Source organism: Vigna radiata, chromosome 1 (assembly GCF_000741045.1).
Source record: "Vigna radiata var. radiata cultivar VC1973A chromosome 1, Vradiata_ver6, whole genome shotgun sequence".
Taxonomy (NCBI): Eukaryota; Viridiplantae; Streptophyta; class Magnoliopsida; order Fabales; family Fabaceae; genus Vigna; species Vigna radiata.
Genome location: NC_028351.1, coordinates 6,421,075 through 6,493,163, shown reverse-complemented (window position 1 = coordinate 6,493,163; position 72,089 = coordinate 6,421,075). Strand labels below are relative to the sequence as shown.

The 72,089-nt window shown below is 29.8% G+C and overlaps 7 protein-coding genes across 14 annotated transcripts; 4 read left to right on the top strand and 3 right to left on the bottom strand.

Annotated features, from left to right (window-relative positions):
• The first annotated feature begins 12,065 nt into the window (after positions 1–12,065).
• Positions 12,066–15,647, top strand: LOC106765648 (aldehyde dehydrogenase family 2 member C4). Its single transcript, XM_014650338.2, has 9 exons — positions 12,066–12,397; positions 12,798–12,940; positions 13,185–13,568; positions 14,149–14,238; positions 14,333–14,506; positions 14,574–14,711; positions 14,883–15,020; positions 15,117–15,178; positions 15,256–15,647. The coding sequence occupies exons 1-9, from the start codon at positions 12,307–12,309 to the stop codon at positions 15,527–15,529; spliced, it is 1,494 nt and encodes a 497-aa protein (XP_014505824.1). The 5' UTR covers positions 12,066–12,306; the 3' UTR covers positions 15,530–15,647.
• Positions 15,648–16,717: 1,070 nt separating this feature from the next.
• Positions 16,718–17,311, top strand: LOC106756338. Its single transcript, XM_022777246.1, is given in 3 exon segments — positions 16,718–16,787; positions 16,940–17,053; positions 17,056–17,311. Coding segments are annotated over 3 exon segments (333 nt in total). The 3' UTR covers positions 17,205–17,311.
• Positions 17,312–23,903: 6,592 nt separating this feature from the next.
• Positions 23,904–27,157, bottom strand: LOC106760871. The gene is made up of 3 exons (XM_014644344.2): positions 26,471–27,157; positions 25,664–25,735; positions 23,904–24,169 (listed from the first exon to the last, which is right to left on the bottom strand). The coding sequence occupies exons 1-3, from the start codon at positions 27,080–27,082 to the stop codon at positions 24,116–24,118; spliced, it is 738 nt and encodes a 245-aa protein (XP_014499830.1). The 5' UTR covers positions 27,083–27,157; the 3' UTR covers positions 23,904–24,115.
• A 6,234-nt stretch (positions 27,158–33,391) lies between these two features.
• LOC106773769 (succinate dehydrogenase assembly factor 4, mitochondrial) lies at positions 33,392–40,816 on the top strand. Of its 7 annotated transcripts, none has more exons than XM_022783089.1 (3): positions 33,469–33,540; positions 39,384–39,421; positions 40,242–40,816. In XM_022783089.1, exon 3 carries the CDS (start codon positions 40,247–40,249, stop codon positions 40,580–40,582), a length of 336 nt encoding a protein of 111 aa, XP_022638810.1. In that variant the 5' UTR covers positions 33,469–33,540; positions 39,384–39,421; positions 40,242–40,246; the 3' UTR covers positions 40,583–40,816. The 7 variants fall into 7 exon arrangements, with proteins under 7 accessions (XP_014515995.1, XP_022638794.1, XP_022638806.1 ...); XM_014660520.2 differs by lacking the exon at positions 33,469–33,540 and adding an exon at positions 38,258–38,374; XM_014660509.2 differs by lacking the exons at positions 39,384–39,421; positions 40,242–40,816 and adding an exon at positions 38,044–38,546 and having other exon boundaries at positions 33,392–33,540.
• A 1,039-nt stretch (positions 40,817–41,855) lies between these two features.
• LOC106768340 (putative proline-rich receptor-like protein kinase PERK11) lies at positions 41,856–43,025 on the bottom strand. Its single transcript, XM_014653436.2, has one exon. The coding sequence runs from the start codon at positions 42,953–42,955 to the stop codon at positions 42,104–42,106; it is 852 nt and encodes a 283-aa protein (XP_014508922.2). The 5' UTR covers positions 42,956–43,025; the 3' UTR covers positions 41,856–42,103.
• Positions 43,026–43,962: 937 nt separating this feature from the next.
• LOC106773795 lies at positions 43,963–48,818 on the bottom strand. The gene is made up of 6 exons (XM_014660550.2): positions 48,603–48,818; positions 48,351–48,483; positions 47,186–47,289; positions 46,298–46,442; positions 46,068–46,208; positions 43,963–45,903 (listed from the first exon to the last, which is right to left on the bottom strand). Exons 1-6 carry the CDS (start codon positions 48,641–48,643, stop codon positions 44,296–44,298), a joined length of 2,172 nt encoding a protein of 723 aa, XP_014516036.1. The 5' UTR covers positions 48,644–48,818; the 3' UTR covers positions 43,963–44,295.
• A 6,253-nt stretch (positions 48,819–55,071) lies between these two features.
• Positions 55,072–60,556, top strand: LOC106773260 (kinesin-like protein KIN-13B). Of its 2 annotated transcripts, none has more exons than XM_014659977.2 (12): positions 55,072–55,696; positions 55,799–55,903; positions 56,413–56,550; positions 56,674–56,775; positions 57,485–57,562; positions 57,652–57,733; positions 58,311–58,470; positions 58,547–58,849; positions 59,083–59,301; positions 59,380–59,872; positions 59,952–60,017; positions 60,092–60,556. In XM_014659977.2, the coding sequence occupies exons 1-12, from the start codon at positions 55,595–55,597 to the stop codon at positions 60,266–60,268; spliced, it is 2,025 nt and encodes a 674-aa protein (XP_014515463.1). In that variant the 5' UTR covers positions 55,072–55,594; the 3' UTR covers positions 60,269–60,556. The 2 variants fall into 2 exon arrangements, with proteins under 2 accessions (XP_014515463.1, XP_014515457.1); XM_014659971.2 differs by having other exon boundaries at positions 55,073–55,696; positions 56,362–56,550.
• The last annotated feature ends 11,533 nt before the right edge of the window (positions 60,557–72,089 follow it).

Genomic DNA, 72,089 nt, shown 5'->3' with positions numbered 1-72,089 from the left:
TATATTTATTTAATAATACCGAATAACTATTATTTATCAAAACTGATTTAACCTTTAAAATTGTTTACAGTGAATTAAGAGAAACATGTAAATCTTATTAATAATTTTGCCGTAAAATGAATAATATTAAATTTAATCGTTATAAAAAATAATCGTTGAATCTATAAATTAGAAGAGTTCAATCTCAGAATAGTCCTTATAATCATGTTTATTTGAATTGTAAATCCCATATAATACCTTTAGCAGCCTTTATTTAATAGAATATTACTTCGATCTATATTGACTTAAAAAGAGACAAAACGATCCTTATTACTTTAAGACTAACGTAAATTATTGCCTCTTTAAATAATTTTATTATGAAAATTTTCACACCTACAATTTTTACATATATTTAATCTTATTATTTTTTATTTTTATTCTCTTTTTTTCTAAAAAAATACAAAATTTTATATTTTTATGTGTGTTGTACCGTTTTTAATCATATGCTTTTTTTAAGAAAAAAGTTTTTGGAACTACGCACAGCTACTCAATGCGAGGGTGCTTTTGACTTTTAAAATAAGTGGTGCGTTTTTTTTTCTTTTTCTTTTAACAAAAGACAGTGGGAAATAATGGAACTATATAAAACAAAAAAGTGCAAAAGATTTACAAAATTTGAAAATGTATCCAAAAATTAAAGCATGGCTGCTTTCAACTTTTCATAAATTAAATGGTTTTTGGTTCCTTAAAGAGAAGCATGCTACCACAATATCTTTTGTATTTTCTTTTTCAGATATTTTAGAGTAATGGATTAAAATGTATTAAAAATAATTTTGATAAATTTTACTTCTATATTCATAAAGACATGAGCAGAAGAAAAAACGAGAGGAACAAAGACTAAAAATAAAAGAAATAATATTCAAATTTATTAGTTCTAGTACACATGTAATAATAATGTTGTCCTCTTTATTTATTATATAAACTGTTGTTTTATCCGCCATAATAATTTTTCGTTATAATTATATTCATGTTGTATCTGATTTGTCATAATAGTTTGATTGTATTTCTTATGATAAATTGAATAATAATATTTACACAATATTTTTTTTTGACAACATTTGAATATCATTTATCTGTCATTCTATAATTGATCCAAAATCACTCCAAAATAGTGTTTATGATTATTAGTATTGATTATGGAGTGATTTTTGACTAATCACATAATGACACGTAGATAATGTTTAAATGTCATAAAAAAAATGTTATCTAAATATCATTATCCTAATAAATTTTTCTTTTTCACTTATAATATTAATTTTTTTTTACCTATCATAATTCGTAATTTTATTACAAAAATATTATCAATCAACTTATTATAATAATTAGATTATAATATTGATTCATTTTTTTTCTACTAATATATTAAAAAGTTTTTATATTAAGATTTTAATGAGCCATTTTTTTTATTAATGAACACTTTCAAATTTCTTTTTAGTTACTTTCATATTTACTCAAATAATAAAAAATATGGTAAAATCATTTTTCATTGTTTTGTTACAATTATAAATATGATTAATTAATTTTTTATAACCTTTGAAAAAAAAAACATAGCCTCTGAGTGCCGTTATTCTCAAGTTGCTTAATAGACTTTTCAATGGCATCAAAGGTATTATTACTTGAAAATTCTCCAACCTAACATTAACATTAATGTATCAAGAAAAATGTTTCAAACTATAAGTATTTGAATATGAAATACAAAGAATCGGTAAACATGCTAAAACATTGTTTGGTCCTTTACATTTTATCACTATTTACCTTCTGTTTTTTACTAAGTCTTTGTATACGTTCTTCTTCTCGATTTATTTTATCAAACAATCTTGTTTTGATTTGTTTTTTTATTAATTAATCTTCGATTTATATTTGTATACTTTTAATTGAGTTTCTGTTAAATAGTTCATTTTATTGAGGGTTTGATTTTTTTTTTTTTTTATAATTTTAATTAAGACTTTGTTATTTGATTTTACCACCAAGTGATCCAACATGATTGTTATTTGCATTGTTGTTGTTTTAATATTTTTACATTGAAAATTAAAAAAAAAAACGGCATTAATTGAAAAAATAAAAATTATTAATACTTGGTAAAAGGAAGTTTTTTTTTTAAAAAAAAAGAACTTAATCAAAAATATTTAACATTTAAAATTTAATTGAATTTGAAATTTTACTTTTATTTAAATACTAATTTCAGTTTTTCGATTTTTTATATTAAATTTTTAAGATTTCTATGTGATATTTTCATTCATTTTTATCAATTTCTTTTAGATATTATTTTTATTGTTCTTCCATCATGAAGATTTTATATACAGCTGTTAACAACATTAATCATCGTCTCTAATGTTATTTATTATTTTTTTTAGAAAGAATCATTGAAAAGAAACCATACTAATAAAAACACGAGTACAATTTACATATAAAAAATTAACACCATTTTTAATTTAAAACGCTAAACGAATAAAGTTATGAATGTTTAACTTTCTAAATTTTTTTTACTGAATATAAAACTTAGATTATTTTCAATAATTTCTTTTATCTTATTCATTTTTATAACATTATTTTGTTATAAGGCGGAACAACCCTTCCTTAATGAAGTTTAATAAAGAAGTTATTAACCAAAAGTCAAATGTAATTATTGTAGATAATCCTCCTTTAAAGAAGTTATTATTAACCAAAACTCAAATTGGACTTTTGTAAATAGCTAAAAGACATACAACTTTTCTTAAAAATAGGTAAAAGTCAACTGATGAAATTTTACAACTCGAAGATCTTATTCTACTGTTATTTGCCTATGCCATGTTGGTAGTATTCAAATGCAAGAATTATTGCATTTCAATTTCTTTAGCATTGCCGACACGAAAGGACAATGAAAGATTATCACTACATCTCACCAATCATGGTTTCATATAATGAAATATGAAATTTCTAACATTATTGATTTCAATTATTTATAGGAAAATGATAATTTAACACCATTTTTTGACACTATTTTGACACTGCACACGTGTCAAAATATGATTGGACGATTCAAATTAAAAAGGCTTAGATAAGGATATATTTGGAAGAAAAAAACTAAAGTTTTTTTTTTTTAATTTAAAATCGTCCAACCACATCTTGACACTTGTACAGTGTCAAAATAGTGTCATAAAATGATGTTAAAATATCATTTTCCTTATTTATAATTGTTTAAAGCAATAATATAACATCCAATATAAATATTTTCTTATTCATACCAAACTTATCCGTATATTTTAAAAAATCAAGATAATAATTAAGGAATTAAAAGAAATACTTAAAAATTCTATTATTATTCTTATCAAAATTTCAATAAAGTTTAGAAACGAGAGTAAGACTACAGTTTTAAATTTTTTGTAAATCAATATTTAATTTTATTTTCATAGGTCTGCAAATGTTAAACATTAAAATTTTTAAGACAGTGTTTAATGGAAAATCTTTGAAAAATAAAAACAATAAAATAATAATTTTTATACTATAGTTTGTTCCAATCTGAACTGCATCTACTTCTTCATTAAATTTCTTTAATTTCACTAATCATAAAAGATTAGAAATGAATTTTATCACTTATGGTGTACAACTAACTCATTGTTTAGACGAGTATAACCATTTATGGTATCACTATTTTATCTGACCAAGCAGTCTAATTCTACTAAGTTAATTTTACAAGTGTTTTACTTTACTTCTCAATACAAACACAAACTATTTTTAAATATTATAAGAACATAACGAGTGATTCTTTTTGAAATGATTTGAAAACAATATAAGGATATTTTGAAAACTTGTAAAAGAACTTTTCTTTTTAAAGACAGATCCAAGAGACAAAGCTTAAAGAGAGAAACATCATGAGCTTATTGCAATAAGACAATTCTTGTTGTTCTTCTCTTCATGGAGTCCTCTTTCATAGATGTCTTAGAAACAAATCTGTTACTCAGAGTTTTTGACTTTCTTTTAGAAGTATAGCCTTTAAGGTAGAGTCAAAAGTTATGCTGTATGACAACTATGTTGTATGTACAAAGGAACAAACAAAAAGAATTAAAAAAATATTCCTTGAATATTTTCCTAGCTCTTAACTTTATTCTAATTATGAGCAGACTTTTTGATAAAGATGGAAATTTGCAAAAAATAAAAAAACACACAGCATAATAGACGAATAAGAACTAGAACACACATGCTTTAAAGTGTTAGACAATTCTATGTGTTTAAACATGATTTGAGTACTATCGTCTAGCGCAATCTGTTTGAGTAACATTATATTGTTTAGATTATTTCAAATTAATAGCATTTAGCATTATCTATACTTTTGTTAGACGTTGTTCATATTACAAGTTTTATTATAATTTCTTATAATGTTTATGCCAAACGTTCAAACATTCATTAGACACTTTAGGGTACTTAAGATGTAATGTTTAGAATTATCTATCTTTTATTTCAGACAATTAAACACTATTTTGATTAAACATTCATTTAAACTTCAAAAGAAAATTTATTTAGACAATATTGTTTTAACGGTAACATGAATTTTAATTGACAAAATTTTCAAATTTTTATTTAATATTTTTCAGATATTAATTAGCTATACTATTATTCTAACATCTTTTATTTTTCATTCTTTTTTATACAAACGATTGACATTATTTAACTCTGGTAAATGTTAATGAAAATTATTTTCATACAAATAATCTAATCATTTTTCTATGTTGTTCATTAGTTTTATGGTAATAAGATAATATTTTATTGAAGTATTGCGTCAAAAAATGGTATCCATCGCCAGTATGAATTACATTCATGAACATTCACTTCTCCATTTAATGCTTAATAAAATGTCAAGAAGATTCACATATAGTGCAATTAAAAATTCAAATTAATGAAATAAAAGTTTAATTACGAAAGCTTTAAAATATTTTTGCACAAATTTTGAGCTATTTTTAGTATTTTTTTTGTTTTCTTTACTCATTTATTCCTTATAATTGTACAAACTTCCTTTTTATCTCAATAATGAGAAACTATCTATTATAATCTGTGCGTCTTTTTTATTTTCATATGAGTTTGGATTATCATCAACTTTGTTTAATTAATTTTTCACATCAAAACATTCTAAAAATTGTATATAGTTCTTAATCTGAGGTACATGACAAATGGAACGTAAGAGGATAATGAATTATCTCAGCTTTTACATTTATTCGATACACAATATAAGTACACAATATAAAAGTAAAATAATTATCAAAACCTAAACTTTTATATTTTTTTTGAGAAAAATAGAGTAAAAAATAAAAAATAATAATATTAAATAATTGTAAAAGATTTGTATATTAAAGTATCTTTTTGGAATGTTAGATGTTGAAACAGAAAAGAAATTGAATGCTAATGAAGTTTTTTTTCTTTTTTCTTTGCTTAATTCAAAGTCCAATAAATTGGTCCATTTCTAATAAAGTAAAAAAAAGTCAGAAATGTAAGGTAGTGTTTGTGTTTGTTCCAAACACAACAAGTAGCAAGATGGAACAAAACATCATTCTGCATTGCTTTCGTTTCTATCTGGAGTTGTCACTTTTCTTCAACGTCTTCTTCATACTCATATCCTTCAAAGAATTTTGAAGAAAAAATATATTATTGATAGAATTTAAAAATTCCATGTTACAAACGGTGCATAATATTAAAATCAAATGACATATATTTAGACTAATTTCTCCCTAACTCCTTCTAAATGAAAAATAAAATAAATATTATAATTCTTTTACAATCCTCTCTCTATATATAATATGTAAAAATATATTTAATTACAGTTTTTTCAAACATTTTTTTTTGAAGTTTAGGAGCCCGTTTTCACATATTCACTGAGTACTTGAAAGAAAGAAAACTTATAATGAACTCTTTGGGGAGTTTGAATTTATATATATAAATAAATAAATAAATAAATATATATATATATATATATAAAAATGCATTGATATACGAAGGTGATGGTTCATAATTCTAAGCCACTAGTAATTAATGTTTTTTAGCCTTCGAAATTCAAATAAATGGAGTCACCAAGAATGTTCACTATCTTCGACTATTGAATATATCAAGAAGAAATCTTGTTGAATTTATTTTGTATGTAGAATCAATCTCAGGGCTAAAGAGAAGGGAATTTAACTTTTTCTTGATAAATTATATTATTTGCGTATTTTGTTTTTTAATTGTGAATACTTGTTTTATTATTCTGATACTCAACATTTTTTTATAACACTATTTACTATTACGGTTAAAAAATTTGCTCAGTTATTAGTTACGTTATTGTCTAGTTACATTATATTGTGTTAGATAGAACTTTAAAGAGTAACTGTGAGAATAAAAACATTTTAAACAAGGTGAAGAGAAGTTAATTTTAATTCTTAAACTTTGATTTGAGATCATTGGTTGGCATGCTTTGAAATGGAATTTGATTGTTAAATTATTTTTTGGATTGGGTTGGTCTGAGATATGTAAAATTTGATTTTGTGATGAAAATTTTGGATTGAAAACGAAATTGGTTTGTTTTTTACTTGAATGAAGTATGAGATTACTTTCTAAAATTAAGGGAACGGTCTGAAATGTATATTTGTGTGAATGTGATACAAAAATTCGCTTGAGAAACCCTTTTCTTATATAAGTATTAAGTTTAGGTTTGTCAAAAATTAAACTCAAGTTTGACAGAGAGTTAGGAGACGAGATCTCATTGGGCGAAGGAATGTGTATTTTGTTCCATTATTTGGCTCATTGGATGAGACATTTAATCACTAATAAGTGTTTTTAAGATAAACTCGTTGAGCGAGTAATTAGTCTTGCTAATAGAGCTGTCAAAATGGGTCACAATCTGCGGGTCAATCCAGCGTATTACGGATTTAGGTCGGGTTGGGTTTGAAAAAAATTTATTTTTTTTATGTGAATCAGATTTCAATCCGATTTATTTAAATTCGGCTAATGCGGGTTGAACTTATGGTGAGTCAGGCTGATCCACCAACCTATCTACCTAACTTTATTTTATTAAAATTTAATTTTAATTTTATAAAAAAATATCTATTATTTATTTTTTTACTTGAAAAAATTATTTAAGTTTCTTATTTTCAAAATTAATAAAATAGGAGAGTGAAATTGAGAAATAAATTTTGTTATGGTCGAATTTGAAGTGAGATCTTTTTTTAGACAAAACCACGAGTTAATCTTACTCTTCTGTGAGAGAGGGAAAAACCAAGTACAAGGATTGATTGCGACATTTCATTTCATTATATTTCACTACACGACAAATACAAGAGTTGTAATGTCCAAGTTAATGCATGAATTTATATATTGAGTCTAAAATTGTTATATCATGTACGTGCTATATAATAATACACTTTCTCTCTGTTCTTTTACGTTTTTTTTTATTTCTTTTTTGCAATAATCATTATAACTATGTGTTTAGATGTGCTTCCAAGTGAAAATGATTCATGTGAAATTTTATGAGTTTTGGTATAATATATTTGAATTTTTTGTATTATGTACTCTTATCTTTTCATTTTAACACTAAGTCATGTAGACATTTGTTCGTTTTTTTGAAAAAGTTTAATATGAAAGGTAACTGCACATGAATTTGTTTATTTATGTCTTGTATGTCTATTTAAACATATTTGCCATGAATTTTGTTTATTTATATCTATATGACCATATTTACTATTAATTTGTTTATTTATGTCTTATATATCTATTTCACCATATTTGCTTAATACTATAATGTATAAGCTCTAGAGGTAAAATTTCTTATTTTTGGAATAGTTAAAGTAATACTATGAATTTATATCATTTTTTACAAATCTTCCTTATTTTAATTGCATACCATAATATATATTGATAAAATTATTTCAAGTAATATTTTTAGATTAACATGTACACTGTAAAATGTATATATTTTCTTTAAATATTATATTGGAGATCTTTAATTAATGACGTATATTGATTTCTTTATAAATAAATTATAATTTCTTTAATTTTTAATTAGACACTTTAGATTAAAAAAAAAGCCGGTCTTTTTTAACATGGATAATGATATTTGGATAATATTTTTTTACAATATTTGAATATCATCTACGTGTTATTCTATGATTGATTCATGATGATATTTATAATAATAATTATTATTATTATTAATTGTGAAATAATTTTGAATCAATCACAAGTAATATTAAAATGTTATTAAAAAATTATTATCTAAATATCATTATTCTTTTAACACCCAATGTATCTCCGATTCACAGGAAAATATACTGAATTTAGAGACACACCACGTGGTCGGCTTAGGGCGTGTTTGGTTGTAGACACTGCTACTGAATCTCTGGCCCAATGTGAGTCACATGTACACAGGAAAATATTATTGCTTCCATTATTTATTTATCTTTTTCTTTTTCTAAAAGACAATACTCTGTAGAGAAAAATGTGTGTCCAAAAAGCAAAAAGAACCAGAAAAAAAAATTCTGAAATTTCAATAGTTTGTTTTTCTGAATAAACAGGGGAAAAATATAACTAATTAATAATGAAATCATTGTGAAACATACTCTTTATTATATATGTACCTCCCCTGACGGAACATAATATAATAAATATGCATAAGAATATTCTCATAACATCTCATAATTACTCTCTATTATAAATACCACTATAGACACTAAACAATATTACATAATATCATAAATATTTTGTCCCCATATAATATGTCATAAATTTCTTAATCATGATAATTCACAGACACGGAGATAATATATTAAATGATAAATATTTTGCAAATTAACTTTATTAAAAAATTAACCTCTAATTTACATTTCAGATCTATTTCCACCTATAAAAATATTTTATTCTCACTATACTTTTTTTATATATATATATATATATATATATATATATATATATATATATATATATATATATATATATATATATATATATTCATTAACTTAAGTGTGGAAAAATTTTCTACAAAGATTTTTTCATACATTAACAATCTAAATCTCTCTAAATTACATCGGAAGATCCATGCAATTTTTTTTTTGGGTAAGAGCAATATACATTTTATCAAATACATGCAGTTGTGACCTTTTTATCCCAAATCAAACTCTTCTTTTTCTGTAAATCTTCGTATTTACTAAGAATATGCATTACGGGCTACGAGCGGTGCAAGAAGAAACTGCCCGGCCCGTATTGGATCGAGACGGTCTAATATAGTTGGCCCAAATTAAAGAGTGGCCCATTCATGAGATTTTAATTTTTTAATTAGAAAAACAAGTAAAAGAAATACGAATTTCTTTATTTCAATTTTGGTTAAATACATGTTTTAGTCCTCATATTTGTTCCTCATTCTCAATGTCTTTATGTTTTTTTTTGTCCCAATTGCATGCTAATATTTGTAATTTGAGGCAATTAAACCCTCTTCGTTTTTTTTTGTCCCAATTGCATCCTAATATTTGTAAATTTGAGACAATTAATCCCTCTCAATTGGCCTATGACGTTAGTTCCAGTTAACGGAAAGGGCTTAATTGTCACAAATTTACAAATATTAGGATGCAATTGGGACAAAAAAAACATAAAGACCTAATTGAGAATGGAAAACAAACATGAGAACTAAAACATATATTTAACCTTCAATTTTCAGATTATAAAGTCACAGGTCTCACTGTGATCACACACAATATGATGTGCTCAGAATCATTATTATTATTTATTATTATTATTATTTTGATATAAAAGAAAATTTTCACAATAACAGAAAATGAATTAACTTGGTTCTAAATTTAAGTTACAAGAATCATCATATTTTAATAACATTTTAAAACAAATTATATATCATTATTTTATTAGTTTATATATTTAAAACGGACCAATAAGGAAATATCACGTAAATCATATTAAAAATTTAAAAAAACATTTTCCTAAGTTAAAAGGTGACGTCTATCAGTCCAAAACACGTGAGACTGAACAACACTGACTTCGAAATTAATGGTCAAAACTCTTAGGTGAATCAAAAGCTTAGAAATTATAGTCAAACTTGAAATGATAGAATCTTTAATTATTTACACAATTTAATCCACATTAAAAAAATAATAATAAATAAAAAAAGATAGAGTAAAAGGTCAGTTTATATTTATTAACCTTTTAATTTCAAAAGAATAAATAATTTGGTTTGGTACACATGATGACATATTAACCATAACACCGGAAAAATAGTTGGTACAATTATTAGGCCCATTAAAGAAACTCTTCTTATTTTTTAAAATGGCTAAAAAGGACATCTCATCGTCTATGTATATTTTATTTCAAACAATTTTACTATATTAATATAAACTCAGTGAATTTATATATATATTCTTCATGTTTTCGATCTAAGTATTCTTCATGGTTAGTTTTAGTGGAAGAATCTACCTTATTATTTTTAATATTTTTTCATCACATTTTTCTTAGAGAAAATATCCCAATCTGAATCTTAATTTGAGGAGATAAAATTCAATTTCTCTTTGATAAACGATATATTGGTTAAAATTTGTATAAATTCTATATTATATGACTTTATTTTTCAGCATTATTCTGATATATAAATTTTAATTGTTAACGCAATGTTAGTGTATACAAAAGAAAATTGATACAATTGTCAATTTTTGTGTATGTTCATCTATTTATGTTTTAATTATTTGATAATTGTCATTAAACTAATTATTATATTGTCTATCATGGAATCTTATATGTTATTATTTTGTTTTCAAAAAGTACTAAATTAAGTATCATATTGTCTGAAATTTTATATGTTATGATTTTGTTTTTAAAAAATATTTAAAAAAAGTATTTAAACTGATATTAAATTCTAATTTATATAAGATTATTAGATGTGATAAAAATAGTCAACTTCAAAACACAAGAAATTGACAAATAAACAATACAAAAAAACTAACACAAATAGTGTTGATTACTCTCCTAATCAAGGTTATATCCAAAATTTCAAAAGTTATTAATTTAGGTTGAAGCTATTGTTTGAAAAAGCAAGTTTGATAATTTGTTTTAACTTGAAAGAAAGAGCAATTGATTGGTGGTTTATTTTACACGTTTCAGTCATTCTAAAACATAACTGACATCAGAGTGACAAATGATATTTATATTAATATATCAATATAAATAATTTATAAGATAATATCTATATTTTATTAAGAGTAATTATGTAAGATTATGGTAACTTAATTCGATTTATTAAACAAATATAACAGCTGATAAAATTATGAAACTGAAATTGAAATCAAATAGTTAAGCATGTGACTTTTAAATACACATCACTTCAACTATAATCATACCATCACATGTGATTTTCTCTAAACTAAATTATAAAATATTTTATCTTTATACTTTATCATACAAAATATTTCTATTGAGAACTATATTATATTTGATATTATATTATATCCATATGTTTATTTTAGAAACTATATTTCATGAATTTCTCTCATAAAATACATATTTTATAATTTAAGTTAACAATAAAACAATTTTTTATAATAATTTAGAGAATAAAAATATTTAATTTTATATTAAAGAAGTTTTTAAATTTAAAAGTATTACATACAAAATCGTATATTTGAAAGAAAACTAAAAGAAAAAAGTAATGATGAATTGAAAGAGTAAGGATGCCTTAACACACTAATATGGTAAAATTATTCATTTGATAAGCTAACTTTTATTAGATTTTAAGATTAAATAGAATAATGGTATCACGACACACTTTTACATTTATTTAACACACAAGAATCAAATGATCATAAAAATGTAAATTTTTGCATTTTTTCAAAAAAGAAGAAAATAATAAATAAGAAAAGATAATATTGTGATGATCTGGAAATTCAGTAAAGATGAATTCTATACCGTGTCAAATGAATGTTAAAATCCAGAATTGTGTGAAAGTATTATTATTGGAATTGAAATTCCAGTTTACATGATTTGTATTCCCACAAATGCTGACTCTCCTTTGGCATTGAATGTGGAAAATGCAAAAGGAAAAAGAGGGAGTTGAAATGCATGCATTAGGAGAGTTCCATTGCTAGCAAAGTAAACACTTATGAGAATAATATCTCTCACCTGTTTCAGCTACCCACCAACACCCTCATATAAAGCTCCAATAACTCATGTAATTCAAATGTATAAGTAACTTTTGTGTCCCCTCTCCATAGCCAACAAACCTGCTTGGAACTTGGCATTCACCATATCAGTCATCAGTGATCAGTGAAGTAGATAAGGATGGCAAGTCACTCACAACCCTTTGTCCAGATTCCAGCAGTAAAGTTTACCAAGCTTTTCATCAATGGAGAATTTGTAGATTCTATTTCAGGTAGAAAAGTTTAAGATAGAAAGGCCTGTAAACTCGTTGTCTTAAAGTTTTGGATACATGGAGTTCATATTTTGTTAGTGTTGTTTCTTCCTAATGAATTCATTGTTTAAAAGTTTTGGTTAAAGGTGTATCGATATATTGAGTTAATGTCTTATTGGTGTTGTTTCTTGGTAATGAATTTCTTTTAAAAGATTAATCAAAATTAACTTTCAAGACTGTTCTTAGAATCTCAGTATATATATACCTTTGTTTTATGATTATGATGTAGTAATATCATGTGAGCTTAATGTGATAGTATTATTTTTGCTTGTAAACTTGCCTAATCTTGGACTAGGATCATGATCCCTTCATTTTTATGTTTTAACAATAATGCATTTGGATTTGTTTGGAAAAACAAAAGGGAAAACGTTTGAGACTGTTGATCCAAGAACAGAGGAAGTGATTGTTGAAATAGCAGAAGCTACCAAAGAAGACGTTGATATTGCTGTGAAGGCTGCACGTGAAGCATTTGATTTTGGTCCATGGCCACGTATGCCTGGTGCTGTAAGTTCATATCATCAACTATTTTTTTATTTCAATTATAATTGACTGAAAATTTGTGTACTCATCACTACCAAAAAGCTGAGATAAGTTTTCAACATATATGAAGTAGAGTTTGCAAAAGATTCGAGCATTATATAACTAAAACTTCTGAGTAATAATAATGAAAATGTGAAGTCTACAAAATTTTACACATAGCATTGTTCTCAAACAGTAGCAACATTAAGTAACTTGTTATGTTGGACAGGAAAGAGCAAAGATTATGCTGAAATGGGCGCAACTAATTGAACAGAATGTAGAAGAAATAGCAGCATTGGACACCATTGATGGAGGAAAGCTTTTCAGTTGGTGTAAGGCTGTGGATGTTCCTGAAGCCTGCAACATCCTACGTTACTATGCTGGTGCTGCTGATAAAATTCATGGAAATGTGTTCAAAACATCTCGTGACCTCCAGTTGTATTCTCTTATGGAACCTGTTGGTGTTGTTGGTCACATTATCCCTTGGAATTTCCCTACTGTCATGTTCTTTGCCAAGGTCGCCCCGGCCTTGGCGGCTGGTTGCTCCATGGTCATCAAGCCTGCTGAGCAAACACCTCTCTCATCACTCTTCTATGCTCATCTTGCTAAGTTGGTATGGCTAACACCTTGGTTTATTTGGTAGACATTTTAAGATGAGACACAACATAACATGTTGGATATTTCTATCTTATAATGTTTTAGATTTCATGTCGACTAAAGATAAGACGAGTTTAAGTGAGTGTAAACTTTATCTTACAAAATTTATTTTGTAAAGTTAAGTTAGATTTAAAGTCTACTTCTTAACATGATATTAGAACCATAATGGGTGTGTTGGAAATTTCATATCTGACTAAAGATTAAACGAGTTTATATTGATCTGCGATAACATATTGATAAAGGCAAACTCTATAAACTCAACTAGAGTTACCTTCACTTGTATATACAATTTTGGCTAGTTAACTTGCCAGTGTCATATCAAATATAAAATGTTATGTTTAATGTTTGGTACACATGGTGTTAGAAAAGAGGTACATGTTGATTCCACACCCTTTTAGTGGAATCAAAGAAAATGGAACATAAGTGTTTGGGCCAAATGCTACCTCAGGAACATTAGAATGTCTGGTTTGTTAGTATCTATCTGCTATCATTCATACATGGAGGGACATGAATACATATTTTCCCTTTTCATGAAGGCTGGTATCCCAGATGGAGTGCTCAATGTAGTACCTGGATTTGGCTCAACTGCAGGGGCTGCAATAAGCTCACATATGGACATTGATGCGGTAATTTGAGTGTTAAAGTTTATATCATTGATTAAGTTGAAGGTTATTTCATTATCCACCAACTATAAGGTTTGTTGTGATTGTTATATCACAGGTCAGCTTTACAGGTTCAACAGAAACAGGTCGTAAAATAATGCAGGCTGCGGCCTTGAGCAATTTGAAACCTGTTTCTCTTGAATTGGGAGGAAAGTCACCAGTGTTGATTTTTGATGATGCTGATATAGACAAAGCTGTTGATCTTGCTCTCTTTGGCATTCTACACAACAAGGTAAATTTTCTGCCATGGAAATTTTGTACCATAGAAAAGACATTGTTAGAAACTGTATACTTTTCAGGGAGAAATCTGTGTTGCATTCTCCAGAGTTTTTGTCCAGGAAGGGATATATGATGAATTTGAGAAAAGGGTTGTGGAGAAGGCTAAAACTTGGATAGTAGGAGACCCTTTTGATCCAAAAGTTCAACAGGGACCCCAAGTAAGAGATTACTTCAAATTGGCACAACACAACTTTGTTTACACTAGTATTTGAGCAATGTAGCTTTATTATTAGTATCACTTAGCATATTCTATTTTAATCTTCACATACTTTAACAAAAAACACCATTGGTGATGCAATTCTCCTCTCTGACATGATTTTATACTGCAGACTAGTAAGGCACAATTTGATAAAATTCTTTCCTATATTGATCATGGAAAGAGTGAAGGAGCCACGCTATTGACTGGGGGAAAACCAGTGGGCAAAAAGGGATACTACATTGAGCCAACCATTTTTACCAATGTTAAGGTGTATTTCAGTTCAACAAAAACCATGAAATTAGCTATCTCTGTCATTATTGAGCAACTAATCTTAAGTTTTTCTCCTTTATGGAAATTCATTTAGGAGGATATGCTAATTGCACAAGAGGAAATATTTGGACCTGTGATGACACTTTCTAAGTTCAAGTAAGCATCTTATATTCATTTTCACTTAGAATGAGAAAAAAAAGAATGTTAAATCAAGTATGGTATGCATGCAACAGAACCATTGAGGATGCAATTAAGAAAGGCAACAGCTCCAAATATGGCCTAGCTGCAGGGATTGTGACCAAGAACTTGGATATTGCCAACACTGCATCAAGGTCCATCCGTGCAGGCATCATTTGGATCAACTGCTTCTTTGCATTTGATATTGACTGCCCTTTTGGAGGGTATAAGATGAGTGGATTTGGAAGAGATTATGGACTGGAAGCACTTCATAAGTATCTTCAAGTTAAATCTGTTGCAACTCCTATTTACAATTCTCCCTGGCTTTGAAACTTCCATCTCTGTGTGCTTGTAAACACCAAAAGCATACATCAGTTTAATCAGCAACTTAATGCTTTACCTTTTCCTTTTAAGGTTGCAAAACAACGGCATTAATATTATCACCTTCAAAGCTTGTGTGATCCTCCACTTTGAAGAACAACAGTGGAAATGCAAAATGTTTGTTAGATCAGGATCATATAAAAAGCTGCTTACATTAATGAGCAGAGCAGAGAAAATATTAAGTGAGCCATGTATAAATTTTTAGTGTTTTAAGCATTTGGGGGGAAACAATAAACTCAATTTCAAATGAAGATGCGTTGTTTTACTATCCAAATTATCTTTTATAATAATATTATTAGTCAACAAACATTGTAGAAATTTTCTAGATTGTTGGAAAACAGGGTAGAGCTAGGATACTTAAGTTGGGATGGTCAAATTAAAAATTTCCTTGAAAAATCCTACTACTTTTTATTATATATTAAATGAAAATAATTTTATAAATTCTTAATTCTATCAAATGTACTAATAAAAATATATACATAAACAAAGTCATTAGTATGTGTTTGAAAGTCATCTTGCAACACAAATTAAAGATTATATATGTTAAATAAAAGTAAGTACTAACTTTTCATCATTTATTTTGGGAGCTATCCATTTTTAAAATGTGTAATGATAGAAGAATTGCATCTCTTTCTAGAAGTAATAAATTACATTTGAGAGAAAAATAGGCAAAAAGAAAAAGAATAGTTGGACAAATTAAGAGGATTATTGTGGCATCAGTGCCATTAAATAATAGGTTGAAATTCCTTGAGTGGTTAACATTCAAGTTTACACGGCTTGACCGATTTGTACATTGTATGAACTGGAAATGCATTATTGAATATATTTTTTATAAAGTCTTAGAACAAGTTGTCTCTTTTACGCATAATGGTATAATCAATCCAATCTCTATCATGGGTCCAATTTTCTAACCGCGTTACTAAAAAAATGGAAGCTTTTGAATAATGAAAAGAGAATTCCCAGCACAAAGTTACATGCATCAACAAAGGAGAAAAATTGACCCAGAAAAGGAAGAAGAAAATGTATTAGAACGAATAATATTGAATTTCATCGATAATGATAATAATTACAGCACAAAAATTCTGAATTTTTCTCTAAATATGACCATGATAAAAGCAATAAAGAAAAGAAAAATCAATGAATCATATATGTGATGCCCAGAGCCACCAGCATAAGAATGTAAGCAATTCCTTGATCGATTGTGGTTCCTGTGACAATCAAAAACAAACCCAGATCAACAAATTGTAAAAAGAGAACATAAAAAGGAGAAAGTTTATCACTTTATATAAATCAAGGAAAACCCAAAGAGAAAAAAAAAAAGGTGAAGATGAAGAAGAAAAAGGTAAAGTTTTGAACTTACCATCACTGGTAGGAGAAGGTGCTGGAGAAGGAAGATCCTGAGCATGACCCAAACGAGAGATTGCCATGAACAACAAAGTGAGAAGTGGGACGGCGACGAAATTCACAGTCTTCATTTTTTCCGGCGAGAAAATTGTGGAAAAGTTGAGCAGATAAAAGGGTATGTGAGAAAATGTGTTTTGAAGTGAAAGAAAGGTTGGTGCTATTTATAACAGTGAAAGAAGAAATGAAGAAAGGAAGAAAAAGAGAAAAGAACTGTGTTTGATTTCATGCGTGGCGTCTGCCAGAAACTTCAACGAAACAGATACAGACTGAGTTTCAAGACGTGGCAGCTGGTTTCGACTCGGTGGCGACTCGGTTTATTATTAACATAGTCGGTATAATATAAATATTAATATATTTTATTTATGATAGAATAAAAATATCATGATATCGCTACAAAGAAAGTAAGACTATTATTTTTGTTTAAATTTTATTATTAAAATGAAATATTAAAAAGTAAGTAAAATTTTAAATTTATAAACAAATATAATGGATTTATTTTAAATTAATTGCATAATGACATTAAACTTTTTATTTATTAAAGACACGTAAAAATTGTTAAAAATTATTAATGTTTAATGATTTTAATTATTAGTATAAGGATTTCATAATAATATGGTAATTTTTTATTGTATTATAAATAAAATATATTAATATTTGCTTAACTGAATCTACTATTTATTCTACATATTTTGTACCGAAAATCTTATAGCAAATAAAGACGTTTTTAATTTATTAAAATGTATATATGTCATGAAATTAATAGCTTTTTGCCACACGAGTAATTTAATAATAAAAATTATACTTCTACACACATAATTTTTTTATATTTATTTGATGTTATTATTTTTATTTATTTTTAATACTTACTTTATATTATTATTTTTCATCTAAAAATATAAAATTGTATTTTTCATAATTATTTTATCTTTATAATATATATCAAATAAATTTAAGTGTGTATTCATTAGTGTATCTGTAATTTTGTCTTAATTGTGTTAAAAACAACCAACTCTAATTGTTCTAGAACATGTTTCTCTTTCTCTTTTTCAATCATATTTTTAATGTGTTCATGTTACCAAAAATATTCAAAGTTTGAATAGTAGTTATCACCCTAATTCCGTGCAAATTACTTTATTACTTTTTATAATACTTATGTTTAAAGTAGTTTTTAATTAGTTGGTAGCATAAAAAAATTGGACCAATCGTTAATGAAAATTAAACCTTAATATTTTAACACGTTTTTCTCCCTTCAAACAAAATAAATTTATATAGGTTTTATAGTCATTTTATTTTATTTTTATTTACTAAATTTTATTAATTAATGGGACATTTAATAGAAACCGAGTTTACCTCTAAAGGAACAGTTTAAATATATTTGTTTACTTGTGAATTTAGTTATTATTGCAGGCATGTTAAGTTTTACTTGTGTCATTTACTATATGTTTATTAATTTCATTTATGATTTTTTAAAATTAATAGTAATAATAAAAAAAAGAAAATTATTAATTGTGTTAATTATCAAGTGTACAAATTGAATAGTGTTTAAAAATTGTATAAATCTGCATTATATGTGAATAGCGTGATACTTAATTAAATGGTATTAAAATTACGTCTTTGATAATTTGATCAGCGTCTTTATTATAAGAATTAATACGTTTTTTTATTATTTTTAATGAAATAACTATTTCTTTAAAATATTGACAAACTAAATAATTACCTTTTAAAAATAAATCAAATTAAAAATGCCCTTAATATTACGGTTTGAAAATACAATATGAATTGCGATAGTCAAAGGTGACGTGCTGAGAGGCATGTCAAACTAAAACTTAGAAAAGTCAAATAATCATTGAACTTTGACCATGAGATATTTCAAAAAAAAGAGAGGTCAATTTAGTTTGTAAAAGTATTATTCTTTTTTTAAATATAGTATGTAAATTAAATATAAGTAGTTCGTGAAATATTCAGAATTATATGGATATTGAGATTAAATTAATAAATTTTAAAGAATCTTAATGTGTCGTTTATGGTAGTTTTGGTTGGAAAACACGTTTTCAAGAAATATTTTCATTTAATTATATTATTTATGAGTGGGATTTGTGAGAAAGAATTCTTCTTAATTTAGTATTATGTAAGTTATTCTAAAAAAGTATATTGGATATATAGTAACGTTTCTATTGAATCACCCACAAATATTTAATTTAATGAAAATATATTTTATTTATTAATTTAAGAAAAGTGTACTGGAAATCTTATAAAAATAAGATTAATTTAAAATATATAAATGTATAAGATTTTTATTTTTTACATGTTAATTTTTTAAAAATAAGTTAAACTTAAATTCATTTAGTAGTTTTTAAAATAAATTAATTTAAACTAGTACTGATGAGAAAAAAAATCATCAAAAATTGGTTTAACAGTCTCATAAGTCATTACTAATTATGGTTAAAAGAAGAAAAAAAATGTATAATTTGAAAGTGAAAGGAATAACACATCAAACTTTTCCAATAACATTTTGGTATCGTGTGGCATTTTCTTTTACATTAATGGTAACATAAACTTTTTGGCAATGAACAAATATTCCTTTTCCATTGATGAAAAAACTATTAAATTCAAAAGTGGATGAAAGATTGTAAATTTTATCATAAAGATGCATGATTATCAAAGGAAAATGATATTTTAACAACTCTTCTTTAATAATTTTTTGACAATAGAACATGTGTCACTGTTTTATTGGTCTGTTTGAATTTATTCTAAAAAAATATTTGAAATTGACCAATCACAAACTGCCACGTATGCGTTGTCAAAAAGTTGTCAAAAAAGAATTGTTAAAGAGATTTTTTCCATTATCAAATGAATCATTTTTATAATAATTTATTTTAGGAAAAATACAAACCTTTTGACAATGGGATTAAATTTTACGTTTGTGTTAAAAAATAGTAAGATGATATTATTGCCAATAATTAAAATGCATCCAAAGTATTAAAAAATGAATAGAAAAATCAAGATCCTTTATTAACTCTGTTTTTATTCATTAAAATTGAATAGAAAAATACGTAAAAAGTTTCCAACTTCTCTCACACATGTATGATTTAACTAAGTTTCTTATCTTATTTGTTTTATTATTTATTATTATTTAGTTTCTTACGTTCTTCTTTCATGAACAGGTCCTTATAATATGTAACATTTTCGTAATGAAGTCGAAGTACTGAGTAAATTTTAGGTTAGGTATGATCTCTGAACTTTTTATTATTTTAAATTGAAAAATTGTCAACATGAAAAAATAAAACATTACAACTAGACCTAAATTTTGATGTAAAAGAAAAATAAACACAAGACCTAATGGATTTAAGACAAAAATACATATTTGGTTTAATGTTAAATTTTCATAATCATATTGAAATCCCATCAACATGATTTTGAGTAAAATATTTACATTAATTTTCATGTTTTTTTGTTATTAAAAAATTATTATAAACTAACATATTTTGTATGATAAAAGAAATACTTTATTTAAAATTAATGTAGTTAAAACGTGTTAAAACTCATGAATCAATCTAATTCATCGTATATTTGAGTTTAGGTTGACTTTAAAAAAATTACAAAATTTTGATTCTGATCACAATCCACCTATAAATTTTAAATTATATTTAAAAAGTAAAAATCCTAATTATAAATTTTCCTATATTATAAATGGGTAACTAAAAAAATAATCTGATATTAAATAATTTTGTGTTTTTAATTATATTTAAATTTTACCAAAATTTATATTATATTATATTTTTTATTTTAAATTATATGAAATTTAATATCATTTGGTATTTTGATTAAATTTTATTTAAATTTTAAATTGAAAATATATTATTTTTTAAAAAAAGGTATAAATAATCGTTTAACTTACTCAAGCGTAATAAATCATACAAAATTTATATTTTTTAAACAGATAATTATACTTTCAAAACATTTCAACATCATCTATAATTATATGATTAATTTAAAATTATTTTATAATTAATAATAATAACAAAAACATCAACGTGAACAAATCACATAATAACATAAATGATATCAAAATAATTTTAATAAAAATATTATCAAAAATATCATTATCTTTCTAAATCGAAGTGTATCGAATAACGCGATTTCACGATATTTTGTGATGAATATTTTTGAAGGTGGGTGGAACGAGGCAACCTCGTGGATGCCACGCAAGATCTGTTATTGAGTTAGAGGCACTGAATAGAGCCACGTGGAAGCAGCAAAGACAGATGCCAAAAGAGACAACATGGTTTCGTAGATGCAACCCAACACACACTACAAAAACATCCTCAAAACCTGTCAGTGCTTCTTACGATGCCAATTCCCTTCCCCTTTCTTTTGTTCTTCCAACATGTCATATTCACCCTCTCAGATTCTTTTCTTTTTCAACTCTAAACTTCAAAAGTGAGCCACATAATATATATATAATTGTTGTAGCCACGGCTAAGAAAAAGGTTCAAAGCAGAAAGAAGAATCAATGTGTCACCCTGGACTTCCTTTTCTCAACAGAGAAGCCTTCGTGCTGCGTAGAAGATGGCTTTTGTCAGCGGTGCCAGGGCAGCCTCATGATGATCCTGGCAGCTCCGGCGAGAGTGGTTCTGGGAAGCGATGCGCGTGCTCGCCGTCGCAGCATCCGGGGTCATTCCGGTGCCGGTTGCATCACGGGGAGTATGTATGGCGTGGTACGGCTAATAAGTAGTTGGGATGTAGTTAATGATAAGAGTTTATAAGCATGCATGTATATAAATAATCCATCTTTCTTCTTTCATGATGAACGATGAATGAATTTGAGATCAGATGCTGGAGCTGCTTGCATTTCTGGTGAATGATGATGAAAATTGTGGCTTTCTTTGTTTTTTCTGTGCTTACGTGTTTGGATAGAAAAAATTAAAATATCAACTTGGTTTCTATTTTAGTTTTCTCAGTTCAATCTTAATATATTTTTATTAAGATTTTAATTTTTGTTAATGTTATTTAATTGTTTTTTTTTCCTGACATTGATTAAATAATTAATAGGGTATATAACGTAATTTTTTAATTTTCAAATAAAAAATATTCACATAAAGTTAAAATTGTGTTATGTAACGCTTTCAGTATTACGTAGCAATAATAAGTAGTGACTCGTGTTAATGTTATTTTTTTATATTCAATTTTATTTTTAATTAAATCTCATTTTTTTTTAAAATAGAATAATTTTGTTTATTTTAAATTAAAATTAAATTTAACTTTTATAACATTTATATATTTATTAAAATTTATATATTTATTAAAATTTACATTTTATGAAATATTTATAGTTCAAGATTATAGTGAGTTTAAAATTAGAATGAAAATTTTAAAAGTGAAAACCAACGTTATGAATTTAAAATTTTAAAAAGTGAAAAATCATATAAACTATTTAATGTTTTATGTAATTTTTAAGTTAAAAATTAATTAAATATTTCAACCCAAAATCAATATGACATTTATATAAAAATTAAATTTAACATTTATATACAAAAAAAGACAAAATTGCTTCTGATAGAGTTGAATTTAAAAAATATGACAAAAATAACAAACAGAAAATAAATTGAATACAAATTTGATATTAACTTTAACACGTGACCCTTATAGTTTTTTAAAATTAAAAGAAAAATTTTAAACGAAAGTAATTTAAAAAATAATTATATTAATAAAAATAGTTAAATTAAACAAAATTGATGAAAATGAACGTTCATAATTTACTGTTTAACTATATTAAACAAAATTGATGAAAATTAGAATTTTATTTAAACAAAAGAAAATAGTATAAAGTGAATTGATAAAAGTGAACTAAGGATTAAATTAGTATCTTAACTAAAAATAAAGAAAAAGAAATTTTGCATTAACTCTTAATTTTAAGACACAAATATTGATTAAGGGGAATTGACACAATAGGCATCTTAAATACACAGATATATCTTTGATTGACTCTATCTTACAGTTTATGCATTATTTAGGAGCAAGATCGCAGAATGAATTGCAGAAGCATTTAATCTTTTTGATTGTGAAATAATACAATATCATGAAGGCATTACATGCTGCCTTTCATGGCCGGTGAGAATAAAAGAGAGATCAAAAGCACCTAATCATTGAAGTACGATGGAAGAAAGTAAGGATTTATACCCCTGCTCTAGGTTCCCTTTAAAACGAGGCATGTGTGGCATCACCTATAAATCTACTAGAAGAACCAGTTGAGAACAGAATATTGGTCAGAACAGAGACTGCTACTAGAAATTTGATGCTAGATGGCACCCCACTAACCTCTGATGACGACATTCCACCAAGAAATTCAAGTTGAAAAACCAATCTAGCTACTTTAATAAGATATCGTGGTAGGACCTCGTGCCTACGATCAAAGAGGGGCCTCTTTGCCCACAATTGCCCCATAATCAGTAGGAGTTTGGTTTTTCACAGAACAGAAAAGAACACAAATGTCCAGGAATTTCAACAGCATCAACAGAGCCTTATGAATGAAGTCTTAACTCACAGTAAAAATTGCTATATTTAAATGAAATCGGCCATGTGCACTACAGAATATCGGCTCAGTTAAAGAAAAAACTACGAATTGTCGTACTAAGGTATGCTATACATAATATATTACACACTCTATTCAAAGCTTCCGGAATTTCAAATTGCACAAAAAGATAATGTTTACAGTATAAGTAATCGACGAAAGCAAATCACTTGGTTAAACCACCATTCCATTTTTCTAAAAGTATTTACCAACCAGTGGAATACAAGAACTTTCAAAACAAAACTCAACAAAAATCCGGGTGTGCACTGTGAATATAAAATCGCCCTAAAAGGAGAAGAAAAATCAGATTATGAGGGAATATATATTTTTATTTCTGAACTACAAGACTGAAAAACTCCCAGGTAACATTTTCATTGAATTATTAACTCATAGGAGGGTTGAATACAAAATGCAGGTGGTTTCTAGTTAATCGTTATTTACAAGGGTGTGGAACCATATACAGATTATACAGCACGCTAACAATAATGTAATGAATAGGAACACCAACACCACCACCAGAGCAGTATAGATAAAGGATGCTAAAGATTAATAATACCCCATCATGTATCACCAGCTTCAATATCTGCGCTCTGATCCAGCGGATCACCCAATGACTGAAGCAAGTGAATAACGCATTAGCAAGTTCTATATATTCAATTAAGATATGCTTAATTACAAGAATTTAAGAATATGAAACAAGACGTAATGAGACAAAAGGCCCGCATAACTAAAACTTGAAAAATTGAAAGTACCAAACCAGAAGCTCATACTATAATTTAGTTCAACCTTAAACTTTTGAAACTGCGTACAGTAAATAAAGATGATTGGTACCGAGGGAATATTCTATTACAAACTCAATCGCCCAGTAGAGTACTCCAGGATTTAATAAACATGGATAATGGTTAACAAAAACGCTACTTGGCTGACAAACACCGACTCAAACTCTATCTAAAAATGAAAAAGACCAATTTCAGTCTAAAAGGCATAAAACGGATATCCTTTTAAGTTTCCAGTATTATATTAAGGAGGATTGCATAGAGCAACAGGAAAAGAGTAGTTTTATGATAATGTTTCACTAATAAAAGCATGCAGCTAAAAACGAATAGATTAACCAGTGAAATAAGACTAACTAAACAGAGGCAGAAATATGGTAGCATAAGCAATTTATAAAAAAGGGTCCTATAACGCAACCAAGCCATTTATAAAAAAAATGAGAATCCAAGGTTCCAATCCAAGTGAAAATGAGGCGAGGCGATCAATGATAACAGTTTTGCATATAGGAGAACACTGTAATTTCTACGTCCGTTGTATGGTGGTTTGAACTTCTCTTTCAAAAACAGCCTATATGATTGAAGCAGCCCTCTATGGCAAAAAAACATGATAATTTAAGTTTAATCTGAGCAGTTTCTCAAACAACAGCTAAGCTAAAGAAGATCTCCACGGCAAGACTGTAATGTAAGAAACGTGCTCTCAAGTCTTAAGCTAATATATGTAACTGCTATGCACATATATGAAGTGAACACATTTATTTGACACCTTTCGCTTGTTTGAATTTTCAGAAACTTCCAGGAGAAAGCCAAGCAACAATTCGAAGAAAAATTACACACACAACTCCACGCGCCCTTTTCTAAGTTGTGTTCAAGCAAACGAGCTAGAGCCCGTGGCTAGTTCAAATTTCTATTACATAAAAAGTGCCTACCAAGTTCATGCAGCTTCTAATATAATGCAGACGAGGGACTGTCCAATATTGCCTCTTTTTCTCCACACTGACTGAGTTGGGTTTTAATTCTCTTGACAAATAAAGGTGCCTAATGTAACCCCGTCCCTCTAGGGTAGTAAGAGCAGACAAAGCGTTTGATAGTAAGCCAAACAGAACTTAAATACTTGCTAAGAGTTGCACAAGGTATAAAAGAGACAAGTGCATAGCATTTGAACCTAAAAATTACTTGCTGGAGTATAAATCAGAATAAGCATGCAATTCAGTAAAAAAATATGGACAGGATCAGCTGAACAATTTCTATCTATAGATGACAAAGATTATTCCTGGGCTATGAATATGGAGACAAAATTGTAAATGGTAGACAGATATGAGAAATGAAAATCCTCACCTCAGGATAGCAGTCTTGACGTACAATTCTCTGCTGGTTTATATTCACATAAACTTCGCATGACACCGTCGCCTAGATTAAGCATACAGTATTTAGATATAATGGAATCAAATAGACAAAATCATGGACATTACTCGTGACAACATCCAGATAGCAAGTTCCACCAATCAAATACGAGATTTTAAGCTTTATAGTTACAGCAAACAATAGTGGTAGTAACAGTATTTTACCACCATTGAATTAAAAGATTACATTCGGAGAAAAAAACTCACCTTCATCCCCTAAAGCATCTTTCAAGTAAATTAAATGCAAAAGCTAAGTAATCCACTCATGGGAAATTCTAAATAGTATGAAAAAAATAATGCCAAGTAACTAATCTGGTCTATCACAAAAAAACTTAAAATCCTCCACAACATACTCCTGCTAGACGAAGAATGCTTTAAATGTTTTTAATGCTTCCAACTCATTAGACACAGACACACATACTATGTTTTGTCCAACTTGTTTTTCTAAATTACTATTTAACCTATAATATAAAACCACTTTTAATTTCTACACCTATATTGTAATTCAATTTATACATTACAAACCATTCATAAATAATCATTAATAATATTACTTTTAATTTATTTAATATACAAGTCAATATACAAACTTATATTACTGTAAAAAAAAATGCATGTCTCTGCATAATTTACTTACGATTCCCCAAAATCAAAGAGTGTTCGAGTAGCGGATAAAGTGTGAATCAGTTTTCGAGTAAAAAAACAACCGAAATTGAATTCAAAGATTACTGGAAGTAGGTACCTTCAAAGGAACAGTGAAGAAGAAAAGTCCCAACTTCCCTTCAACTCGCGACTCAGTGTCGAACGGAATCACACCCTTAGCGATATCTTCGATAAGGTAGAACGCATCGTAGAGAACCTCAAACCCGTCGACGGTGAGCGTGGCGTCGACGTAGGAGGAGGCGCGCGCCCTGATGCGTCCACCGGTTCCAGGGGCGGAGACAAAGCCTATTTGGCGGCCACGGTAGCCAACGGAGACGGCGAGGGTGTCGTACGATAAGGAGAAGAAGTCTCGGTTGCGAACTTTGACCGTGAGGGAGAAGGAGATGTCGAGAATGGGCTTCGGGTTGGTTCGGATCCCAATGTGGTTGAGCCCGATCCTGACGAGGCGTACCTCCGGATCGGATGGGAAGAGGAGGAAGGCTGCCCCGGCGACGAGGATGAAGAGGAAGAGTGCGAAGGAGTAGAGGATGCAGCGGCGGCGACGGCGGTGAAAACGAGGGCGGTAGGTGGGTAGGAGAACGACGATGTTTTGGGGGTAAGAACTAGGATTTGGGTAATGATAAGCATAAGGATTGGGATTAGGGTTTGAGGGAAGGGGCGAGTAAGAGACGAACTCGTCCTTCCCAGTCATCTTTCAATTTCAACGATAGTATCCAATGGTGGTATTTGGAGATAAACGCATAAAACAAATTATACGATCTCAACGCGATTATAAGAATTATAATCTTTGCTTAACTTTAAACACAAGAATTAAAACATGCTTGTTTTATATGATATGATTATGTGTTGGCATTTTTTAATTGGTCATTCGTACATTACATTACAACCACAAATATTACAATTTGTTTTCTTTTTCCGAAAACTTTCATCCAAATATTATATTAGTTTATCTTTTAAGAAATGTCAAGATAATTTTTTTTTTTATATTATTGTTATTATATTAATCTTTTACTATATATCAATATCATATATTTATTTATCATTATCACCTATGCTTATTTCTATCACACTTAATAATTTTTAATAATTAGGTTTGGAGTGATGGTTAGTATTCCTTAATCAAAATGATTTGTTGAAAAATGTATTATCCCTATTAAAGCTACTAATTTTCGTTTTAAGACAGTAATCACTAAGATGGATATAACCAATTTTTTTTTATATTATAATTTATATTATTTTTAATTATTCTGAAAAAATAAATTAATAAGGATTGTGATTCAAATTACTACAATAAATATTGATATATTGTAACTTTTCTATTTAGATTGTTTGTCACTGTATATTGTTACTTTAATTTTACATTTGATCTATTTATCTATTTATTTATATACTATTGTTTTCTCGATACTATCGACACATACATACAATAACTAAAGGGACCATCAAATTATTAAACTCAACCAAAAAAGTGTTTGTCTTCCGAACATATAAATAAATCGAATAGGAATATAATTTTAATAATATTTTAATATTATTTATGTTAGTGTTTATAATTATTATTATTAAATGTAAAATAATCTTTTATCAATTATTAAAATAATATGTAAATGATATTAAAATATTGTTAAAAAAAATATTTTTATGCTTTATTTGGAAAGTTTAAAATAATATTAATTTCTCGTTCACTAATTATTGTTTTTGATATAAATCTAATCAGTCGAAGCATATGTATTCATCATAATAAAAAAACAGAAATGATAAAATGTAAAATTTCCAAAAACATTTCATCAAGGTCTAAATATATTTGTTTTCAATTTAATATAATCACATTTTAAAAATAAAATTATTTCCGTATTACATTGTAACCCTTTTTGCTTAGTTTGTTATGTGGATATGTTTAAGTGGCAATTAAACAATAATTAAAGTTCCTTAATTGATGTGAAATCATGTGACAGTGACTGTTTTCCTTTTTTTTAAGGGGACATGGCTGATTTTTTTTAGGTATATGACAGTGACAATATTTTTATTAAGAACTAATCCATCCAAATATCTTAAAGAATTCAAATAATCAAAGTGGTTTAGAATATCTAGGCTTGTGACAGTGACATCAATTCAACTTTGTTCAGCTCACCATTTAAAAAAAAAATAAATAAATAAAATTATGATAATTTTACACAACGTTAATATAAAGATAATGACACTTAACATTTGAATATGTAATTATGTGATTGATTCAAAATTTTCTACAATTAATAATAATTATAAATATTATTATGAACTAATCACACAATGACATGTAAATGATATTCAAATTGTTAAAAAATATTGTCTATTATCTTAATATAACTCCACAAATACATACTTAGTTTAAATTTACGTAGTTTAAATTTTGTGTTTGATTCTAATAGGATAGTGATAATTAGACAACATTTTTTTGACAACATTTGAACATTGATTACGTGTTAATATGTGATTGGTCAAAAATTACTCCACAATTATGTTTATGATTATTATTATTAAATGTAGAGTAATTTTTTACCAATTACATAATTAATGTTCGGATAAATTTTTTATCATTATCCTTCCTAATAAATAAGAAAATTTGTCGGATAAATTACAATCTTTACAGTACTATAAATATCGTTGATAAGTTAATAAATTTGAGAAAGTCCGTGAAATTTAAAAAATAAAAGAAATAGACAATAAATTTGTATCCACTCAGATATTCTAGTGAAACGAGAATTAAGAAAAATCATTGGCTTTATATTATTATATTAGTATTCAAGTAGACATATAAAAAAGATTGAAAACCAATAAATCATGAACAATTTATGTAAAAGAGTATAATACTATTTCTAATTAAAAAAATTAACACAACAAATTCGAAAATATTATTTCTTAGGCTTAATGTTATTTTTTAATCTTATATCTGCATAATGATTTAATATTTTTCTTTATTTAATTTTTATTGATTATGATTTCTATATATTTTTAAAAAAGACTCGATATAATCCTCTTCATCATATTAATATTAACATAGTTTAAAATCAATAAAAAAGATAATGGATTAACTTTTATTAATTCGATGGTTCATTCAAAGTTAACTGTAGTCTAACATAAGGATGACATTAATGTTTTCTTTTTTAAACAATACATTGAATCATTACAACGAGACAAAAAACTGCATTAAATTTATTTCTTAATATAAACAACCTTTTTTTTTTTCTTTATTTCCTAATTTCGATATTGTTGTTACTTACATTTCCTCTGCCTCCACAAGTAAGTCACTGGTTTGTTCTTAAAGTGAAGTAGAAGGATAACATAGTGTTGTTGTTCATTTTTAAATAGAATCAAGGTTAATTATATTGTATGTTTATTATTTTTAAATTAATTTTATTTTTAATAGAGAAAAAACTTCTAATACACTCTCGTACATAAATCTTAATATAATAGAATTTAATTATTTAATATGTTATTAAGAATTAAACTTTAAACTTAATTTAATTTGTGAAATTTATTTATATTAATACTTATATATTCTAATTGAACACCAAATTATTTTTACCTATTTTTTCATAAGAAAGGAGAAATAAAAGGAAACGTTGATGAGTGTCTTTATCAGGCATGGTTTTGTTTGGAGAGGGTGGGGTGGTTTTTCTGGTATTCCAAATTAGAAAAATTCTTTTTAACAATTTTTTTTTACAAGGCAATACGTGATAATTTGTGATTAATTCGTTTCAAATATTTTTTTAAAATAAAATCAAACAGATCAATAAAATAGTAACACATATCCTATTGTTAAAAAGTTATTAAAAAATAATTGTTAAAATATCATTATCCATCCAAATTATTTGACTTCAACATCTACATCATTCTCGTCATTTTCTATGTTTTCATATGCAAACTTCTTAAAATCAGAAGCCATTCAAAACCAATCTAAGTCGTTTATTTCTTGTCCAGAAAAATCATATCACTAATCAAAATGCCTCAACCAACCAATTTCTTCTAATTTTAAATCTCCAATAACTACACAAAATCTCATTGTAAGAAAATATTCAAAATTCAAAAACAAAAAATTTCAATCCACAAATCTCCAAAAACACTGCCCTCTATTTCTGCAACTTGATCATCATGTTCCATGACCAGAATCTCATGATCTGCTAATTCACTATTTAACAAAAGCTAGAAAATGATTACCACAAAACCATAGTTTAGAGCTAGCAACTCCACGATTCATGATCCACACCACCCATGAATTAAACTAATCATCTACGATTAATCTATCATTATATAGGTAATTAAGTTAAGCACAGACAAATCCAGGGTTGCATGTAAGAAGAAAGTTTCAATCAACAACACTCCCAAAACTGAAGAAATCAACAGAGAGCTGCAAGCAATTGAAGGATTCATATATATCATATTAAAAAACTACACATGAACACATAATTATAACTCACAATCTCTATATATATAGGTTTAATCTGTGTTATCACGAGCAATCCAGCATGATCATGATCAACAAGTGGAGTCAGAAACCACATGCTTATTAGCAGGCATGGATTTGGAGCGTTTCATCCAATTGGTTGGTGACGCTGTGGGGCCACGGTGCAAACGACACCGGAAAGATCCTTCGTGTGTCGTCGGTGAGCACAAACACTGTCCTTTCGGCAGTGATCCCGCCGCACCGCTGCCGCAAACGCCGCTGCCGCTGTCACTCTTTGGCGATGTGGTAACAGTAAGCTTGTTGCCCTGACCTTGAGATGCCATGGATGAAGATGATGATGATGATGGTGGGTTTCTTCGCATACAATAAAAACACACCAAGGCAAAGATAGACCCTATTAATATACTTATTATAATGGTGATGATGATGATGGTTTTGCATTTTTATAATATCTATCCATCTTTATAGATAAGAGAAAAACTGAAATAACAAGGAATCCTAAGGTTAATTCTTGAAAAAATAAACAAACATTATTTTGGTAAATAAATAATTAGTAAATGGAAATGTTTTCTTATTTTTTATATTAATTTATTTAAATTATAAAAGTTTTCTACGAGCAAAATATTTATTTATAAGGGAACAAAACGTGAAGGAACGTTAAAGAGAATATTTAATTATAATCCAATCCTCACGAAATATAGGGCAATATGAATTGCATGAATTACAATATAATGTTCGTGTAATACAAATTATTTATTAATGAAATGTTGTATTAATTAGTGTTTTTGTGTGAAGGATATTCATTTTGTATTTATTATTTAAATGTTTATCTCTACACCAAAACCTTATCTCCTTTGAATATATTTCCATGATTCGAGCTAGTTGATGTTTGATCTCACTTTGTTGATATTGACGGAAAATAATATAATATAATAGATCGAGTTTCAAAACTTCTCGTGTAATTGAAAATTGATTATGATATGCATTAGTAGCTCTTTTTTTATTGTTATTAAATTGAATTATGGATATATAAGTAAAAAATAAAAATAAAAATAGAGGATTAATTGAGGGATAAAGTAATAATTATTGTGTTGGGGACCCAATTCCACCCTAAGGAATAAAATGGAGGGAACATGAGAATGGATGAGAGAGAGGGTGAGCACGTGGGAAGTTCGTGCTTTCATATGGCAGGTTGCACACGTGGCACTTTTTTAGTCAAATTAAAATAGTAATAGGAATATTGAGAATAACCTTTAAAACAAAAGAGAAAATAATTTGACGGACCTATAATACGAGTGTATAAGTTTATTTTTATTCTGTTAAAATTAATACAAATTATAATTAAGTATTTGAATATTTTTTTAATTTAATATGTTTCAACTCCCCGATTGATTTATGTGTAATTAAAAGTGTATAAATATACCATTTAAATTATTTCCATGACTTAGGATTTTAAATAATATTGACATATTGACTACTTTATTTTTTTCTCTTATATTCCTATACATAAATTGCTGTCATTTTATAAATATAATTTACATTTAACCTCTATTTTTTTTTTCTAAAATTATTTAGACAATATTTGACGACTTTATTGAAAAGATTCACCAAACAAAATATTATCATTATAAATTTAACCTATACAAGATATTAACATTACTTTTAATTCAAAATCTTAAAAATTAACACCACTTCTAATTTAAAATTCTAAAATAATGAATTTATAAAATATTCTTTCTAATAAGTATTCAACTTTCTGACTATCTGACTTAAATTCAGATATTCAAATAATATTTTTCTCAAAAATAAATTTCTTTTACATTAGTATTTTTCTCTAACAAAATCAATTTTAACAACGACATCTTAATGGTATAACATTCTTATACTATCTTTTTTATCATAAGAAATTTTGTCAAAAAAAAACTTTTAATATAACGAATTTTTACATATACTTTTTCTACTTCGTTTAACCATTGATTCCAATACCACTAATAAATTTATAAATAAGACATAACACCAATAAAATGTAATTTTAACTTATTAAAAATTAACACTATTTCTCACTAAAAGTAGAATATTCTCCATATCTTATTATATTAAAACCCATCGTGTTGGATGTAGAAGGCGCAAGAAGTTGAGAAAGTGGGTTGGTTAATGAATAATAGAAAAGATATATATTATTGGTCCTATGGAATAATTTGATCCAATAATTGTTCCTGATGAAAGGAAAGCTGATAAAATGGTAGAGATTTTATTGTGGGCACTTGTCACTTTATGAGCATTTTTGTCTTCCAAATCATGGGTTTTCAAGGACAAACAAAATAAATATATAATTCATATTTATATGATGTGAAAGGACTAATTTCATGTGCTCCAATATGTTGAAAAAGAATAAAGAAATATATATATATATATATATATATATATATATATATATATATATATATATATAATTTCCGACTTTTACGCCCCAAATTGATCTTATTATCTCGCGTAACCTTTATTCTAATAATTAATTAACGCAAAAAAAATGGTTATTAGGATATTTAAAAAAAAATATTCTTCGAGAAAATTAATTAACATTTAAATATGCTTAAGTAAAAAATATTCAACATAAGGCGTAAAGGAAAATAAGAGCCGTGAGAAGCAAGGGAGAAGAGACGAAGGAGTCTGGAAGACAAGAGAAATAAGAAAGACTGCAAGAGGTATGTCATGAACTTGTATGAAATAGTTTGAATGTGTTCAATGGTTAGTATTATGTAATGTGTTGTTAATATGTTGATGGTATTATTGGCTGTGATATTACATCTCTCTCATCACCTTGAGAATCTCCACACCTTGATGTTGTAAGTCGCGTGATCGCGACCCAAACCCTAGCGCCACCGCTACCCTCTCACCCTTTAATCGGACGTCGCTGCCGCTCCAGATCTGCTTTCGTCCTCCAGCCGTCGAGGCCTACGCGCCTCCCGGAGGAGGGACCATGGTTGCCATTCTCTTTCTGTTTGAAGAAGAGAAGCCATTCTCTCGCTGGGGAAGAAGAAACCGTAAACAGAGAAGAGGCTCACTCCTCCCTTGTTTCTGCTGAAGAACGAAAAACCCTAACGAAATGTCTGGGCTTTGGCCCATTTTGGTTTCTGAAACTCTAAAAAGGAGTTTGGGCTTTGGCCCTTTGTTTCTTTTTTGAAAAAACTAAAAACCTAAAAAGAGATAAGATGGTTAATCCGTACACCACCACAGACTACCCCTACACTTACCCATTCATCTTTTGTCCCTGTATCCCAGTTCATTAATATTTTATTAATGGTTTCCACTGAATCAATGTCGGAATTCTCTTGTTTTTCTTCTCCCCTCTAACTATGATTCTTGTTTGCTATAAGTGTGGTGGTGTAGTGTGTTGTTACTGTGGTGTGCTGAGTTGCATTATGAATTATTTTTAATTTAATAAATTTTTGTATATTAGTTTAATTAATTATGAATTATGTTAATAAAAGTGATTATTATTTTATAGGTTAATATTGTTTAAAATGGAAGAATATATTCATGATATGAAATTTTAAATTGATTCTGATTTTATATCATATTTATCTTCTTTCTTCAAAGAAGCTAGAGAGGGAAATTTGACAAATAATTTTATCAAAATGAAATCTTTGGATCTCGTGACCACTTAATTGAACGGGTAATAGGAAGGACATATGATTTAGGATTTGTCGTGATAATAGTAGGGTACGAGGAAGAAAAACGTTCGTCATATTTGAGTGTGAAGAGGTGAGAAATATCAGAAATACAAACTAGTGTATACAACACTTATAAATGTGAGTATCCGTTCAGGTTAAAGAGTAAACCACGTTTAAATGGGGACGAATGTGTGTTGAAGGTGATGTGTGAAAATCACATCCATGACTTCGTTGAAACTTTAGTTAGTCATCCTTATGCTAACAGGTTAAATATGAGTGAAAAATCATTACTCGTTGATATGACAGAGTAAAGTTAAATCTGCAAATATTTTATTAACCTTCAAAAAAAACAATGATCGAAATGTTACAACGATTGAACAAATTTACATCGCAAGGCAAGTGTATAAACGATCATTGAGAGGGTCCAGAACTGAATTACAACAACTTATGATGTTGTTGGATCGGGATAAGTACATTCATTGAAGTAGGTGTGTCGACAATTCAGAAGTTATTAGTGACCTCTTTTGGACATACCCTGATGCAGTGAAATCGTTAAATGCATTTAATATTGTATTCTTGATGGATTCGATATATTAAACAAACAAATGTAGACTTCCATTGTTTGAGATTGTTGGCATGACGTCTACGAGGTTAAACTTCTTAGTCGCATTTGCTTTGTTATCTAGTGAAAGACTAAGTAATTTCACTCGGGCTTTGGGAATGATGAAAGGTTTATTTTTAACATTTGAGGATGGTCTTAAAGCCATTGGGAGTGACATGTTTGCTTTGACATTCATCAAAGCCAAGTCTCGGTCACTCATAATGACTTTAGGACTACCCTCAGATGTCAAAAATAAACCTTTCAGCCTTTCCAAAGCCCAAGTTAAATTACGTTGTCTTTCACTAGACAACAAAGCAAATGCGACGGAGAAGTTTAACCTCGTAGACATTGTGTCGACAATCTTAAGCAACGGAAGTCTATATTTGTTTGTTTTATATGTCGAATCCATCAAGAATACAATATTAAATGTGTTTAACAATTTCACCGCATCAGGATGTGTCCAAAAGAGGTCACTCACAACCTCTTAATCATCGACACACTTGTTCCAATAAATGTACTTATCCCGGTCCAATAACATCATAAGTTGTTGGTAGTTCAGTTATGGACCCTCTCAATGATGGTTTAAATGCTTGTCTTGCGTTGTAGATTTGTTTAATCGTTGTGACATTTCGATCATTATTTTCTTTGAATTAATAAAACATTTACAAGTGTAACTTTACTTTTTATCATATCAACGAGTAATGACTACTCACTCATATTTAACCTATCAGCATAAGGGTTGTGATGTCCACACATCATCTTCAAAACTTGTCACCATTTGAACATGATTTACCCTTGAACCTAAGCAAACACTCTCATCTACGAGTGGTGTCATATACACTAGCCACCACATCGGCTTTGTATTTTCGATATTTCTCACCTCTTTCACATCGTATGACAAACGTTTTTCTTCCCCTTACACCAATAGCTATGTTAGATCTTACTATTACCATGACAAATCCTAGATCATAAGCCTTCCCTCTTTCCCATTCAATTAAGTGGTCACGAGATACACATATTTCATTTGTGGTAAAATTAATTGTTAAATCTCCTTCTCCAACTTCTTTGATGAAAGAAGATAACCTCACTATAAAATAAGAATCCATTTTGAAATTTCATATCACGAAGATATTCATCTATTTTAAACATTATTCACCTATAAAATAATAATCACTCTCGTTAACATAACTAATTAAACTAATATACAAAATTTTATTAAGCTAAACTATATAATTCATATAATTAAACATATAAAAAGAGAAAAACATAAATAAATATATGTATAATAATTAAATTATTAAACTAATATATTAACTATAAGTAATAACATTCAAGTAATATACAAACATTATAAACTAAAACTATATATAATAAGCCCTTACACGGATATTCATGTCCATTGGACTCTAAAACGGATATCAAAATCCGTCGACAGATATTGAGATCCGATTAAGAGTCCAACAGATATAGATAGCATATGAATTATGTATTCACTTGTGATGCTCCTACATGCGTGGCACAACCTTCAAGCACCATCACCAAGACCAAACTCTGCCACCACTAAACCACCTTCTTGTACCACCACTAAGCTTTGTCACCTCCAACCAAGCACACCATAATAACACCACACTCACAACAACAAACAAGAATCACAATAGAATAGTTAGTGGGGAGAAGAAAAACAAGAGAAATCTGACTGGAAGTAGTGGGGTGTGGGAGTGCATTGATATAATGGGGACCACTAAAGAAATATTAATGAAGTGTGTGAATGCTTGTGAAAGTTAATGTGTTTTAACCACCAGAAATTAAATATCATACAAGGGCAAAAGAAAAATGAAAAAAATGCAAAGAGTAACCTTTGATGGTGTAGAAAGTAACTCTCTCATGTAGATTATGAATTGGGCTTGTACTTAAGGCATTCTATTCTTTTTTTTTTGGCCTTACTCCCTCCACTTCTAGAGAGTGTTCCCTCCACCTTCTCATTCCTTTCTTACCCTCTAATAATATTGGGACGGATGTGAATATACGTTTAAACGAATATCCGTTGAAGGACAAACGAACGTCGACATTTGTTCACGGATGTTCACAGATGTTGAGAACCGTTTAAGAAAATCCTATTTAGAAGAAGTGGATGCTTTTCTGACGATGTGTTTTTCCCTTTTTCTTTTTCCAACGTAATCCTGTAAAGCATTGATGAGTGGATGAGGTTTCATGGAGACAGTGATTCATGACACCAGAATTCATCACCATTCGAGCAGAGAGCAACGAGCAGAAGCACGAAGAAGATTCGGACAGGGCATTGCAAAGATAATTCTTCTACTCATTGAGAGAGATGAACTAGGTAGTGAATAGTTTCGTATTGCTCTCTATAATTGTGCGATGTGTGATTATTAAGAAACAAACAAACAAGTAAATAATTAAAGGGGTAGGGATTAGCTCTGTTTATTGGTTGGATCACTCACGGTAGGGTGACGTCGCTGGCGCCGTGGTGGTGACTCGGCGACGGTGGAAGGTCTTGGTGTGAGAGGGAGGCAGAAGTTGCCGGTAGCATTGGTGACGTTTGGTCACGACACGGCCGGTAGCATTATAATAGTTTTTTAGAATGTTAATTTTGATTACTAGCACGATCCCAAATGCCCAAGGCGCCAAGCTGTAAGGTAAAGGATTGATATGGTCAACTTTAATTTGTGATAAGTTTAGTTTTGTTTATGAGTAAATTTTATTTAAAAATAAATTATGTATTTTAAATTGTCACTCATTTTACTTTTTTCTTTCATTTGAAAAAGAAATCATATTTCTAAGTTTTCTTTGACTAACCTTTTTGAGTGTAGTAGTACTACACTAGTGTTGATTTTTATCGCTGATTGTTTTTGTTTTTTCCATTCTAAACCAAAAACTATGTTTCATGACATGTTCTATGATATTAAGTGAAGTGGATGTTCTTTGAGGAACAAATCAAAGATGGTTCTTCTTAAAGACATCGTGCCTGCAGCTCAGAACAACATAGAGACTAAGTTTATAGTTTTGGAGAAAGGCAGCACAACGCTAGAAGGGAAGAATAGGATATGCTTAACTCTCGTAGCTGATGAGACAGCGGCAGTTCATCTTCAGCTTTGGGGAGATGAATGCGATGCTTTTGATTCAGGCGATATAATTCATTTGACCAAAGGAATTTTTTCCTACCAGCATGGTAATCTTATACTCAGGGCAGGCAACAGAGGGAAGCTAGAAAAGATTGGAGAGTTTACCATTTCCTATGTTGAGGTACCAAACATGAGTGAGATTCATTGGATTCCTCACCCAAGTAATTCTAAAAATTATATTCAGAATTATATAATATCTCCCCAGTCACGTATCTTCCCTTCAATTCCATAGAGGGAGTAACACCCCTTTTTTTTTTTCTTCTGTTTGTAAAAAGTATATTTATATTCAATAAAAATTATATAATAAGACAAAAAAAAATAGATAAAAAAGGTATAAAACAAAAAAGAGGAAAGTTATAAAATTAAAAAGAATGGTTTTAGGTCTGCTTACAACATTTTGTTTGTAAATAAATAAATAGAATTTTGATTTGTTTTATTATTCTGAGAATATTGTTTTTCTTAAATAAAAAAGAGATAAATTTATAAAATCACAAAAATAGTTCTAAGTTTTTGTTGTTGTCTTTCTTTTTAAAATATTGGTTTTCTTAAATAAATATTCTAAAATTACAAAAATAGTTTTTTAAGCTTTATTGTTGTCTTTTAAAATATCGTTTTTCTTAAATAAAAAAAGAGATAAAGTTATAAAATCACAAAAATAGTTTTAAGCTTTTGTTGTTTTTCTTTTTAAATTATTGGTTTTCTTAAATAAAAACTCTAAAGTTACAAAATTATTTTTTTAAGCTTTATTGTTCACTTTCTTTTAAAATATTGTTTTTCTTAAATAAGAATAAATAAAAGTATAGAATTACATAAATAGTTTTTTAGTTTTTAATAGCATCTTTCTTTTTTTAATCATATGAAAAATGTCAAAAAAAATACAAAATACCAAAAAAACCTAAAAAATATCAAATTCTTATCCTAATAATATAAGTCAGAACTAAGTGTTTTATTCCTAAAAGTCATTCCACCGAAGAGTTTTAAAAAGAACTACTTATTTCTCACACACACACACAGATATATATATATATATATAAATGCAAAATAAGTAGAGAGAACGTATCCCCTTGATTACCTGACAGCAAATTCGTGCCACGTCTAATTATATATCTTCCTTTTCATTCATTCATAAGCCAAACGCGCCGCAACTGTGAGGTTCAATCTATTTCAGGTAATAAAATCCTCCCGACTATTTTTTTTTTTTCTCTCTTATGATTTCATTTCACTGCTATGTTTTTTTTTTTATCAGAATTGTAATTATAATTTAAAACCTAGCTGAATAGTATGATCGTGTATGTATATGTGTGTGAATATGTTTCAATTGAAACTTTATATGATTTTTCTTCCCTTAAGGTGTTTGTGAAAATGCTGCAATGAGGGAAATGGTTGGATTGGGTTTTATATTACTATTGTGGTTTGTTGAGTACTGTACGACCCTGTTTTGCTCTTACGTTGATGCCATAGGAATGGTGGATCTGTGTTGAAAGAGTGATTTGGAATTTTTTATTTAGGTGGCGTAACTTTGGGGTGGGCTAGGGTTTTGGTCTAGTCTAGGGGAAAGAAAGGAATCTGCAAAGCATGCTTCCCTATATGTAGAAATTGTTTGAGAGGTTCCTATAAAGCAGGCCATGAATAAGTGGAGAGAATGTTTAAGAGGCAAAATGTTTAACTATGATCTTCTGTTCTTGAAATTCATAAGAATGAACATGGCAGATCTCCATGAATAGGTGTCTGGGGACATTGATGATCTGTGTTACCCGTGACTAATGAAACCCAAGAAATATGATTAATACTTTATTTTGGATATAAATTGTGCTGAAATGATATGAATAACGAGATACCGAGATGAGATAGTCTGCCATAATTTCAGTCTTGTAAGCCTGTGTCACACTAACATTACTTATTCCTGTTTGCTGTATTTTCAGTGTTTTTTCTTTTCCTTCTGGTACAAGATTCTTATCTCTTATCATCTGCCTAACATCATTATCAAGCAACAATGGCCAGCTCTTTCCCTCGCTCACTGACCAGTATAGCCAACACTGCTCTTCACCACACCAGATCTGAGCAGCTGACTGGCATAGTTTCCAACTCAGTGACACGGCTCCTCTGCACATCTTCAACTGAGCTGCAACAAGAAAACCCTGTCAAGAAACAAGCACAATCACCTCAAGAATCACTCCATGATGAGAGCAAACACATCCATGAGCAGGAAGAAGATGACGAAGATGGTGACACTATTAACAAAGAAACTGGTGAGATCGGTGGACCCAAAGGACCTGAGCCTACTAGGTTTGGTGATTGGGAACGCAATGGTCGCTGCTCTGATTTTTAAGTATTTACTTTGCTTGTATATCTTAAATAATGGTTGAGCTTGGATCACTTTATGCACACCCGCCTCAAACTAAAATCATGCCACATTGAAGGAAAGAGATGGTGGCTTTCACTTTGAGGCGAATAATCCTAAACATGCATATAATTTAATTTCAATAATATTATACGATTTTTCTATTTTGAGTTCTGATTTTATGCAAGTGATGATTATGTAATTGTGTTGCCTTTTGATTTATTACTCTCATGCCGTTGTAATTGTGTGCATTGGAATAATTTACTTGTTGCTGACATAATTCTCAACAATGGATTGATGATTTGTGGTGGTTTTAGCAGAGGCAGATTAATACAGCTTGTGCATTCTTTTGTTGGGTACTCAGAACTGTATGAAACTTAGGAAAGGGGAAGAGGATTTCTGAAAACTTGCAAATTAAAACTTTAAATAATGTAGCTTTATTCATACAGTGATGGTTTTTTTGTTTTTCCTTTTTGCTGTTTAAGATCCAGGCCCGAAAAAACTTAAATGAAAAGAAAAAACACATTCTTTTAATGTAATTTCTCCAAAATTCACGTGCACAGTCTCGCAATCCCAAAACCATAAAAGGAAATAAAAGGGAAAATCAAGAAGCTGTTACCAGGAATGGCAGCACCTTTCCATAAAAGCCAAGCAAAAGAAAATACACTTTTTCATGAAAAAAACACCATGATATTTTAACAATTTTTTTAATAATGTATCATTATTTAAAACGTATCAATCATGTGATAGTTGTTAAAAATGTATTTTTCAAAGAAAATAAAAATTTGTATATTAATTTCGTATACAACACAACAATATAATAATATTAAACATCCTAATTAACCAGTCAATATTTATACAATTAATTAGATAAATAACCGTATAGCTAATATTAATCACTGTGACATTATGCATTTCCCTAACGTAAAAAAGAAAATTCATAAATGAAAAATATATTCTAAGACAAATTTTTTAATAATATTTTAACATAATATAAAAAATCAGATTTAATAAATAAATAATCAACCGATAAAATAATAACCCGTTTAAATATAAAATTATTGTTTAAAAAATGCGTCTTTAAACTATAATTTTCTTCGTAAATATCTATAATAGATAAAGTTTGCACGATAATTATGAATGATATATGCTATAAGAGTTTTGCATCTTGTCTTTACAAAACTACATCCACGATAATTTTATTATATTAATTATTTTATTATTAAAATAAACTGTAAAGTATATATATATATATATGGTATAAAAAGCCACAAAGAAGACAAGGAAAAGAAAACAAGAGAACACAAAATTTATCATTACATGTCTTTATGTTTTCGTAATAGTATCATTTGAGAACAAACCGAATCAACAGACATGATTCTAGAAAAAAATGTCACGTGATTCCCAATGATTCCATAGCTTGATCAAGTTCTAAGTGATACACAATGAGTTCTGTCAGCAGTTTCTCATAGATAACACAGTTCTGGTTGGAACCATAGCACATGATAATCACCACGAAGGAGAAGTAGAAGGGGTGTCCGAGGAAGAAGAAGAAGAAGGGCCATTGATGCTGTGAGTATCACTGCCTGAAGTACCTAAGGAGGTGGCATCTCTAAGAGAAACAGAAGAGCCTTCTGCGGGGAGTTTCTTCATAGGGGTGAGAGGAGGTGTGAGTGAAGGTGGTGAATGAGAACAACCACAAGAACCGCCACCGTTACGATCGTCATCTTCCCCGGAAGAGCCACTTAAACGAGAGGGCGAAGTGTTCGGTGTCTCAAACGGGGTGTTCACTCTACTTGCTTTTGCCTCTAACTCGTTCTCGTAAATGGGGTTGGAAATGTACACAAGGTGCTCCACTCCGCCGCCACAAGGCTTCTCATCGGCGGCAGGTTGAAGAGACTGAGGCGGAGGAGCTCTTGCCAAGAATGATGCCAGTGGAGATGGTGAAGAGAGAGAAACAAGGCCAATGCCACGAGGGGTTGGGTTTTGTTCATCTTTGCATGGGAAAAGGAAGCTTCTGGGGGCTTGGAGAACCCCTTGTGAGTAAGCACTGGCGAAGGGAGGAGGAGGAGGAGAAGGAGGAGAAGGAGGAGAGTGTGGTGTGAGTAAAGGTGGAGGCTTTGATATTGTTGTGGTGGGTGGAGTGGCGGAGGTGGGGATGGTGGTGTTGGAGATGGGTTTTTTTCTGAGGTGGCGGCGGTGGAGTAAGAGAGAACAGTAGAGTTCAGCGAGAAGCACTAGAATGAGGCCTAGAACAATGGCAAGGGTTACCACCATAACCAAGGTTGCTGCCATGATGAATTTGGATGTGGCCTTCATCTTGTTTTGGAGTTTGGAAGTGTAAGGTTTTGTATTTAGCATTGTCTTTTTCTGTTGTTGTGGAAGATATATGTGGCGGGAAAAAGAGGAAGAGAAAGAGAGAGGATGAAGAATGGGATTTTGTGGCGGGAAATGGTACTTTTGTGTAGCAGAGGTTTTGTGCAATGGAGTTCTTCTGCTCAAGGGAATCTTAAAAATGGGTGACAATTATTGGGAAGAGCAAAGTAAATTTGTTAAAATAATTTTATTTCTATAAAAGTTGTCATGTTATAAAGCATATTTTTTTTAATAATGATATTTGACCATTTTTTTATAATATTTTAATACTATTTATATGTTATTATTAGGTGATTATTACGTAATTGATTTATGTTAATATTTATGATTATTGTGATTGAATCAATTATTAAAATGTTGTAAAAAAATGTTTTGAAAATATGTTTTTTTTTTTTATCTGTGAAGTGATTAATCGCAGGCCTTACAACCTCTGACAATGTCAGATTGATTCTTATTAGTGTTACTGTCTACTTTTCACCTTGAGATGAGAAGTTTACGTTGGGATATGTTTACCTTATTTCGCATTATAATGACGTAAAACCCGAAAAAATCATTGAGAGTAGTTTCAATTGGGCCGGTTAGATGAAATCCTTCCTCAAACAGGGCCTGGGCCCGTTAAGTTGTGGCGTCGGCTATTGCTTCCTGAACCCCATAATCAGTAACTGCACCCTACAATACTAGGAAAAGACTAACATGCTCTCTTCACCTTTGCATCACATGACAGCACCACTTTCTAGTTAACTGGTTAATCTTTGTTTTGATCTACGTTGTAGTAAAACATCCTTAAATATAAGAGAAATAACTCTACTACCATACTTCCACCACATTGACCATTTCAAGACCAATTTCACGTTGTTTTTCCACAAATAAATATAACCGCTGCAACAAAAGTAATACCGTAATAGTGATATTCTTTCAACGAAATTCATATAGGAAGATAGGGTACCAATTCTACTACAACAATATATATGTATACATATAGTAAAGTAAACTTTGACACAAAACCACATATCTCAACTTTTACTTCACTCAAGAAAATAGGAATACCATTTTCTGCTGTTACAAACACAATAAGTTAATAAAGTTGAACGAACTTTGTGCATAGCCATCATTAGAAAAAATTATGACAACACAGAAATTGTCAGCAACAAAGGAACAGCCACGGCTGATCAATAATATGGCTCTGGCGCGGTCAACACTTGAAAATTAAAGCACCACAGTAGGAGCAGTCTTCAACATTACCAATGGTACGTGAGATTGATGCACGATGTTCATAATCACTGCAATCATGGTAGGGGAGTACTTACTCATCACGATTCTATCATTTATGTTCCTCTCAAGGCTGCAATCCTAGCAGCTAAATCATCACAGTCAGGTAAGTTGGGATGTACATGCCGAGCTTCGTTCGATCTCTCAGGCTGAAACGAAGCAGCACGAGCAAATACCTTTTTAACTTCCACCGCTTCTGTTTGATCACGGGGAAGTGAAACTGATCTTGGTGGACGAGTAACCATCTCTGGTGTCTCATCAGGTCCCTCCCTGCTTCCATCCTTATCTATTTGATGGGCATGGCGACTTCGAGACTTTCTTCTAGCTTTTTCAGGCACATTGATGGATGGCTTTTTGCTGTAATGAATCAGTAATCTATCTATTATCCTTTCCTCTTCATCATTTTTGTGCCGCTCATCATCAAACAGAATTTGCAGGCCACGTTTTTCTTCATCTCTTCTCCTGCTCCTATGTTTTCTCACAACTTCAGCATCTTCACTACTGGCGTCATCGTAAATGGATGATCTTGATTTTGAGTGCTTCCGTCTCGAAGATTTTTGTTTTAGAACTACTTCTGTAGCATCTTCCTGAACAATGCGTTCTTTTTCATGACCATGTTTACTCGGTCTCGCTGCATGTCTAATCGCCTGCAAATCCCGTTCAGAATCATCCAAGCCTGATTGGATCCTGTGCATTGTAGGAGAAGCATCAAACTTTTCATGTACCAAAGGGTAAGCAGGGATGCCATTACTGTCAATATTAGATGGAACTGAATTGGTTCCATGCGTTCGGTTCTTCACTTTTGAATTAGGTTTTACATATGGAGGTGGGATGGCAAAGGGCTTTACCCTAGGAGTTTCATCATTTTGAGTTTTTCTCTCAGAGTTATCAACAACAGGTGGGCCACCATCATTAACAGCAAATGGCTCATTTGTATTGTTCTTTGAACGAGATCCTGCATGACCAGGAGATTTCCTAGCAGTGACAGCGTCCTGATTTTCTTTTACACGTCTAGCACTCCCCCAACCATGCTGATTGGAACCACCTTCAAATTGTTCCTCTCTTGGATAAGCAGGTGGGATGGCATTATTGAAGGGGGGCTTTACCTGAGGAGTTTCATCCTTTTGGCATTTTCTCTCCGAGTTATCAACATCAAGTATGCCACCATTCTTTGAAATAAATCGTGCATGAACAGGAGATTTCCTAGCAGTCTTAGTGTCCTGCCTTTCTTTTACTTGCCTAGCATTCCCCCAACCATCATGCAGATTGGAACCACCTTCAACTTGTTTCTCTTTTGTATCCTTGGAAGAACATCCAATTGGTTTTAGCATACTACACTCCTTCCAATACCCTCCTGTATCCCGGGTCTTAGAAGTAAGCTCTTCTCTTCCAGGTAATGGACTGCCATGGTTATCCCTTTTCAAATTGACTTCATCATAACTGCTTAGTGGCTTGAATCCATTTTCAGAATTCGGGAGTTTGGATTTAGAACGAAGATAATCTTCATCTCCTTTTGAGAGAGCTTCCTTTCCATTCTGAAATTTGTGCCTGTCATGAGGATGGTCATGACTTCTTTCAAACTTGACTCCTTTCAGGGTAGCATCGTTACCTTGTAACGGTATGCTGCGATCACTATTGTGGTTAGACTTAAAATTACCGCGGTCCTGCATTAGCAAATATATAAATAAATTAGTGGAATGTAACTACAATTAAATTTCACATATTCTCAAAAATGATTCCCAACTGCAAATTAAATGCATGGTGGAAAGTAATTTTACAAGACAAAGGCAAAATCAATCCATTTGAGAACAATGGATGAGGACAGCACCTGTACAGAAACAGAGGATTTTGACATCCTCTGTTCAAAAGCTTTGGAATCCCATTTTATTGAGAACTCTGAAGCAATATCCTGCATCAATTGAACCTTTTTCTCCAACGTAGCAGACTTCGAATTCAAATTTGTAGCAAACTGATAATTGGCAATTTAATGCATTAGTTCAAGAGTAAGTCATAAATATGTAACATTCTCAAGACAAAAAAAAGGTGTGATGAAGTGACCTCTTGATTGACGTAACATTCTAAGGAACTTTCATATCTATCCTGAAATATTTGTCTAAGTTCCCGTAACTCTGGTAGATCAGAAAATCTTGCTGCGGCAAACATCAGAGATGATATGGCCTCCCTGAGCTCCTCCGGGCATCCACTGCAAAAGACATCAGGAAATGTATGAAATGGTTGCGTGAACATAGGAATATTTAGACACTATAAGTGTCCAAACAAGCATAACAATGTAAAAAAAAAAAAAGTTCAACAACAGGAACAGAAACCATTTGATTTGAGAACAATATTCCCAGTATTCCCACTCTTTTATTAAGAGATTACAGAGAAAATATATTTTGGCCAATAATCTTTAATAAAATTTGTGTTACCCCTGCAATGAACATTTCTTGGCCACATAGATATTATTATATACAAAGCTTAAGTACATAAGTTTAATCACATAACGTTTAGTGTTGATATTCTAAGTATATGATCCATAAAAAGGTTAGTTGTTGAGTAAAGTGAACAGAAAAGGAAAACACTCATTTTGTAAGAAATCTTCTGTATCATCAAACACATTGAAATGATCCTAAGATTTATTTTAATATTTTCTGAGTAATAAATAGTGACATTGAATGGGAAACCACAGACATCAAACTAAAAAAAGAAAATGTTAATAGACATTCAATTCTCATGGGTTCACATTGAGAAAATAAGGTAAAAGACCACAATTTAAGAAATACATGGTATTGACTGATTATTTCTTTCAAGAAATCACCAAATAGAAATCAATATAACAGACACATCGAGCCTAGCATGTTGTCTTTGTAACCTACTAGCATGGTTCAAAAGGAAAAAAAAGTCACATTAATATCTAACACATAAGTCATTAGAATAGATCCATACCTCACTTTTTGCAGCACTGAGAGATGCTTCAAAACAGATTCACAAGATTGTTCAATAAAATCATAACAAGACGATAAAGTCAACTCAACAAAGAGTCCTTCGGCCTGTATAAACACCCCACAAGTAGGATAGAACATAAAGAAAAAATATTATGTTGCAATGACAATAATCATGGGTACATGCAAAACACTTTGTAAATCCTGAAATTCCTTTAAATTAAACAATAAGAAGATAGTAGATATGATTCATCATTCGTATTCCTTAAAAAAAACACACACACACACACAATTGAAAAGCAGTTCTAGCAAGTCATCTCAATCAAGTTATATTCTAACAAGGCCTCAATGTGCTGGAAAACATTATCAGAATCCATTAAGCGCCTTAGGAGGTTAGATTCCAACAACTCCCCTCCCCACTCAAAGTACAAACTTCTTTTCAGAAATCTGTATGTAACTTTTTTATACACTAATACTAGCTTAATTATCAACTCCTATATATTATATTTGATTCTTCATTCTTGATTATTGAGATTGAGCATTTATCTAATGTCTCAATACACCCTTTTTCCCAATATATAACGAGGCTTTCAGCATATCATGTATCTTATAATTTTTATCATTTTTATTTCCTTCCAAATATGTTTGCTTAAGTTTACCTAATCATCTCAATACACCACTTTTCTCTATATATCTCGCGGTTATCTACATATCATGTACCTTGTATTTTTACTTACCTAAATTTAGTCAATCCTTATCCCGTTGTTGATACCAAAACTTTCTACACTAATTAATCTATATTTCATACATTTGAATTGGACACACGTTAAATTAGTAATTGATCATACAATTTATTCTTAACTTTGTAATTAATTCCAATAAAATAAAATAAAGCTTATTAAGCATTGATGGATTCAAACTCAAATATTTGACAGTGGTGATATTTCTCTACATAAACAAATAAATATATTCTATATATTTAACTGTAAATATGCTAGTATGTGTTAAATGATTTTATTCTTTTAATTTTGGTATTTGTTTTCTGGATCCACTCCTACCCTTTTATAGAATCTGCAATCCGTTTAGACACAGAGATTCAGCAACAGTACAGTGAATGATATATCGATTCCAGTGTTACGATGCAACGAACCAGATGAAAAAGTAATTACCCTTCCATAAGCATTGACATCCAAACCATTCGCCAGCAGATCAGCGATGTCCTTCGTCAGAAACTTCTCCGTCGCCTTCCTCTTCCGCCTTATCACATCGATCCGATTCTTCGTCAATTTGATCAAGGATTTGCTAAACCAAACAAATAAAACAACACAAAACAAAACACGAGTATCACAAACACATTCTCAAGCCGAATCAGTTAATAACTATCAACAAGTAACTAAAGAGAGAAAATCGCAGCGTCGAACCATTTCGGGGAGAATCCTCGACCGAGCAGGCCGTCCAACATGCTTAAAGATCGAACTCGGTGACTGGACTCAACGAGCGATTCAACTCCGTAACTCGGAATGCAAGATTACGCACTGACGAAACCGCGTTCACGTTTTCGCCGCCGAGCGCAATAGCACAGAGCTGTAGTGGAAGGAGGTTGAAGAAGTGGGAAGGAAGAAGAAAAAGTGCAAGAGAAGATGGACAAAAAGGCCAATTTTAAGGCTTGTTAAGTACGATAATGACCTTTACTTTTGGAATTAGTTTTTAACAAACATTAAAAACTCACTCTTTTTATTAATGTCCTTTACCTTATATTGCCAATATTTTCTTTACCAATTAAGAAAATTCAGGAGACGGAGAGATTTTTATATATTTATTATCATCTCTGTAGTATTTTTTTTATAATTGTAATTTTCATGATATTTTTAATAAAAAATACTTTGCAAGTAATTTAAAATTATTTTTGTAATCCATTGATATTTTTTATGATTTTCTTGATGTTACATCAATTATAAAAAAAAATACATAACAAGTTTCTTGTAGTGATACATTTTTTAAAACATCATATATTTTTTGTTAATAATGCTTTAAATAAACTTTACTCGGCAAAATTGTTTTTAGAGGAGAATTTATGTTTTTATTTGAAGAAAAAATTGATATAAAAATACGAAGAAATTCGATCTGCGGGAAGTATTTTTCAGAAAGTTAATTAATTGGTTTTAAGCCAACCTTTTTACTAACTAATTACCAAAATTCAAACCATTGTTTTAATAAAAATAAACTCTTCAAATTAATTCCTACATTTTGTACACCTTTATTAGGAATTTTTTTATTTTAATTATTAGTCTCCAAAGAAAACGTGAAAAGGAAAAAATGCTTATTATAAATAAATTTATTAGCTATTTTAAAGGTCATGATAACAATGATTTCCCATCAAACTCTTTTGTTAACGGATGATGTTAAAGTTGCCACAGCAGATTACAAAAAAAAAAATGGTAAAGCGTGATAACGATGTTGACCGTTGATTTGTTGACTTGTGAGTGTTGAAGCGTGACGAACGGAGAAGATGTAAAGTGATGGGAATCGATGAGAATCTTTACGCTGAGCTGGATCGCATTAACGGCTAACGGGGTTTCTTATTCGGTTGGACCAAACGCAATAGAGGTTCATTCAGTGTTTAAGTGGATGTGGTAGGTTCTAACCACCGTTATAACGTTGACGGTTTTAACATCAAAAGATGTATTGTAGAAGGAGGTAATCTTAAAGAAATCAACTGAGTTTTATCCTATTACTCTTATAAATTATAAATTAGGTAAGTTCAATTTATTCATGAATTAACCTATTAATTTTATGATTTTTTTTGTGTATTTTAATTCGTTATGCAAATAAACATTCATGTTTAATTCAGAAAATTAACTTCTATAGTAAATTAAAAAGACACAAAAAATAATAGCAAAATCCCAAGAGATAACAAGTATTAAATAATAAATTGTTATCTGTGAATAAATAATAAGCATTTAAATCGAGTATTCATATCTTTATTTTCTATTCAATAGTAAATAATGGATATTTAAATCAAAATCCCTGTAAAGGTTATTTAATTACTGCCATACACGTAAATAATCTTTTTTTAGTTTAGTTGAACTTCGACGTGGGCCACATGCGATCAACTATTACTAAGTAATTATAAAACGATAAAATCTTATTTTGTTTTTTATAAAAAAATTAATTAGATTTTTAATTTTTATTTAGTTCAATCTATCTTTTTGATATTTTTAAAATTATTCAATTAGGTTAGTTTTTTAGATTGTAGTTAAATTTTTGTTAAAATTTATACATCAAATTATCTTATCTAACAAGACTTAAATATTCAAATTAGATGTATAAATTGATGAAAATAATCTTATTAATTAATTTTTTTTATAGAAGTTATAGGATCAAAATAAGATTTATAAAAAGAAACAAGAAATGTTGGTAAAAGTAAAGAATAAATAAATTAAATAATGAAATATTTGAACAGGCCACATGCAATCCATTATGATTCGAATATTAATTGAATGCACCAATGTCACTGTTTCTTTCGTAACATTAAAAAATAATTCAAATATATTTTTTAATCTAACATTTAACAAACATAAATTTAACTAAAATATATCCTTTATTTCATAATTCTAACACGGAAAAACGAACTAATTCAATATTACAAAATTAATTTATAATATAAAATTTATGTTGAGTTATATATATATATATATATATATATATATATTATTTGAAAAAATAAATTACTTACTACTTACAAGAAATCAATACGTGAATTAGAAAATGACTTTGGTGTATTGAAATATAATAACACACCACATTGAGTATAATTAAATATAAGTACAATGTACCAACATTAGCAAGTTAACGAGGTTCCCTTTAAAACTATCTATAATCAGATAACAAAGATATCCATTTAGAAAACATTCCCTGAACCAGATAATTAAACTAGAATGCAATTCTGGAATTAAAATTCAGGAGACATTTATTTGTACCTTTTTCTAGTTTAATAAATAAAATTTGTCGTTTTATTACTAAAAAGTGAAAATGAGAACCAAAAGAAATAAAGAGATCAAAGTGAACCTGTTTTGTTCCAGAAACAGTACTTTATTACTTTAACTTTGCACTCCATTTTTTATCGCAGTCCATTAAAATATATGGTACCTCGTCACTTTCAATGTATTTGTCACTAGTGGAATTTAAATCAGAACGGTTAGTGGTTCTGCAATCGATATATATATATAAGGTAAAGAAAAAATAGATGTTTTGTTTTAGTTTTAAACCAAGACAAAAAAAAAAAAAATTCATCTCAGTTAAGTAGGGATTGAAGTAATATGTTAGATTTTATTGTCTTAGTTGGGATTTGAATCAAGACAGTAGAGTGTTTTATATTTTATCTTTTTTATATTCGATTTTATCATTTTTTGTGTCTTTCATTAGATCGATCAATTGTGATTTGTGTCCACTATCTAGGTTGTTTCAAATGTAGAAACCGCATAGCGAGATCCAACCGCAAAAGAAAATACATGAGCAAAATGTAACGTCCCTGCAACTTACAGGGACTGTTGATTACCCCCACACATCAACACGAGGCTTTCCAGTGTGTTTTGTCCTCACTCACACACTTTACGAGAAAACTTTCCGGAAGGTCACCCATCCCATAATTACTCTAGGCTAAGCACGCTTAACCATGGAGTTCTTATGAGTTAGGCTACCGAAAAGCAAATGCATTTGTTTATATGAGTAGTCAAATCAATTCTTTTAAGCTATCCTTCAACTGTATAGTCTCATACCTATACACTCTCCAGATCCCTCTCATTCCGGTGTATGTTAGATTCGTCCATGTGCCCCTTCCACTCGAAGCCTGCCAGGAGCCGCTCCTTGTCCGTGCCCCCTGCACCATGCTTCTTGCACCGGCGATCACTCCCCGCCCTCGTCAGTGCCCGGGTGTCACATGCCCACCAGCTTCCGTCTGGTTCGTCCTCGAACCACACCGTACTGGAAGAGGCTAGGCTCTGATACCATTTGTAACGCCCCGGCAACTTACAGGGACTGCTGACTGCACCTCGAGTCTAGCCTCTCCCAGTACAGTGTAGTTCGAGGACGAACCAAGCAGAAGCTGGTGGGCATGTGACACCCGGGCACTGACGAGGGCGGGGAGTGATCGCCGGTGCAAGAGGCATGGCGCATGGGGCACAGACAAGGAGCGGCTCCTGGCAGGCTTCCAGTGGAAGGGGTACATGGACGAATCGAATATACACCGGAATGAGAGGGATCTGGAGACTGTATAGGTAAGGGACTATACAGTTGAAGGATAACTTAAAGGAAATGATTTGGCTACCCATATAACCAAAATGCATTTACTTTTCGGTAGCCTAACCCATTAGAACTCTATGGTTAAGCGTGCTTAGCTTGGAGAAATTATGGGATGGGTGACCTTCCGGGAAGTTTTCCCGGAAAGTGTGCGAGTGAGAACAAAGCACACTGGAAAGTCTCGTGGTGATATGTGGGGGCAGTCAACAGTCCCTGTAAGTTGCCGGGGTGTTACACAAAACCATGGATCAAAAACCCAACTTAAAACGAAATCCTAAATCCTCAAATTGCAAAATTAGATAACAAGAATAAAAGTTCTCAAAACAACATAACAATTAAAAACCTAATTGCAAATCTCAAGATACGCCCAAGTTGTCGAACACGTCTCCCTTCCTGTAGAAACGAACCAACACTGAGGAGCTAAAGGGAGTTTTCCCTTGATGCGAAATACGAACCAGAGTTGGAGAAGAGGAAAATGAGGTTTGTGCCTCTCTCGTTACAAGACGAAACGAAACGCGAAGAAAAGAAAGAGATGAAGATAGGTGCTTTCCCCTTCTTGTGAAGTCGTGATAGAGTGGTGAAAAAGAGAATAAAACATTATGCGGAGAGAATCTCCACGACAAGAGAGAGCAGCGACGCAAACCTAAACGAAGGCATTTTGTCTAAAAGTGTCTCTGTACGCGAAATTTAAACCTAAACACATGTTATTACCTCGGTTCATGGCCAAACCGAAGCATAAAACGCATACGACATTGGTTAAGAGGGAACCGAGACAATAGAGGTTACCAAAATAGATTTTCTAACGTTTGGTTTCAGAGGATGTGTGCTTGTGGCAAGACAAAATGAATTAAAACGTTCGATTCAGAAGATGTCTAGTTCTGGCAAGAGATACTGTCTCGGTTCTGAGCAACAACAGAGGCAATATACCTGCTCGGCATCAGTTCTCAATGAACCAATGCATAAAGGCAGGAGATATTGCCTCGGCTCTGAACAACAACTGAGGCAGTATACTCGTTCGACATCAATTCTCAATGAACTGAGGCATAAGGATCCTACGACATGGGCTAAAATGGAACCGAGGAACGTATAGTTTCAAAGGATGTGTTCTTGTAACAGGACAAAATGAGTTAGAACGTTCGGTTCAAAGGATGTCTGTTTCTGACAGGAGATACTGCTTCGGTTTTGAACAACAACAAAGACAGTATAGCCGTTCAACATTGGTTCTCAATAAAGCGAGACACAAAGGCAACATATACTATCTCGGTTCTAAGCAGCAACCGAGGCAATATACCATTTCAACATCAATTCTCAATAAAAAGAAACATATAATATCGTCATAACTGTAAAAATGTCATCACATTTTTATACACTCGATTTTTGCCGAATCGATGCATATGTCACATGTTAAAAAACTCATTTTTTTTACTGGTTTTATCATGGTTGCTATAAAGGAAAAACCATTAGAAAAGAAAAAACAAAAAACAAGGCAAAATACTTTGCAAAAAAGTTATTCAAGAATTTTATGCGTTCTAAAAAAGTTATTGTAGATAAATCATTTCGCAAAATACTATATAACTTATGAAAACATATTTTTAGAAATTGTTCTAACGAAAACTTGCTTCACAGAATGTATAACGCGCATTTCATAATTTCATTCCAAAAATCTTGTTTTAGAGATTTCGTCACGGGAATCATATTCTAGAAATTCATGGACAAATTTCTAAAATATATAATTTTGAAATAACTTTTACAAATGATTATTTAAAAATTATAGGAGTGTTCCCAGAAATTAAGGGGTGCAAGAAGCAAAAGGCCCTCAACCTTTTTTGGGGAGAGAGTTGGGCCAAAATTCACACAAGCCCAAATTTTTAGGCTGCTACTTCCTGCACCTTTTTCTTCTTCCTTCACCCCCTAATTCATAAAATATCAGTTCTGTCATTGAGTCAATAGTAAAGTGAACTTTAAGTTTTACTCCCCAATCTGAAAAATATAAAAAATAAGAAAGTATATAGATTTTTATTACATTTTTTTTTATGAAGAGTGATTTTGGGAGTAACACTTTTATGGAGTTGCGGGAAGAAAAAGGGGAGGTGCAAGAAGAAAAATCCTTCATTTTACTTTTCCTAACTTTTCTCTTGTACCTCTATATTTGTTTTTCATTTTACTCTTTTTTTAATAGGTTACACAATCTAACGATTAAAAAGTTTTTAGACAGTAGAATTTGAAAGTAAAAATAATTTATATATTATACAGTTTAAATTTTATTTTTCTGTAAAATATTATTTCCAGTTTATTTAATTCAGAAGACAAAAACTACCTTAAATTGCACTGTTAAAAACTTATCTGACTACTGAATTTCACAGGTCAAAAATTATTTTTGACTTTTAGATTGTATAATTTGATTTTTTTAATAAAAAAATAATAATTTTCAGATTATATAATCTTAATATCATTTTTAACTTTTGGATTAAAAAATTAAAAAATAAATTCAGAAATAAAATAATAGGAAAATAATTATGAGGTAAAGGACAAAAGCTCTGGGGGTGCAACCCGCAACTATAGTATGAGCTATACCTGTACACAAACAGTGGGGCCATAGTCTCGACAACGTGAAGTCCATTAACTCCTCCGCCCTTGTCACCTCCACTGTCTTTGACCGCTTCAGAATTCACACACGCGCGTGTAAAATGGTCATACTAAAGTGCGTGGTTGGATATTCAATTTTTCAGGTGGGGCTAACCAAGATTTGCAAAAACCGCGGTACAGTGGTACACTTCTTTTTTTCGTAAAAATTAATTGGACTCCCGCACGCGCTCCTCCTCCTCTTCACTGTTGTGGCGTGATGACACGCGCTTCAACTCCGTTTGACACAGAAAGAGCGCTTCTCCTTTCGAAGTTTCAAACTCTCCTTTCACTTTCTCTCCTCTCAGTACAGTTTGTTTCCCGATATTTTTTCAAAAGGGAAAAGAAAGAGAGAGCAATGGTATCAAGTGTTGAAGTTGTTTATCTTCGTTTATAGATTAACGAGTCTCTGGTTCCATTTCTCGTATATACTCGTGCTAGAACGAGATATCGATTGCGAAATTTAGAGTGAGTGAGTGTGATTGCGAGAGCGATGCCGCGATCCAATTCCGCCGCGCACCACCACCGTCAGAGCTCCGACAACTACATCCTCGACGCTCACAGAAGCTGGTTACAGTCTTCGACTTTCGCGCAGGTGAGGTTTTCTCTTTCTCGATCATATGATTCCTTTTAAGAAAATTAATTGCTGCGAGAGCTAATTCCTCGGTGTGTGTTCGGAACAAATCGTTTTGTGCAGGAGTTCGGGGCTCGATCTTCGAGCTTGAGGAAAATTGACGATGATCGTATTTTGAGCAGCGGCTTGCTTGATCTGCATTCCTTAGATACCGAGCTTTTACCTGAGGTTTAGTGTTTGTGTTTTGATTGGCTTATTTCGTGTGCTGAAAGAGCTTATAGGTACATGTATGTTTTAAGAAACTTCTCCGAAGTATTTCTAGAGGAAAATAAAGCTAAAATGAACTCATACACAAGCTAACATGTAGAAATTTTGTGGTCTAGTTCCTTTTATGAAGAAACTAACTTGTGCATAAGACGAATCTTTTTTTTTTTTTTTTCTCTTTTAAAAGTCTCTATCGATGAGTTCTTCCAAATAAGCTTGTAATCAAATATACTTCTTAGCTAAAAAGTTGTGAAGACTAAGTAGAAAGCCTAATATGTTTTAGTTTCATTCGGATTGAAATGAGCTGAGTTGCTCGAGCAAACATCATCATGTTAGAGTTTATTTGTTGCTAAATTATTTCATTTTGCATGACGACTTTTGTGAACGTCCAAGTGACTGGAAATTTATTTGATTCTTAATAGACGTATGGTGATCACAATGAATACTTCACTAATCACACTGTTCTGGGACAGAGTTTTGATGACTATGAATCAATCCTCTCTGGTAACAAACATGTACAAAGGTCTCGGGGATTGCCTGAGAACATTTTTCTGAAAAGTGTCCCAACAGAAAAGGAGAGAGCAAACAATGTTGCCAAGATTAAAGTAGCGGTATGCTTCTCGCCACTTCTTTCCGTTTAGTGCTGAATATAACCTTTTCTTTTATCGATGAGTTAAGGGCTTTAGTTCATTCACCAATTGCGTTTTAGCTAAAAGTGCCGAGGTCTGTTGCAGGTCCGGAAGAGACCCCTTAATAAGAAGGAAATAGCAAAGAGAGAAGAAGACATTATTTCTATAGATTCAAATTTTCTCACAGTGCATGAAAGAAAACTCAAGGTTGTCATATTTCATGATGTAAACTCTAGATTGAATCTGTTCTGAAACATATTATCAAGTTCAATACAAAGTACTCTAAGCTGCCTTTGCAGCAGTTGGCATGCGTATATTGACATAGAAAGTACTTTTCACAAGCAATTCAGGAGTCAACCAAACTACTGAACATAATGATATAATACTCTGATGCTTTTATGTCTGATACTTCGACATCAAAATTCTACATATGTAATGTCTCGCTCTTTTTAAATTCTATTAAAGACTTTTTAGAACATAAATTGCATTTCAATGTTTGGCATGCCTAGTAGAATTTGATAAGTACAAACTTCCTCAAAATATATTGCCAATGATCCTGCCAAATTATTATGAATATATTGTTCATTTTTTTTTGTTGCATCCAAATCCAGAGTACAGGTATGGGAAAAATCTATTAAAAAATAAAAATAGATTGACTTAGATGGGACAACCTTTCTCGTCAATGCTTTAAATTTCAATATTAATAATTTCAAAAGTTCTGGTACGTGTCTAACAATTCAAATAGCATTGGACCTTACAGTTACTGTCAAATATTGATATTACTCGGATCAATAATTTTGTAATTGGTGTTGATAGATTGATATTACAATTTTTCAATCGAAATACTCACTCATAATTAACTTGGATGTTTGGTATTGTGCCTTTTTGTGTGTTTCCACTTCACCTGTGTCTGTAGGTGGACTTAACAGAATATGTTGAGAAACATGAATTTGTCTTTGATGCTGTGCTGAACGAAGATGTTTCAAATAATGAAGTGAGTACTTGACTTGTTGTGGCTCGTGACCATGTTGACTGATTAGTCAATGGTTTCACTATATTCTTTATCGTTTTCTTTTGCTATAGGTATATGCCGAGACTGTGGAGCCAATTGTTCCTCTAATTTTCCAACGAATAAAAGCAACTTGCTTTGCATACGGTCAAACTGGTAGGGTTTTGTTTATTTCTAATAGAGGAATGTGTCATTGTGCACTAACAATCTAATTATAAAAATTATAAATACCTCTCTACATTTTGAAATTTAAACTGAACAGTTACTATCTATTCAGTATTTTTAGGGAAGGGATGCACTTCCTTCAGTAGTAAATCTTGGATACTTCACTTGTATATGATATGAATTAAACAAATCTGAGTTGAATAGCATTATATTATCTTGATGATGTTACAAACCACATTTTTTATTATGTATTCAATAGTCATAGGTATGTCGTTTCTGAACTCTATAAACTCCATATACCTATTTCTTAGTTGTACCACACCTATTTCCTTAATTTACTTAATTGTTGCCCATATCTTTGTTGAATTAGAATATGCTCCGGATCTCTTGTTTTTGGAGATGAATTTGAATAGGTGTTGGTGTTCTGCTATTTATTGTGAATAAGTTTAGCTTTTCAGATCATGCATAAAGCAGTTTGGTAAACGCAAGCATTTAATTAGTCTTGATTTTCTCCTATTTCTCCAATACCTGAACATTTTAGCTGATTTGAAATTACTTTATTATATAGGCAGTGGGAAGACATATACTATGCAACCATTGCCTCTCAAAGCTTCACAAGATATTTTAAGATTAATGCACCACACCTACTGGAATCAAGGTTTCCAATTGTTTGTTAGTTTCTTTGAAATATATGGGGGAAAACTTTTTGATCTCCTCAATGATCGAAAGTAAGTCATCATCATGTGAAGTGTAATAAGTATCTAATTTGGGGGTTATTTGCTTGATTAGCTTATGATTTTGCAGAAAACTTTTCATGAGGGAGGATGGGAAACAACAGGTTTGCATTGTTGGCTTGCAAGAATATAGAGTATCTAAAGTAGAGACAATCAAGGAATTTATTGAGAAAGGAAATGCCACAAGAAGTACTGGCACAACTGGAGCAAATGAGGAATCCTCTCGATCACATGCTATACTTCAGCTATGCATTAAGAGATCAGCTGATGGGACTGAATCAAAGCCTGCTCGACTTGTGGGCAAACTATCTTTTATAGATCTGGCTGGAAGTGAACGAGGTGCAGATACTACAGATAATGACAAGCAGACTAGGTGGGATTTTTTTTTTTAATCTTCAATCATATTTTGTTAGCTGAATGCCGATGAAAAAAAATCATATTTTGTTAGCTGAATGCTGGTACTTCATTTGAGTAACTGGAAGACTTACCAAACAGTTAATGTGTCTATGTCCGGAAGTAATTACGTTAGATTATCTATTCGGTTTAACTAACTATTTTTTTTTTTTTTTTTTTTTTTTTTTTTTTTTTTTTTATCTTTTATTCCAGGATTGAAGGGGCAGAAATAAATAAAAGCTTACTTGCTCTGAAAGAATGCATTAGAGCTTTGGACAATGACCAAGGGCATATCCCTTTCAGAGGAAGTAAATTGACGGAAGTTCTGCGAGATTCTTTTGTTGGTAATTCGCGCACTGTAATGATATCATGCATTTCACCTAGCTCAGGTTCATGCGAGCATACTCTTAACACGTTAAGATATGCTGACAGGTATGTAGTTTAAAATTTTCTCATAGAGAATGATTGATCTGATATGATTAAATATTCTAATTGGCAATTACATTGTAGAGTGAAGAGCCTGTCAAAAGGAAACAACTCTAGAAGGGATCCTCTTTCTTCCTCAAACCTGAGAGAGTCCACTGTGTTGCCTGGGTCTTCAATTTTAGCTCATGATGATACCTTGGAGGATGAAATAACGTATGTCTCCAGTGACAGGAATCGATTTGGTTGGCCAAGACATCCAGAAAGAGAACTCTCTCCTCCAAATAATGTGGACCGTGTTCCAAGTGGTAGAATGGGGGGAAATTTGGCGTCATCTGGGTATTCTAATCCACCAAACGGTTCAAGAGGTGGTCAAAATGACAGAACTGCAAATGAATATGATTACATAGGACCCATACACGAACAAGACAGAACAAGAAAAACGATTAAGAGGGTGGATAACAACCACTTATCTGCTTTTGAGAACAAGAAGAAGATAGAATCTCGGGTTAATATTGATGCATCACTTTTTCAGACTACTTATTCTGATCCGGATGATAATTTAAATGCCCTCCTGAAGGTATATTCTTTTGCCAAACTGGCTAACATATTTTAGACCATTAAAGTATTGAATGGTACCTATCTTGTTTGTTAAACAGGAAGAGGAAGATCTAGTAACAGCTCATCGTAGACAGGTGGAGGAAACCATAGACATTGTTAGAGAGGTTTGTATAAATCTCACACCTTTAGTGATTTGCTCAACGTGGTTATATTTTTTAATATTTGTGAATTTATGTAGGAGATGAATTTACTTGTTGAAGCTGACCAACCAGGGAATCAATTGGATGATTATATTTCCAAATTGAATACCATTTTATCACAAAAGGCTACAGGAATCCTTCAATTGCAGACACAGTTGGCTCAGTTTCAGAGACGTTTAAACGAGTATAATGTTTTCGTATCTTCTGGTAATTGATGGTGCTACTGTGGAAATGATTGGTGTGTTGTGGATGAGGAATTCTTCGTGCTCTTAGATTTCGCTTCTATGATTTCATTGCCGTGGTTTGTTTCTCATTTGTTAAACTGTTGATGTTGACAAGATTATTGTGGATTATGGGGTGCCGAAATAGGAATCAAATATTTGTTCTACACTTATTTTGACGGGTCACTGTTCTGACCTGAACTATGTATACAAATAGAAATGTATGCCCAGATTCTAATTTTACAATGTAAAGTCAAACTACCCTGTTGGGGATTGCTTGTATTTTGCGACTGAAAATCTTCATATAATATATATGTATATATATATGTGTATGTGTGTGTATGTATGTAAACACACGCTCATACTGCTTCCTTGCTTCGATTGTGGCATGTTTGTCGTGTCTTGTTCTATATTATTGGTTCAGAGTGTACCCTCTTCTTCCCATTCACGATGATGTGAAACTTGGGCAGGTGCTGTGGAGTGATTCGGGTTCTTGAGTAAAGGATAAAGAATGAAGAGTCACTGCAATCGTTGTTTCCTTTTGCTGCAGTAGATGTCACGGTGTGCTTGTCAGAAATTCATTATTATCAGCAGTACAAAATCCCCTCTAGTCATAATCTGAGGGTTGTTTCTTTGTTGCTTTCTTAAAATATTTCCAAGCACACGCTGATAAATCAATTAGTTTGGTACCCTTGTAACTGTGATAGTTTCACACGTAAGTTGCAAAGTTCCAATTGAATTCCTCATTGTCGATCCCACACATGTCCCGCTCTTGATCACCATTTTCGTGCCTGTCTTTCAAATCACAACGTAGACACAGGTGGTTTGACATGTCAATGTGTCAAAATAATTCATTCATTTTCTTACCATAGGTCCATAGCCCAATAGGGATCTTCTCACTGTCCATGTCCAACATGTTTTCGTCTGTTGCACCTAAACCTTTGGTGATGTGTCATTCTTTGATACTATCATTATACCTAAACATTTAAGCGGCGATTTCAATTCTGGTCGACCTTTCATCATTGGAGTCTTCGCCACGTGTTCTATGCAGCAGACACACTGATCCAAAGGTACTCTTCCATTTTCTGCCCTATGAATTTTATTCTGTCATGCCATAACATATTCCTTGATAAATTTAATGTTTTACAAGTTTTATGCAGAGTTTTATAATAGTCTCGTCAAATAATTAAGGCCTACATTTTATTTTATTATGTTCAGCGTATAATTTCACTACCATAAAACTAGGTTTGAAAAATAAAGAAAATGTATGGTTAGTATTTTTCCCATCGAGAATGTTATCTTTGTCTGCTACCCTTATCTTGACGAGGACCTTGCTGTAGTTTTGGTGGACAACAGGCATGACATGCTGATTCTAAACCCTACAACGTATTGGACTCTTGCTAATTGCCAAATGTCTATCGTGCTTTTCAAGCTTCGTCACAAAAGTGAAAACTTTCTCTGATTCTGGAGAATGAATTTCCAAACAGTGCCAATGCCGCAAAGAAAAGCAAAAAGCGTTTGCTTCTTCATCCTTATCAATTTTATGAAACGCCACTTTTTTTCTGCATCCGAAGACTTGAACAGCGGAATTTTCATATCAGTGAAATGGCTTTCCCTAAGCATAGTGTTTCTTTTGGTTAGAATTCTTAATATAATATATAAAATCTTAAAAATATTAAATTTAATAACAATCAAATTTCATTGAATGTAAGTTTACGTAAATTCACCTAAATATAAATTTTGTATACTGAATATTCAATTAGTTATCAATGTTATAATATGATTAGATATTTCTTTTGCAAAGACTACTTGTTTCTCAATATAACCATAAGTAGGGTATTGAAAACACCCCATCAATAAACAAATAACAAAAACATGATTAAAACTATTTTTTTTTTTTTGTAGATATATTTTTCCCAAACCAATGAATTTGGTTCAGATTGAATACCAAAAGCCCAATCAAACAAAACGTGGATTATCTTCTAAACTTTTTTTGGAATTTGATTATATTATACAAATAATATATCTATAATTATTAAAGTATAAAAGTAAATTTATTGTTGCAGTTCCTAACTCTAAAATTACAAAAAAAAAATATTTATGAACATTAAATAACGTTAAAATTATAAATATGAAATAATTATATCAGAAAATTTTCAACATTTCTTTTCATTTAACAATTTTATTCAATACTTTTGTAATAAAAAAAATTATTACAAAACCTTAATTAGAAAATTCTTACTTTAAATTTTATATTAAATTAAAATCAAATCAAACTAGATCGTATTTTATTTTTATGATAAATGAATCAAGTCAATTTCAGCTTAAACATTCTAACCATAGGTATCTAATTAATTAGTTATAAACCACATCGAACTAGGTAAAATAACTATAAGCATTAGAATTATTAATAACGTCAAAGAATTCTCTTCAATTATTTATCAAAGTTATATAGTTTCAGAATTCAAATTCATAAAGCCATTATATGATTTTTAATAAAAACTTTTTTTTTTCTTTTGTTCCCAAACCGCTTGCTAACAATACCCTTAACTTGATGTATGATAATTTTATATCTTTTAAAAAAAATAAATTTACAATCTCTTTAATTTTTTTCTTCTAACTTTTATCAGTAAATCATTTTCAAAAATTTTAAAGGATGTTAATTTAAGCAATCATTTAGTGCAATTGGTGACAACTGATATATCTTGTAACCTCAAAATTCTGTCAGCAAAAACTAAAAATTGGACATTTATAAGTTCACATTTTAATTTTAAGTCGGTAGAAAAAGGTTAACTAACTAGTGTTGAAATCCAAAACTCAGCACACAAAATGTTGAGTGGAATCATTTGACTGTAGAGATATGAGAATCTAAGGTGACGGTTGACAGGCTCCACTTGAAATTTGATTGGTCAATGAGCCGCCACGTGTCTAGCAGCTTTCACCTGATGTCCTGTCCTCATTCTGAATGACAGCACCTTGAAAACAAACTTAGACAAAAATGGTGGAAGTCAAGGAAGAACTTGTGAGATTGTTATTTGTCAAAACTTTCTTCATCTCTTTTTGTTACTTGGAAAATGGGTAACATCACCCTCACAGAAATACATAGAATGAAGCTGCACTTTTTCAATTTTCTTTTTGCCTTAGCCAATATTCACCTTCATCTTTTATTCATAAACCAACCACTTCTTCTGTTTAACTTCAATAAAGTTATTTTTGAATCATATGATTCATTCTCTCTTCTCAAAAGAAAGAACATGAAAAATAAATTCAGATCCTTAGAAATTTTCTTTTCATCTATCCACATGCATCCCATTCTCACCTCACCAAATCATCAAATCATAAGAAAAGCAAGCTAAATCCAACTTCCCACACACACACACATATATATATATTTTAACTTTCAATCTTTCAATTAAAAATTGAAATTAGTTTTCTTTAAAAGTTTAGACTAATTTAGTTTTCCAAATTTTCATGTAAATTTTAAATCTAATTCAATCTCAAAAAATCGACTTGTAAAGTGAGATTTGTATTCACTTATATATTATAAATTGATCGTATCTTTAATTGATGTGAGACTTCCAATACGCCATTTACGTCGAAATATATACATCTCGAATGTGAAACTAGACATTAATAAATAGTCTTCTAATTGTACTAGATAAGCTACACGGTCATATAGGATCATCTTGTGATTAATCCGGCCGGACGGTCTAGGACGAACAATTGGTGAGAATCCATAATCATATTCATGCTAGGTTTAAGGTAAAAAGTGATTAGAGTCATTGGACCGAGATTGGGCCATGATTAAAATTTCACTAATCCTAGACCCATGACAAAAACTATAAATAGAAGTTAAAAGTAAAAGATAGGTAGTTCACATTACTGATCTAAAGTAACCGTATGGACTGTATACTAACAATAACTCTATATATATATATATATATATATATATATATATATATATATATATATATATTTATATTTACGTGCATGCTTGTATTAAAAGTACTATAGTTATATTTGTACTGGTAGATAGAACAGATGCTTCAATTAATGCAGCTAAGAAAATTGTGGTGTAAACTTGCCCTCTGATTCAAACCATTTCAAAGAACATACTTGAAGTGATATAGTACTGGATTGTTCTTAAAGATATAAATATTCTGCAGTTAATTGTCCTATAATTAAGTCGGTTTAAGATGGCTAATTAATTACGTTATTACTCTTTGCTTTTCTAATGATTAGACATTTCAGATTTTGTCAATGGTTCTAAATCTTTTTGATGTTACCTTAACGTGCCCATCATTCACTTTCTCTCAAAACCTCCTTAAAATTTGTTTTCATTATTGTGGAACACCATTTTTGGATTAACTACTAAGATTTTGAGAAAAAAAATGAAAAATAAAAAAAAATAAAAAATAAAAAAAGAGTTAAAAGAGGTGAAGTAGACCTACCAAGCAATTTATGTCATCATTGCCCTCGATTTTTCCATTACTATACAAATCTTGAATCTAATAATACCAGTCAAAGACACTATTAACTAAGAGGTATGTAAGGAGAATATTTTATTTGGTTTTAATAATCTCAAGAAATTAATGTTATTGGTTGCCTCAATAATCCATGTGATGGAAATCTTGTTGTTCTGGAGTTGTTTATCAAACATGGACCCTAAGAAAACGTTCAGCTCATTTTACTAATAATAATAATAATAATAATAATAATAATATAAACCGACCAATCAGTTGCTTAATCTGCTTCATTACTCTCAAATCATTTTTTTCATCACTTAACAACTAATTAACTAATCAGAGAATTGGAATCTGCTTCACAGTTTTGTGCTATTTGGTTTTCTTGAGAGATAAGACAAATTGAAGGTGTCATCACTCTTGCCCAGCTTACCTAAACTTTGATTATGGCCAGAATTATTTTAATCACTAAAATCAATGTCACAAATTATCAAGTTTACCATTTTACTCTATTAAAGCGCACATGTTACTATTGATTTTACTAACCAACAACCAAGAATATAGTTAGAGATAAAAATAATAACAGTGTATATTGTAAAGGAAATATTCAAAATAAAAGTTTAAACTTTTAATAGTTTATGGTGAAATGTCTGTTAGGTGTTTCTATGATAGAAATTTTTAGGAAGATTTAATATAGTCATAAGTTAACTTATGTAATTAAGAGAGTCTATGAATTTATATTAAGTTTTTTCATTTCTATGTAGAATTCAAATTTATAGTTTGTTTTTTTTTTTTATCAAGTCTAAGTTTCTCCTTTTTCGAGCAAATGCACTTTAAATTATAAGTATTTAGTGTCAATTATTTGTATTGTTATTTTACTACAAATAAAGAAATATATTTGTCTAAAACTCATATTACGAGAATTCTTCATCCTCAAACTTTCTTAATCGATCATTAAGACAAACTATGATACTATTGTTGGGTTTTTATGATAAACATAAAAGGATCTATGATGTTCATTACAATTATCAATGTGACACTCGGACACTGACGAGGGCAGGGAGTGATCGCCGGTGCAAGAGGCATGGTGCATGGAGCACAGATAAGGAGCGGCTCCTGGCAGGCTTCCAGAAGAAGAGACACATGGACGAATTGAACATACACCGGAATGTGAAGGATCTGGAGACTGTATAGGTATGGGACTATACAGTTGAAGGATAGCTTAAAGAAATTGATTTGGCTACCCATATCACCAAAATGAATTTACTTTTCGGAAGCCTAACCCATAAGAACTTCATGGTGGAAAGTCTCGTGGTGATATGTGGGGGCAGTCAACAGTCCCTATAAGTTGCTAGGGCGTTACAATCAATATGCATTGCTAAGAACAAGAGATATATGAAAGCATTTCAACCTCCTACATTTAGGAGTAATCAGCCCTCAAGTCAAACCACCAACTACGTAGATTCAATATATGGACAACCTACTTAAGATAATAATTAAATCATGATTAAGATTACAATATTACCACCAACCAAAAATCTTAAATTAATAAATTTGAGTTTTTCAATACATTTCACTACTAAAAAATATTTAAATGACAATCAATTTTAGAAACAAAATAATAAGTCCTTATATTTAAATGACAATCAATTTTAGAAACAAAATAATAAGTCCTTATAGTAAGTAATTTAAATACACATTTATAAACTACAAATTATTAATATCTAAAATAGTCTTTATTATAAATAAAATAAATAAAAAATTATAATTAGTTTGTGAATTAAATTCTAAATTAATATTGCTGTCAAAGTTTTAGCTATGAAAATAATCCGTGTATAAATTAATCATTAATTAATTAGGAACACATTAGAGATGTTGAACTATATTTAAATAGTTTGAAAACATTGAATGTAGGTTGTACAAGTATGTAGATTGTACAAATTTCATAATTTGAAAAGGAAAAACTTAAATGAGGTATGAACATTTTAAATGTGAAACCAAATATACCCATATTTATTTTAACTTAGCTATCATGAATAATTATCAATACTTTTTAATAATTTGTGATACAACATTTTCATTGATAGAGATACCTTAGGTGGAGATGATTAACAAAAGTGTAGTGATACAATCCCAACCATACATTTCTCATGTTTGTATTGATTAGGTTTCAATTGTGAAGGGTGCAAAGAAAGATGAAATAATGAATTAGATCAAATAAAGGGAACACCTTGTTTATCCATGTACATAAAAGTCATAGCTAAGTAGGGCCAAAAGTAAATACTAATTTGGGAAGTGCCCTTAACCAAAGGGCAATATAAATAACATAAATAAAAGAAAATAGATAAAAGATTTAAATGCATGCACGTCAAATTCAAGATAAAGTCATTGACCAATCATGTTACTTATTTTTGGCATTTTATTAACACTCTATAGGGACGTTTTTGTACTATTTGCATTCAACAAAATCATATTTAATTATTGTACCAAATAAAAAATATAATTTGAAAATAATAAAATCAAATACTACTAATTCTTTTAATTAATATAATTTGGTTTTTTAACTTATATTTTAGAGTCGAAGAAGTACAAAGTAACCCTTTCTATATATATGTCTTCTTCTATTTTATATTAAATGTAAACAAACTATAGTTTCAAAAATATGACTTTCATTTAATTAGAAATTTTGGTTTAAATTAAAGACTATTTTTTTCTTGATATTAAGTTTTAAGAAAGGTTATTTAAGAAAATATATAAAATGTTACTAACTATATAACCGTCTTGATTAGTGTAAATTATTTCTTTTAAGAATATTAGCCAAAATTATAATGTACTAATTAAAAAGTGGAAAAAAAATTGATAATCTCAATTAGTAAAACTCTCCACTATTCGTTTTACTTCTACAGATAAATATTGGAAAGGAATGTATAGATTCTCACATAATTAATAATACTAGAAATAATTATTTTTTGAAAATATAATAAAAGTTTTATGCATCTAAAAATGTATACGTATAAACAGAAGAAAGAGTGTTCATATAATAAAAAGCCTCATTCTTCCCTTTTTTTTTTCAAAAATTGTATTATTTAAAGTCAACTTCTTCCACTGTCTCTGCTACATACAAATTTTCTTCTATTTTTAAGCTTTTTATTCTAATGAAATCCTTTTATTTTTACCAGAAACGTTATTTTGAGAATTATCATTTCAAATTAACTTTTTCTGAGGTTTTTTTTTTTCAGGAAATATATCGGAAAGATTTGGATTAATGAGTTGTGGGAAAAATCATATAAAATAACAAAACCTCACTTTTAATAAAAGAAAATTTAAGATAATATACTTATAGGTTTTTACAATTATTTATTAATATTTTCATTTAATGTAAAACTTTAAATTCACGTTGAGTTCTTAACAATTTCCTTTCAAGTATCAATTCTACACAGTGAAACATCATCTTTCTCTGGACACGAATATATCTTAGTGATGATCATTTATTTATATTATTAATTATTTTAGTATTATTATGAAGTTTTATTTTAAGAAAAGATGCTAAACATATATTTAATACTATGAATTATGAATAAATTCACATAAAAAATATTAGAATATTATCTTTAATCCAAAAACCATAAGACATATAAATTATTTTACTTATATATTATTTATTATATTCATTTTTATTTAATATAAAAGTTTAAACTCCTCTTAAATTTCTAACAGTTTCACTAATCACTAACTATGGTCATTCTCCACGAAAATTAAGATCACATTAACTTGGAAATCACTCAGATATAACCATCAATCATCTTTGGACACGAATCAAACTTTAAAACCTTAAATTAACCTAATTATCAAATGACATGCACTTTTGTTGTCTCTGTAGCTTCACCCAAGATTGCGAAATCACGATTTTTCATTGGATTGCAGAAGCCATTCTGAGAAATTAAAAGTTGAACTAAAGACAGCTACCTCCATATATTATACTCAATAATGAAGCAGACCTATCTACTTAAGACCTAAAAAGATGTTTGCTTTCTTTAACCTAAAATTATTATTTTATATCGAAAGAATGACTGGTTGTGATGTAGCCAAGTATTATTTTCAAGTTTTCTTGGAGGTTATGTCTCTACAACAACATTTAATATTATACACTTTGGAACGTGAAGTGGGTAAGATAGATTAATATATTCAAAAGAATGAATTCTCAAGAATCAAACTTTGCAATACCATTTCTTCTTTGGGCAAGTAATGGATCACACCTTGCCCGAATGAGAGGAGCAATCATGCACATTATATCAAAAATAAAATATTAGAGATCATCACTACCATTATAGATATGTGGGGTAAGTAGATTCCTCTTTAATAATCTCATTTAGTTATCATACAAACTATACCACCTCATATCATCAATATTGTTGTTGTTGCGATTAAAATAAAATCAATTTTTTTATCAAAAATCTTATACTAACTAAGATCAATTTAGAGTATATAAAAGAATATGTTGGAAGTTTCATATCGACTAGAAGTAAAATCAATTTAGAGTATATAAGTGGATGCAAACCTCATCTTATAAGTCGGTTTTGTGGGATTGAGTTAAACTTAAAATTCATGATATAAAAGTTATGATTAGAACTTATCTTAATGATATTTGTTGTTTATTTGACATATTATTTCATCCATTATATAATCAGATCACAATCGAATTATCTATTAATATCTAGTTTCACATTTATATATATATATATATATATATATGTATATATATATATGTATATATATATATATATATATATATATATATATATATATATATATATATATAATGTGTGTAAACCATATTAAATCTGATTCTTAACAAATTCAAAAACCAAAATCCTAATTAAGAAACATTGATCTTCATTCTTTGCCAACTTTGCATTTTCTTTCTCTGGGCAACTAGAGAAGTTTTTATGAAAAAATAAATAGTATGAGAATAATGGCTATATAAAAATATGTTCCCCAATGGTGAAGCAGCACTTGAAAAGTGGGAAAGGGTTATAATAATGTAGAAATGAGCCAATCAGAAAGAGACACCGAATATGGACTTTCTGGTCCATCCGACGAATGAATTAGTAAAGAGTATTGATGATACCAATTAACATATTTTATTTAAAGTTTCTACATAAATGATTTTTTTTTTCAAATTTATATATTTATATATATATATATATATAAAATTAATTACTAGTAAAAAATTATATAAATTTTCTTGAAACTTTTTAATAACTTATTTGCAGAAATATTTTAAGTTAATTCTCCTTTTCGTCATGTGTACAATTTCAACCCTAACTCTTTGTATTGTAATGGTGAGATTCAAATAAAATTAAATAAAAATTCTCTCTTCTATCCCATCCTATCCTATAACACGCTCTTTCGCCGCGCGTGTTCGGCTTTTTAAAGTCATCACTGTACCTTTTTCGGCACACTGGTCACTCTCACTTCGTGTAAATGTTAACTCATTTTTAACATCTTTTCTTTTAAAACCATTTTTGTTAATTAAATTTTGTTAAATGATGCAAACCTCTGTGAAACTAATATCTTATTTGATTAATTGTTCATAATTTTGTAATTTATATTTAAATAATGGCAAAATTTTTTTGCTAACCGTATTAGATGAGGTCTAATTCTTCTCACTTATATTCAGAGTTGGAAATTATGAGAATTCTCATTTACATAAAAACTTTCAGGAAAAATGTTACTATAATGTCATTATTTTCAATAAAAACAAATCATGGTTAAAAAATTATGAGTATAAAAAGAGGTTAGCTATGCTCATTTAAGGTCAACTCCATCCATTTAAGTCTAATCTAACTTTAATTAGTCAAATTAATCATGTTAATCCGTGAATTAAAAATAGGGTGATATTTATAATTCGACTTGTCAAATTGTCAATTGACAGATTGATTTATCGTTTTTTTTTTATCATAAAAAATGTAATATGAAATAAAAATTTATTAATTTTTTTTAATTTTTACACGAAACAGACTGAAAGTTAGATAGACCAAATTAAAATGAAAAGTTAAAAACGTTATCTTGGTTTTGTTTTCTTTTTGGGTTGGACCGGTTTAGTGGAAGTTTTTTTCATCCTAATCAAAATTATATAAAATATATAAGATTGATAATTAAATCATATCCTATCACATTTTTTTACTCGTTTGCCATGTTGTTTTCACTATAACTTTCAATTTATTTTTTCTGTAACGTTGCAATGCACATATAATATACAGATAGAATTAGAGAATAACTATGATTTTAGTTTTAATAATATTACATGATTGAGTTAACGGAGTACATTAACTGGATGCCCAAATACATTATAATTGTTTCAGACAAGACAATATATATATATATATAAACATTTTGTTTAAATAATATATAAATGTATTTAACAAAAATTAAATATTTCACTATTTCAATATTATTGTCGCATTATTATCATTATTATTGTCACAAAAAATAAATATATAAAAAAAGACAAAAGCCAAATAAATTATTATTGTCGCATTATTATCATTATTTCATTATTTTTTTTAACAGTTTTATTTAAAGCTTCGTTATTTGTTATGTTTTTTAAATAAAATTATCTTCTAATATTTATAATTTATTTAAATTTTATGCCGTTTAATATATATTGTTGTTTTTTTATTTTTAAATATATTTTATAAGAGTTTTAAACTAATTTAGAAAACTAAAATTATAACAACTTTAAATATATATTTTGATGCATTAAATAAAAATTATGAAAGTTATATAAATAAATATTATATATATATATATATATATATATATATATATATATATATATATATATCATTATACATTAATCAAGTAAAAATGGTAAGTCTAAGTAAATATTTTCAATTTAAACTAATTTAATAAAATGTTAATTAACATACAATGTTTTAGTCTCTTAATAACCTTTAACTAGCCTTTAAACTCTTTTTACTATAATCATCATTAACTTTCAAACAAAACTTTTATGAATAGAAAGGGAACTGGTATATCACCATAATTTTGAAGTCAACCTTAAGGCAGCATTGTTAATTATTCTAACTTCATCGTTTCAAAGTAATTTTGCACTAATTTGGTTAATTACAGAAAATGTCCATGCTTGAAAAGTTCTTTTTTTCTCAATTTTAAATAAAAACTTAAATTTCATTTTAACTACTTCTCAAAGAAAAATAATTTTTTGACATACCTAAATTTTTATATTTATTTTACATTGTCTTTTTTACTTTTTACTTTCTACTTTTTAAAAAAAATACAAAAATTTATATTTTATGATAATTTTGTGTTACCATATCATTTGTTCGTCC

Coding starts and splice junctions, on each gene's coding strand:
- LOC106765648 (XM_014650338.2), top strand. CDS start 12,307: ATGGCAAGTCACTCACAACCCTTTGTCCAGATTCCAGCAGTAAAGTTT. Junction 12,941..13,184: donor GGCCACGTATGCCTGGTGCT/GTAAGTTCATAT, acceptor TATGTTGGACAG/GAAAGAGCAAAGATTATGCT. Junction 14,712..14,882: donor AAGTTCAACAGGGACCCCAA/GTAAGAGATTAC, acceptor TTTATACTGCAG/ACTAGTAAGGCACAATTTGA.
- LOC106760871 (XM_014644344.2), bottom strand. CDS start 27,082: ATGACTGGGAAGGACGAGTTCGTCTCTTACTCGCCCCTTCCCTCAAAC. Junction 25,736..26,470: donor TCTTCACTGTTCCTTTGAAG/GTACCTACTTCC, acceptor TGCTTAATCTAG/GCGACGGTGTCATGCGAAGT. Junction 24,170..25,663: donor GTCAAGACTGCTATCCTGAG/GTGAGGATTTTC, acceptor CACTTGCTTCAG/TCATTGGGTGATCCGCTGGA.
- LOC106773769 (XM_014660509.2), top strand. CDS start 38,072: ATGGTTCTTCTTAAAGACATCGTGCCTGCAGCTCAGAACAACATAGAG.
- LOC106768340 (XM_014653436.2), bottom strand. CDS start 42,955: ATGCTAAATACAAAACCTTACACTTCCAAACTCCAAAACAAGATGAAG.
- LOC106773795 (XM_014660550.2), bottom strand. CDS start 48,643: ATGTTGGACGGCCTGCTCGGTCGAGGATTCTCCCCGAAATG. Junction 47,290..48,350: donor ATGTCAATGCTTATGGAAGG/GTAATTACTTTT, acceptor GTGTTTATACAG/GCCGAAGGACTCTTTGTTGA. Junction 46,209..46,297: donor AATGTTACGTCAATCAAGAG/GTCACTTCATCA, acceptor GCCAATTATCAG/TTTGCTACAAATTTGAATTC.
- LOC106773260 (XM_014659971.2), top strand. CDS start 55,595: ATGCCGCGATCCAATTCCGCCGCGCACCACCACCGTCAGAGCTCCGAC. Junction 55,904..56,361: donor ATACCGAGCTTTTACCTGAG/GTTTAGTGTTTG, acceptor GATTCTTAATAG/ACGTATGGTGATCACAATGA. Junction 58,471..58,546: donor GATCTCCTCAATGATCGAAA/GTAAGTCATCAT, acceptor ATGATTTTGCAG/AAAACTTTTCATGAGGGAGG.